Genomic DNA, 72,089 nt, shown 5'->3' with positions numbered 1-72,089 from the left:
ACCGCAACTGAGGTATGTGCCCTTGGACGAAATTGAACCCGAGACTCTTTGGTCCATAGGCCGATGCTCTAACCATTGAGCAAAATTAGCCAGGGCTAGGCATGCACTTTTAAATGAAGGCTTATCTTGGACTCCACACGATAAGCAGATCTCTATACCTGTCTTCCAGAATCCCAACTCCTCAGGGTCCAGCTTCTCCTTTTTGTTTTGTTCTTGCACCAAAGACTTGGAAATCATTAATATTACTCTGTGGGTTTCTGAGCTTTCCAGGCTAGGATCTTATCAGTTTCTCTTCTAAAGGAAGCAGAGATGTGAAGTGTTCTATACACAAAGCAAAGAGTCCCACACTTAACTCTTATAAAAAAAAAAAAAAGAATAGGAAAAAGGGGCAAAAGATATGTAGAGACAGTACACTCACACAACATGTGGCTTTCACACATGTAAAAAGATGTCCAACCTTACAACATGCCAAAAAAAAAAATCAAAATTGCTCTGAGATATTATTCACTGACCATTTCAGCATATATCAGTAACAGGAGAAACAGGATCCCTCCTACATTGCTATAGGGAATGTAAATTGGTACAAGCTATGTGGAGGAAATGGGGCAATTTCTATGACAACTATGAATGGGTATCTCTTTTAACCAAACAATTATCTTTCAGGAATTTATCTGATATACATTTTTATGTACAAAATTACTATGTACAAGTTATTTATTGTATTATTATTGATAACAGCAAAAGTTGGAGACACTATGTGTCCACAGCAGGAGATTGGCTAAATAAATTACAATACATCAATATAATGGAATGTGAGAAACCTCGGTATTTACAGGTATGGAAGGATCTCTGAGATACATTGTTCAATGCAAGAGAAGATGCGTAACCATAGGTTTGTGAAAGAAACCAGATTTTGTTAGGACAAGAATCTCAATGTCTGCCTGGTTCTCACTAAATGCTGTTCTAGCTAAATGTTAAAATGTAACACAGTATTTTGCAGATGCAGCTATAACCAGATGAACTTGACTGGAACCCAACCGGATAAGTTTAGCCAACTACAAAGAAAAAAATCCTCATGTAATTAGTCAAATAATGTCCATAAGCAATGGCTAAGCCTCCCTTCAGGGAGACAGAGCTTTGGATGTGAATTCCCTTTCTCTTTTACTTACTGCAAACTACCTAAAGACAACCATATCTCCTTCTTGAAGAAACCACTCCAGGCAAAACCCTTGAGTTGGGTAACTATTTCACATTGGGTTTGATTTAGATCAGTTGGAGATTTTTTAAAATCTAATATTTGAACCCTTTTGTCGAATTAAAAATTTTCTCTCTCCTTGTCTTAGTTTGGGCTGCTATAATAAAAAACACCAGACTGGCCCTGGCCGGTTTGGCTCAGCGGTTGGAGCATTGACCTGTGGTCTGGAGAGACCTGGGTTTGGTTCCCGCTGGGGGCACATACCTCAGTTGCAGTTTGTCCCTGGCCCTGGTTGGGTCGTGTGGGTGGCGGCCACTTGATGTGTCCCTTTCGCGTCAATGTTTCTCTCTCTCTCTCTCCCTCCCACTCTATCTGAACAAAATATTGGAAAAAAAAAAAAATTCCAGACTGGCCCGGCCAGTGTGGCTCAGTGGTTGAGCGCTGACCCATGCACCAAGAGGTCACCAGTTCAATTCTTGGTCAGGGCACATGCCCATGTCATGGGCCCGATCCCCAGTGGGGGGCATGCAGGAGGCAGCCAATCAATGTTCTCTCTCTTCAATGATTCTATCTCTCTTTCTAAAATCAATAAAGATGAAAAAAAATGTTTTTTTAAAAAAATACCAGACTGGGGGCTTAAACAACAAACATTTATTTCTCACAATTCTGGAAGATGGGTGGTCCATGATCAAAGCACCTTTCTGGTTTCTCCTACTGTGTCTTTACATGGCAGAAGGGTTGAGGGACCTCCGTAGGGTCTCCTTTATAAACGTCACTAATTCTGTTCATATGAATTTGGAGGGAACAATCATTCATTCAGTCTACAGCACTCCTCAAAATAGATAGTTTTTAATCATGATGAAATCACATAGAACTCAGCTTTGATATTTGTGTTTGTTACTTTTTAATTTTTTTTTCTTTATTGATTTTTAGAGAGAGAGGAAGGGAGAGGGAGAGAGAGAGGTAGAAACATCGATGAGAGAGAACATCAATTGGCCACCTCCTGCATGCCCCCCCCGGGGATAGGGCCCACAACCTCGGCATGTGCGGGAATCGAACCTGCGACCTCTTGGTGTGTGGGTCGATACTCCACCACTGAGCCACATTGGCCGGGCAGCTTTGACATTTTTTTAAAATATAGATTTCCAAGTAAACTTGAGTTTGTCTGATACAAGCTTTTGTACCAACCTACTATAAGTTTAGCCTATACATGTTTGCCTCACATTTCATCCATATGAGTAAGCCTTGAGAATGTAGAATTCCACGGATTGCTCAATTGTGTGTGTGTGTGTGTGTGTGTGTGTGTGTGTGTGTGTGTTTAAGTGTAGGGGGTGGGCAAAAATTTGTATGTATAGGTGAGGATTTGCTTATACATGAATAAACTATTGTCTATTCCTGCCACTGTTCTAACAAATTGCCAAAAACGTGGCTCAAAACTACTGAAATGTGTTCTCTTCCAGCACTGGAGGCCAGATGTCTGAAATGAGTTTCAGACAAGGTGTCTGCAGGTTTTGTTTCCTTTGTAAGTTCTAAGGGCCCTAGGATGGAGTTTTCTTGCATTTTCCAGCTTCTAGAGCTGCAATCCTTGGCTCATGGCTCCTCCACTTTCAAAGCCAGCAGCATAGCATCTTCCAGTTGCTTTCTCTTCAGTGGTCAAAGAGTCTTCTGTGACCAAATCTCTCTGTCTCTGTTTCAGAGACACTTGTGTTTGCATAGGGCCCACCTGGATAATCCAGGCTGGTATCTCGAAAGCAAATTAACTTGTTGACCATTACATAGCTAATAAGTGAAGAAGTCGGATGTGGGCCCGAGAGACACTGCACCATACTATTAAATTAAAATTTTATTCTGTTTGGTTTCTTACAAAATGCTAGTTGAGACTCACCAAATTTATTTCATATCTCACTAATGGGCCACAATTTATTTAATAAACACAACCTTGGCATCATGGAACGTATCTGTTTTGGTTACCACTGCATCCTTAGCGCCTTACTTTGCCAGTCAGGAAGAGGCAAGCACCTCCCATGTAACAAACAATTACTAGCAGTATTGTGGGCTCTCTGTTCTTAGCTTCGTGTAGGAAGATTTCACAAGACAAGTCCAGGTGATTTTGAGAGTGTGTTTATTAAAGCTGGGGATAGTGAATAAAGGGAAAGGCTTGAGATACAAGAGGCAAGATCATACCAACAGGAGGAGCCTAGGTGGAGATGTCTTGGCCCTTTAGAAAGAAAGTCACAAAGGCAAAAGAAGTGAGTCAGAGGGGCTGTGTTGACCCAGGAATCATTTGATCAAGGCAAAAGAAGGGCACTTGGAGCAAGAAAGCAAAGAGATGGGCCTTAGGAAAGAAGGGAGGTGGGGAGGTGTGGGCATGTTTTAGAGTGAGAGATTGAGAGTGCCCTGGGTCCTTTGTCTTAAGGATTTTTATGTTTTCTAATGGCAGGAGTTTTAGGGGAGGATCTCAATAGAATATTCATCAGCTTACCAGATGTATCCTTTCAGGGTCCGGGTCTCTACTGATTTGTCGGTGCTAGGGAAAGGGTCATTAGTCATTGCATCTGATCCTGATGCCAACCATGGCGTTGCTTTGTCTGGTTTTCCTGCTTTTCTGGGCCTGGAGCTGAAACATCACCGAGGCCTAGATGTCATCTCTAGTTTGACCAAAACTTTGTCTCTGTGGTCAACAGACCTGAGACTTTGTTACTAAGATTATTTGATGCTGATCAGAATCTTATTGTCCTGAGAGCTTAATGCTTAAGGCAGTGGTTGTGCAAGGGAGAAGGAGACAGGTGAGTCAGTGGGCTGGATGAGGCTAGTTTTTTTTTTTTTTCTTTATTGATTTTAGAGAGAGAGGAATGGAGAGGGAGAGACAGATAGAGACATTGATGAGAGAGAACATCAATTGGTTGCCTCGTGCATGCCCTGCACTGGGGATCAGGCCCACAACCTGGGCATGTGCTCTGACTGGGAATCGAACCAGCAACCTATTTGGTGCATGAGTCGACGCTCAACCACTGAGCCAGGCCAAAAGGCTCACTTTTTTTTTTTTTTATCCTCACCCGAGGACATTTTTCCATTTTTTTTTGTTCAGGTAGAGTGGGAGGGAGAGAGAGGAACAGAGAGAGAGAGAGAGAGAGAAACATCGATGTGAAAGGAACATATCGAGTGGCTGCCACCCGCACAACCGACCAGGGCCGGGGACAAACTGCAACCAAGGTACATGCCCTTAGCGGGAACCAAACCCGGGTCTCTCAGGACCGCAGGCCGACACTCTAACCACTGAGCCAAACCGGCCAGGGCCAAAAGGCTCACTTTTAAGCCTTGTGCCACCTTTGGGTCACCCAGCCCCCAGACTGCAGCGGACATCAAAGGGCAATGCTATTCCTGGAGACAAACAGGGCACTGGAAAAGGGAGTGCCCTGGCAAGGGGCCTCCTCAAACACTATGACCCCTCTGCCACAAGTTTGGCCACTGGAAGAGGGACTGTACTGAGGGCCAGAAGATTCCCAGACCAGCACCTATCCACATGATGGCCTTGAACCGAACAGGCCCTACACCTCAGATGGCTCCCACTAAGAACATCATCATCAATGGGATGGAGCCAAGGGTAATCCTTGATGTGGCAGGAAAACCCATTACATTTTTATTAGACATGGGGACTGCTTACTTTGCTCTGACTCACTCACCAGGGCCTCTTCCTTCCAAAACCTGTTTGATCATTGGGGTGAATGGGAGTCTTCAACGCTACCATTTCACTCAACCCCTCAGCTGTAGCCTTGGGAATCTCACTTTTAGTCATGCCTTATTTATAGAGCCATGGCACCCCATTCTCTTATTAGAGAGGGACATCTTGAATAGTCTAGGCTTTTGAGTAATAAAAAATGTAAATAAGCCTGGCTGGTGTGGCTCTGTGGTTGAGCTTCAACCCATGCACTAAGAGGTCACTGGTTCAATTCCCAGTCAGGGTACATGCCCAGGTTGTGGGCTCCATCCCCAGTGCAGGGCATGCAGGAGGCAGCCAGTCGATGCTCTCTCTCATTGATGTTTCTCTCTCTCTCTCCCTCTCCCTTCCTCTCTCTCTAAAAATCAATACAAAAAAGAAAAAATATTTTTAAAATACTGTAAATAAGATTAAGGTAATTGAAGGAAAATTTGTAAAAATTAGTCTTTTTAAACATTCTAAATCCTCTCCCTGGAGATCCAGGAGCTGCTGTGGTCTTAGGAACAATGGGGAAATGAATATTTCTCCAAATGCTGTGCAGGCTGTGGAAGCTGCCATGGCAACTGTCCCACCTCCATGGGAAAGAAAAATGGTACTTTTATTTATTTTTTTTATACTTTTATTTATTTATTTATTTACTTACTTATTTTTAATCCTCACCCAAGGATGTTTTCCCATTTATCTTCAGATAGAGCAGGAACGAGAGAGAGGGAGAGAGAGAGAGAGAAATATCAATGCGACTGGTTGCCACCCATATGACCCCAACCAGGGCCGGGGACAAACTGCAACCGTGGTACATGCCCTTGGCCAGAATTGAACCCGGGATTCTTTGGTCTGCAGGCCGACACTCTAACCGCTGAGCGAAACCTGCCAGGGCAAAAAATGGTACTTTTAAACTGAAGCCGCGGGAAAGCCCAAGCCAAATATTTCTCCAGCCAGGTACTTCCCCTGCCTCTTCTACATGCACACTAAAGGAGTGATTCATGTTATCTTTGTTACGCCTCTTAAAAATGTGAGTGTATTGCCCTGGCCGGTGTGGCTCAGTTGGTTGGGCGTTGTCTTGTGTACCAAAGGGTTGTTGGTTTGATTCCTTGTCAGGGCACATACCCAGGTTGTGAACTCAATCCCCAGTAGTGGGTATGCAGGAAGCAGTCAATGTTTCATTCTCACATTGATGTTTCTGTCTCTCTCACCCTTCCTTGCTCTCTAAAAATCAATTAAAAAATCTTTTAAAAAATTGTAAGTATATTTGCCAATGAAAAAAATTTGTTTATTAACATAAAATTGAAAGTAGATTGTTCTAAAGTTGGTTATTTCTGAACAAGTGAAGAAAAAAAAAACAAACTAAGAGGGACTAGAAAATTTGCAGAGGGATTATGTACGTTGCTGAAGGTCCATGTAAGTCAGAAAAGGTTTGTGTATGTCCCAGAGGGTCTGTGTAAGTTGCAGAGGATTCGTACAAGTTAAGGAAGGATTGTGTAGAGGGTGGGTGGGGGGATGGGAACAAAGTAAAAAAGAAATGAGGAAATGAAAAAGGTGAGAAAGAATCAAAGAAACGGATGTGCATATTGCAAAAAAGGAAAGACACTGGGAAAAAGTACAATGTCCTGAATGAATCTCAACTACAACCCAGATGGAAGGGCCCCCATCAAGTCCGGATAGGCACCCCACCGCAGTAAAGCTCATGGGGATAGCCAGTGGAGTTCATTTATCTTGAAATAAAACTGTTTCTTGTGAGTCTCCACAGAATCCTCAATCTGAGACCTACTTTTGTGAACCCAATGAGTACCTCAAGCTCCTCTTCAAGAAACAAAAACCTGTTACAGATAAATAATGTGGTGACTAGGCTTTAATATAACTGCCCTCCACTCCACCAACCTTTCAAATTTGTCGCTTCTAGGACACAGCAATTTCATGTCAAGATAATGACACTTCAGGAACGGCAGCCCATCCCTACTTTAGAAGATCAGCCAACAACCTCTTTGTTCCAGTCTCAGATCCCATTCTCTTGTCTCCCTTAGATCAGGCAGGGACAGACTTCCATACCCTACACAGGCAGGGACAACAACCAATGTCAGAAGGAAGCAGTTACAGACAACAGACCGTCCTCCCTTATCAACCCTAAAAGATTTTAGGGATGGAAGTCTCTGAGGGGAAAATGTGGCAGAATAGTAAGAAGCCAGGACAATCCCTGGGGAAGTGAAATGGGGAAACTGAGACAAGGCCAAACAGTTTGGGAAGTTTGCAGACGTGTGAATCACAGGACCTTATCTTCCCTAACCAAGGACACTTTATTTTATTTTTTTTTCTATTTACGATTTTTAAAAAATCTTTATTGTTGAATTAGAATGTATTACAGATGTTCCACATTTTTTACCCCATTGACTCCCTCCTCCCCACTCCCACCTCCCTCCCACCTTTTCCCACACTATTGTCTGTGTCCATTGGTTATGCATATAAGTTCTTTGGTTTATTTCTTCCCACCCCCCCAGCCCCTTTCCCTTTGAGCTTTGTCAGTTTAGCAACCAATTTGTACTTCTTAATCCCTTCACCTTTTTCACCCATTCCCCCAAACCCCCTCCCATCTGGCAACCAACAAAATGTTCTCTTGCCAGTATCTATGAGAATGTTTCTGTTCTATCTGTTCATTTTGTTTGTAGATTCCATTGTTGATAGATATGTATTCATTGCCATTTTGTTTCTTCATATATTTTATCTTTTTCTTCAAAAAGACCCTTCATCATTTCATATAATAACGGTTTGGTGGTGATGAACTCCTTTAACTTTTTCTTGTCTGGGAAAGCCTTTATATGGCCATCGATTCTAAATGACAGCTTTGCAGGATAGAGTAATCTTGGTTGTAGGTTCTTGCATTCCATCATTCTGAATATTTCTTGCCACTCCCTTCTGGCCTGCAAACTTTCTTTTGAGAAACCGGCTGACAGCCTTATGGGAACTCCCTTGTAGGTAACTAGCTGCCTTTCTCTTGCTGCTTTTAAGATTCTCTCTTTGTCTTGAACCTTTTGCATTTTGATGATGATGTGTCTTGGTGTGGGCCTCTTGGGGTTCATTTTGTTTGGGACTCTCTGTGCTTCCCGGACTTGTATGTCTGTTTCCTTCACCAAGTTAGGAAAGTTTTCTGCCATTATTGTTTCAAACAGGTTTTTGATTTCTTGTTCTCTCTATTCTCCTTCTGGCACCCCCGAGATGCGAATGTTGGCACGCTTGAGGTTGTCCCAGAGGCTCCTTATACTCTCCTCATTTTTTTGGATTCTTTTTTCTTTTCGCTGTTCTGATTGGGCGTTTTTTGCTTCCTTGAAGCTGTGTAAATTATTCTTTATTTCAGTTAAAGCCTACTTCGTTTCTAACTGTGCATCGATCATTTCTGACTGGTCCTTTTTTATGCTCTTGAGGCCCTCACTGAGTTCATTGAGCATCCTTGTAAGCAGTATTTTGAACTCAGCATCTGTTAGGTTGCTTATCTCCATTTCGCTTAGTTCTTTTCTTGGGGTTTTGTCTGTTCTTTCATTTGGGACCTGTTTCTTTGTCTCCTCATTTTGGCTGCCTCCCTGTGTTTGTTTCTGTGTATTACTTAACCAGCGGTATGGGGCTAGCTGAGACCAGATGCTGCTCGTTTGAAAAAATTTAGGAAAACCTGAAGCAGGATCCAAGTCAGGCCAATCTTATGGTTAAGCAAGTGCCAACAGCTTGGGTGGGCCTGAAAGTTGGGTGGGCCTGAAAGTTGGGTGGGGCGGGGCCTCAGGGAGTCAGCAGGGCGGGGCTACCAGTGTGAGCCAGGTTGCTGGAGTCCCAGATATGGCGGCTGTCTGCCACCCCAGGGAAGGGCTCACCAAAGGAACAAAGGCCTCTGACAGCACGTTTGTCCCAGAGAAAGCCCCCTCTCCAGCCCTCGCTCCAGTGCCAAACAGCTCTTCCCTGTATGTCTCTGGTGCCCCTCGAGCTGCCTCCCCTCCAAGCCCAGAGGGAGAGAGTCCGATAAGTCCGTGCGTGGGCCCTTTAAGAAGCTGCCTGGGGCTCCAGCCGCCTCAGCCTCCCTGAGCCTCAGTTCCCGCTGGTCTTTCCAGCCAGAATTTATGGGGACCTCTCCTCCTGGCACTGGAACCCTGAGCAGGGCACCTGGTGTGGGACGGGGACCCCTCAGTCCTCAGGAAGGACCTTCCCAGCCGAGGTGTCCTCCTGATTTCTATCCGCCACACGTGGGTGTGGGACCAGCCCGTTGCGCCGCTGCCCCTCCTACCAGTCTTGATGCAGCCTCTTTAATTCCGTAGTTGTAGGACTTCCATTCAGCTTGATTTCAGGCGGTTTTGAATGGTGATTGTTCTGTAGTTTTGTTGTAACTTGGATGTGGTTGTGGGAGGACGCGATACTGCGCTCACCTACGCCGCCATCTTGACCGGAAGTCCAGGACACTTTAGAGTAAATGGTTAATACCTCTCCTCCCTAACCAGAGAATACATAACTTAAATCACCCTGGCCTGGGAAAATAGAGAACAAAGACCCAATTAATGCCATTTGTGACATCTAAACCCAAGGACAAATATCACTTGGGGAATGTTAGGGCAGGAAAAGGGAAAGGGGAGAAGGGGGAGTTTTATCTCATGCACTAAACAAAGAAGTCAAGCCACCTTAGGACTTGCCAAACAAGATGACCAGAAGGGGACTTTGAAACCTAGTCTGCTATGCAAGATATCAGGCAAGGAAACTTTGAAACCTATAGGGAGAAGGGTATAAAACCCCATGAACTGCCACCAGGCCCATGCTCAGGCTAGCTGAGTTGCCTGTTTGTGCTAATATGCCAAGTATATTTTCAATAAATTTGCTTGCTTTGGTTCCTTAATAAATTCACTTGCTTTGCTTCAACGCTGCTGTCATCTGAAATCTTTCTTATAGATTGACAATCACCTAGGAAGGGGGCGTCCCCTCTGACTCAGGGGGCTGTCCAGTAACAGACTCAATAAACAAGCATACGGGGGAAGGACTCTAACAGGGTGAAGAATGATGATTATTTTTTAAAATTATTTTCCTTATTGATTTTAGAGAGAGAGGAAGGGAGAGGGGGAGAGAGAGAGAAACATCAATGAGAGAGAACATGATTGGCTGCCTCCTGCATGCCCCCCACTGGGGATCAGGCCCACAGCCTGGGCTTGTGCCCTGACCCGGAATCGATCCTGCGGCGTCTTAGTGCAGGGGTGGACGCTCAACCACTGAGGCACACCAGCCGGGCTGGATGACTATTTTCAAGGTGAATGGAAAAAGTGCAAAGTATTCCTTTCGGTAATAAGCTTTCAAATCACGTTGACACTGGTGGGCACAGGCCCGCTTTTCTCAGTACAATTCAGTCCAGCCAAGTCAAGTGCCTTGGGTGCATCTCTGTGGGCCACCAGCGCATATCGCTCCAGGCTTCAAACTCAGACCCCTTAAGCCTCCAGGTCCAGTTAATGGGGTGACTCCGTTGCGCCTGCCACGCCTTCGCAGGCGCCTTTCCAGACCGGCCCGGCGCTCTGAGCCCGGATCCCCGGCTCCGCCCGCCTTCACCCGTCCCACAATCTGCCTTTCTGGCACTTACAGCTCCACTGTGCCTGCAGGCGGAAGTGAGTAGGCGGGACACCCGCGCGCTCCGCCCCGGAAGTGGGCAGGCCGGCGCGCCCTATAACCGTCCCCACGGCCTCCCTCCCAGTAGTGTTGCGGCGGAGGCCGGTCCTGACTTTGTATCTCGCTCAAGATGGCGGCGCAGCCACCCAGCGGGATCCGCCTCAGCGCGGTGAGCAGCCGCGAGGGGTGGAGCGGCCGTGTCCCAGGAGGGCGGGCAGGCGGGCAAGCGAGGGGGGGCCGGCAGTGGGCGGTGGCGACTCTCGGCCAGGCGGCTGGGGCCGCGCTGGGGTCGGGGGAGGGGGCAGCCGTCTCGGTCCCGTCGGCGGAGCGGCTCGGCGGCGGGCAGGGCCGGGCCGGGCCGGGCTGCGTCCGGGAGACCTCAGCGTTAGGTTTCTGTTTTGCGTCCGAGGCTCTGGGGCGGGCCGGGGCCGCGGCCCCTCCTCCCGGCTCCGTCTTGGCTGTCTGGCAGCTGTGGTCCGGCGGCGAGGCCTCGGCGGCCGACTCGCCAACCTCGGACCGCGGGGCCCCTGACCCTTCCCGGCCTGCGGCCCGCGGGCACTCCAGAGGGGGAGGGAACGGCGGTTGCGGCCAGAAATGCCGGCGGCCTTGACCTCCTGGCAGCGGCGCTGGGTGCAGCGCGCCCGAACGAGTCTTTCTGACTCGTTGAAATTCCTGCCGCTTCCCTCTAGCTCAGCCCTGGTGCCGAATCATCGAGCTTTCTCTCCTCCACTCCCTTCGTCGCGTCTGTTTTGGGTTCTTGAAACTCCTTCTGCATTTCTTGAATCTGAGTATTAAATCGTAGGGAGCGGTCACACGATATGAATTAAAATTTCACATCTTAAAATGTAGGGGTGGTTTTCCTACCTGATTATCAAAAAATAAATAAAAGGTGGTGGTGGTGGTGGTCATGCAAAAATGGACATCCTCTTGGAGAATGTTGACTCTTCCCAAAGGGTGGCTACTCCAGTCTCTACATTTAACATTTGCGAGGTCACAACCAATACTTTCGAAATGGTGCATCGCCCTGCCCCTTCTTTCATTCATTTATCCAGTTTCTTAGCAGCACCTGGTATTGTCCGACTTTGTTCCTGATGAGTGTGGAATGGTATCTGGGTTTATTTTCCATTTCCTTGACTGATTGTGAAATTGAAAGTTTTTCAGATTTCACTCTTTTTGAAAAATATCCATCCTTTGCCCATTTTCCTGTTTCCTTTTTCTTTTGAGGGTTGGGGGGAATCTATTGATTACTAACCGTTCTGCACATGTTATGAATAATGGCCCTTTGGTTATATAACTGTTTGTATGAGATAGCACTTAGTTTGAATATAGAGAGCAACTTTATTCTTTCTTACTATTGGCTTTAAACATTATTTGCTAGTTGTTCATCTCCACACCTGGGCAGATTCTAATGTTTTCCAGCTAGCCTCAGGTGTTATAAAGTCTCACCTCATCTAGTTTAAAACCTGACACTCCGCGAATTGTCTCATCCTACCTTCTTCCCAGGTTGGGCCAAATTCAGGCCGAGAAACCTGTGATGGGGGAAAGGAGTGAGCTAAAGTGGAGCATGAGTCCAAATAAATGGACTGCAAACATGAGCAAAACATTAAACACACTTAAATACACCATTCCTTGCCCATCATATTTGGGGAGAAAAATTAAATTTTGACAACATAGGTTTTGGAGAGACCCCTCATACATTCTTTTGTTTCCCCTCATACATTCTTTTTTTTTGTTGTTCATTCAGATAGAGTGGGAGGGAGAGAGAGGAAGAGAGAGACAGAGAAACATCAACGTGAAAGGGACACATCGAGTGGTCACCACCCACTCGACCCAACCAGGGCCAGGGACAAACTGCAACCGAGGTACATGCCCTTAGCGGGAACCGAACCCGGGTCTCTCCAGACTGCAGGCCGACGCTCTAACCACTGAGCAACTGTCCAGGACCCCCCTCGTACATTCTTGATTGAGATGCTACCTGGGGTAAACCTTCTGAAGGAAATTCACATACATAGATGGTTTTTCCCATGTGTGCACTTGGATTCTCTTCTCCCTTCCCCTCCCCCTCCCGTGTAGCTGTCTCTGCTCTTCAAGATTGAGGTAAGGAAGAAAGCAAAGATAATGGGTCAAAACAGTCTTCAGAGGGTCCTGTATTGTTAGCTGGCTGTCTGGGCAAAGTAGTTGTCAATGTGCTAAATCTTTTGTGGATCATATGGGCTGTTTGGAACCTCGTTGACAGAAATCTCCCATCTGCAGCTTCTGGACTGGATCTCCACTGGTCTCATTGCTTTAGGACAGGAATTGGCAAACTATAGCTCATGGGCCAAATCCAGCCTGGCACCTGTTTTTGTATTGCCCAAGAGCAAAGAATGATTCTTAAATGGTTACCAAAAATAAAAATAAAAAATAAAATTTTGTAACATGAAATGAAATAGACATTTCAGTTTCCATACATAAGTTTTATTGGAATATAGCTATGCTCATTCGTTTATGTATCCCTCTCAAATGCTTACCTTAGGAGAGGGTCTAGGAATTAATAAATTAATGTGTTTGTCAAAAGCCATGAGGCGCAAAGGATGAACCATAATGTATGCAGATTTAAAACATCATTTAGTAGGTTGGGAGATGCCAGAATAGAATTTGGAGTTGTTACTGGAAAAGAGAACCTGGCCCTTGGTGGGTCTGCCTAGGACCAGTCGGTAGTGTGTGGGTTCTTAACTTTGTGCAGGAAAAATTTCAGAGGATAAGTCCAGATGAATTTTAGAGGATGGTTTTTAAAGCTGGGGACAGTGAAATAAGGAAGGGCTAGGGAAATGAGCCCAGGTTGGGCTGCTATGGCTCACTAAGAGGGCAGAGAAAAGAGGGCCATGGGGACAGGTTCAGGGGGTTTGTCTGGGACGAACTGCTGCTGCCCTGGTTGCAAGCCTCATGGGGTCCCTTAGAGTTTAGGAGATGCAGGGAGTGGGGGAGGCGCTCTGGGGAAAGAAAGCAAGCTCTAGGGCCTTTACCTTGAGGTTTTTCTCTCTCTTGCTGGTGGGAATCTTAGGGGAGGTCTCAGGGGAGGGTTTTAACAGAATATTCATCACTTTCCTAGGTGTGCTTCTCCAGGGTCTCAGTCTTTACTGATTGATTAGTCATTGCAGATGGTCCTGGTGTCACCTGCCTGGTTTTGTTGCTTTCATCTGTCTCAGTTTCCCTATTCCACTTGTCCTGGCTTACTGGCCTGTTCAGAGTGACAAAAACTTATTGAAATATTTGCTTTTTGCCTCCATGTTTCTAAGTAAAATGCTGATACTATTTTGTAGTTTTCCAGAAACCCTGCTGTGCATTTAGCTGACACTTACACACTCTTTTCACCTCCTTCCATCCTTCTAGTACTTATATATCTTGTTTTGGTTGAATTATTGTATGATTTATCACTCTTACTGTTTGTCACAAATGAATCAGCTGAAACCATGATTTTGTTTTCTTGGCTGTACAGCTTTTTGTTTTCCCTGAAGTTAATGATTTGCATTTTGTTTGCTTTTTTGCTTAGTTTTCCTCTGTACTGATTGATCACTTTTTCATTCAAACTTTCAGAGAACTAGAAAATATTTTTTAAATGTGTTCAAGATACCCCAATAGGTTGTCAGTTTTGTTTGTTCAGTTGTGATTTGGGGACTTTCCTGTATCATTTTTCTGAAAATTTCCTTCTCCTTTTCGTTGTGTCTCCATCTCACATATTCCTCTTTTGAGGTTTTCTCCCTTAGTAAGCACAGTATCTTGGTGACTGAGAGCATGGGCCTAGGTCCAATCCCTGACTGACAACTGGATATGTGACCCTGCGCAAGTTACTTCAAGTAACCTCTTTGTGCCTGAGTTTCCCATCTGAAGTATGGGGGAAATAATCTTACCCACTTCATAGGATCATTTTAAAAATTAAGTGAGTAAATGTGTATAAAGGGCTTGTGCATGCTGTAAATACTCAGGCAATATTTGCTTTTTTGTTACTGGTGGTGGTGGAGCCCATCCACCCTTCCAAAAACAGGTTTTCTAAGATCAGAGTATATGAAAAGAAAAAAATGTTACGTCATTTCTTGGAAATATGTTTTTGGTACCCTTGCTTGCTCTTTATATATAATTTGGCTGGGTTTATAATTCTAGGTTAGAAATGATTTGTCTCAGAATTTTAAAGACATGTTTAATTGTTTAATGCATTGTCTTGGGCACTTAGGCTAGAAACTTAAGTCCTTAATATCTGGAAAACTTTCTTACTTATTTAATAGATTTCTTCTCTCTATTTTTCTGTTCTCTTTTGTTTCCTCTTTCCCTTGTCTTTTCTTTCCTTTCTGGGACACTTATTCCTTTTGAATCCCTGCCTTTCTCTTACCATGTATTTCATTATTATAAACACTGTATTATTTATTTATTTTTTTAAATGAGATTTATTCTCTCTCCCTTTTTTTTTTTTTTTTTTTTTGTTGTTGTTGTACATGCCCCTAGCGGGAACCAAACCCGGGACTCTCTGGTCCACAGGCCAACGTTCAACCGCTGAGCCAAACTGGCCAGGGCTCTCCCTTTTTTTTTTTAATCCTCACCCGAGGATATTTTTCTATTTATCTTCAGATAGAGTGGGAGGGAAAGAAAGGGAGAGAGAGAGAAACATTGACGTGAGAGGGACACATCAACTGGCTGCCTCCCGCACGACCCTGACCAGGGCTGGAATCGAACCCAGGACTCATTGGTCCGAGGGCTGACGCTCTACTGCTGAGCCAGACTGGCCAGGGCCTGTCTTATTTTTTTAATATCTTCTTAAAATCTCTTGGGACAAATATTTGTTCTTATTGTTAGGCGTATTAGTCATAGTATTTTTAAAGTTTTACTTTGCATTTCCTCCGTTTATGGTTCTTTTTACTATGTGTTGTTTTGATTTCTAATGTATAGAGATAATTACCCTTCTGCTTACATTTCCAAGTGAGACACTACAAGCTGACTAAAATGTGTCCATACCTGGGTAGAGTTAGTCTTTTGGTGGGCCGTAGTGTTGGCTGATCAGTTAAGAAGGAGCCAAACTCTTCTGTTGGGGGTACCCTATGTCAGTATCTATAGATGCTAAAGAATTGAAGTGTTAGATTATAAAATAAGTATGTTTAAAATAACTATAACATTATTTTACAGTAACTTTTAAAAAGTGAGAACAGTAATAAAAAAATGTTATCCAGAAAGCACAATTGTAAAAGAAATAAATAGAACTTTTAGAAATCTTTCTGTTTTCTAGAGAGGAATTTTACATTTATTCTTTTGCTTCTGACCACCCAGCTCTTCTGAAAGCTCATTAGGGAAACATTGTTCAGTTTGCTGACTTGATTTTTATTTGTTTATTATTATGGTAAAATACACATAAACTGAAATTGACCATCTTAACCTTTTTTAAGTGTATAGTTGTGGACGAAAAGGAGCCACGTGCTAACCTGACAAGCTCAGGGAAAGCCTGTGTGGCAGCCTGCAAACTCAGAGACCTGAAGTCAGCACAAAGGGTGGTCTGAAATTAAAAACTTTCATAATTTTATTATCTTCACCCGAGGACATTTTTGCATTTATCTTCAGATAGAGTAGGAGAGAGAGCGGGAGGAAGAGAGAGAGAGAAACATCAATGTGAGAGAGACACATCAAACGGTTACCACCCACACAACCCCAACTGGGGCCAGGGACAAACTACAACTGAGGTATGTGCCCTTAGCAGCAAGAGTCCTGAACCCAGGACTCTCTGGTCTGCAGGCCAACATTCTAACCGCTGAGCCAAACTGGCCAGGGCTGAAATGAAAAACTTTTTATTTATTTATGTTTTATCCTCACCTGAGGACATTATTTCCCCCATTTTTTGTTCAGATAGAGCGGGAGGGAGAGAGAGAGGGAGAAACATCGATGTGAAAGGGACATATTGAGTGGTTGCCACTCACACGACCCCACCAAGGCCGGGGACAAACTACAACCTAGGTACGTGCCCTTAGCGGGAACCGAACCCGGGTCTCTCTGGACCGCAGGCTGACCCTCTAACTGCTGAGCCAAACTGGCCAGGGCTAAAATGAAAAACTTTTAACTAACAGCAGTTTATGGCAGGTAGTCATGTCCTAGGCTAGAATCTTCCCTGAAAAATCTCAGTCTTTACCTTACCTAAGCCTGTCTATTGTCTTTTACATCAATGATAACATTCCTTTGGAGTGTCAGGGTAAGTCCCCCTTTTTCCAGACCCCTCAGGGCACAACCAGTGCACCAGGGCCAAGACCATAAATCCTCTCATTGTTACTGTTATTTTAATTGTTAGCTATCCTGTATCCATCTACATAAAAGGTATGTGTGTCTGTCATTTAAAAAAAATTTTTTTTTTCCTTTATTGATGTTAGAGAGGAAGGAAGAGGGAGAGAGAAACATCAATGAGCAAGAATATCAATTGGCTGCCTTCTGCATGCCCCCCACTGGGGATTGGGCCCACAGTTTGGACATATACCCTGATCGGGAATCCATTCAGCGATCTCTTGGTGCATGGGTCGACACTCAACCATTGAGCCACACCACCCAGGCTGTGTGTCTGTCATTTTACTTTTTATCTAATCCCAGAGGTTTCTCCACTTTGCTTTTTCCTGCCTCCCTAATCTGTCACCAGTAGATTTCATGTAACCCACTTACATCTCCTTTTTGATTGTAATGTATAAAATAAGGTGCAAAAGTGCCTCTCTCTGGAGCATTATCTCAATCTGTTGCGATTTTGCTTCCTGGAAATTGTTGACAGTTTGGCTCAAACTTACAAAAATTCTCTATAGGTTTGAATATTTCTTATGTTGACACAGTTCAGTAGTGTTAAGTACTTTCACTCTGTTGTGTAACCAGTCTCCAAAACTCTCTTCATCTTGCAAAAGTAGACCTCTATGCCCATTATAAAATAGCTCTCTTGCCCTGGCCAGTTTGGCTCAGCGGTTAGAGCGTCGGCCTGTGGTCCGGAGAGACCCGGGTTTGGTTCCCGCTAAGGGCACGTACTTCGGTTGCAGTTTGTCCCCGGCCCTGGTTGGTCGTGTGGGTGGCAGCCACTCGATGTGTCCCTTCACACATCGAGTTTCTCTCTCTCTCTCCCTCCCACTCTATCTGTACAAAAAATGGAAAAATATCCTCGGGTGAGGATAAAAAAAAAAAAAAATAGCTCTCTTCCCCATTCCCCCAGCCCCTGACAAACAGCATTCTACTTGCTGTGAATTTGACTGCTCTAGGGACCTCATATAAATGGAATCATTAGTATTAGTCTTTTTGTGAATGGCTTATTTCACTTAGCATAATGTACTCGGGGTTCATCCATGTTGTAGCATGTGTCAGAAGTTCCTTTTTAAAGCTGAGTAATATTCCATTCCATCAATAGACTTACATTTTGGTTATCTGTTTGTTCATCCATGCACAGTTGGGTTGCTTCCACCTTTTGGCTATTGTGAATAATGCTGCTATGAGAGCCTTTCAGTACTTTTCAATATATTCTCAAAAGTGGAATTGCTAGATTATTTGGTGATTCTGTATTTAATTTATAGAGAAACCTCCATAGTGTCTGCACCATTTTATATTCCCTCAACAGGAGTTCCAGTTTTTCCACATTCTTCTTAACACTTCTTATTTTCTGGTTTTGTTGTGTTTGTGAAGTGGATTTAGGTTGCAGTTTACATTTCCCTAATAAGGATTTAGGTTTTAGTTTGTGTTTCCCCAATGATTAGTGCATCTTTCCATGTGCTTTGGTGGCCATTTGTATACCATCTTTGGAGAAATAGCTATTCAGGTCCTTTCTTTGTTTTGTCGTTGTTGTTTTAATCCTCAACTGAGGATATTTTTTCCATTGATTTTTAGATCGAATGGGAGGGAGGGAAAGAGAGAAACATTGTTCGCCCCCTACTGGAAATCAAGCTTGAAACCTGGGCGTGTGCCCTGACTGGGAATCAAACCTGGACTTCTCGGTCCATGGGATGATGCTCAATCCACTGAGCAACACCAGCTGGGTGGTCTTTGACCCACTTTGAGTTAACTTTGTAAATGGTGTAAGGTAAGGGTACAGCTTCATTCTTTTGCATATGGATATCCAGCTTTCCAAGCTATATTTGTTGAGGTTTTCTTTCCCCCCATTCAGTGGTCATTACATTACACCATTTAGGAAAATCTTCTGACCATATATATGAGAAGGTATATTTCTGGGCTGTTTGCTGACTTGCTTTTAACATCTGTTTTGAGTTGTGCCTGAGCCTGCCATCATTGGTTTCTCCAAAGAACACATCTCTTGTCTTTTACAGGGTTGCCTAGGTTAGTTACAGGGTTGCTCAGGGTAAAAGAAGGATCTCAGGGAATCTTAACTGATTCTTTTTTTTTTTTTATCCTCACCCGAGGACATTTTTGGATATTTTGTTCAGATAGAGTGGGAGGGAAAGAGAGAGAGAGAAATATCGACGTGAAAGGGACACATTGAGTGGTTGCCACCCACATGACCCAACCAGGGCCAGGGACAAACTGCAACCGAGGTACATGCCCTTAGCAGGAACCGAACCCGGGTCTCTCCAGACCGCAGGCCAAAGCTCTAACCGCTGAGCCAAACCAGCCAGGGCTTAACTGATTCTTGTAAAGACTTTCAACGTATCTTGTTTTCATATAGTACCTTTAGTATCTTTGATTCCAGAGGCACCAGAGTGTGATTCCTAAGCCTTTTTGGGATTCTTTCAAGGTCCTGGCCTGCTGCTTTTTGGGTTTATTATCTTCTGTAGGCTTTAGATTTTTCTCTTCCTAGGTTATTAAATTACTTAAGACTTCCAGTTTCCAAACTACTGACTTTTGTCTACTGTTTTCCATTGATTCTTTTTGTTCTTCTTTGTTTATATCTTTTTTTTTCTTCATTAGAGAGCAGACTCAGAACAGAGCAGAGGTAAACATTCTCCGTGTGTTTAAAAAGTTTTATATGTAAATTATTTAAAATTTGTGACTATTGATTCTTTAAAAAATCTGTGTGGTCTTCAAAGCCTCTCATTTGTGTGTGTGTGCACACGACTTTTTTTGAAATTATTTTTTAAATGTCTAGTAATTTAAAGGAATACCTATTTTGTAGGGTAGTATGTCTTTTACCTAATGTTTGGTGGAGACGAGGGGTGTCTAATACTACTGTCTGGTCAGTTTACCTAGAGTCCAGACCAAAACAGATAAGGTTTGCATTGGGCAGATTCCCTCCTTCCCATGTCATTTTACTGAGGGAGTAGGAAGGCTCACTGTGTGCTTCTCTTTTGCCAAATCTATCCCCGAGTCACTATTAAAATGGAAACCTTTGTATTCCCTTTAAGCACCTCTCTCTAACCCCCAGTGCATCCCTATTTTTAAATCTTATTTTTGTTTTGTTTTTTAATCCTCACCCGAGGACATTTTTGCATTTATCTTCAGATAGAGCAGGAGGGAGAAAGGAAGAAAGAGAGAGAGAAACATTGATGTGAGAGAGAGACACATCGACTGGTTGCCACCCACACAACCCCAACCAGGCTGGGGACGAACTGCAACTGAGGTACGTGCCCTTAGTGGGAACCGAACCTGGGACTCTCTGTGGGCCCACACTCTCAACTGCTGAGCCAAACGGCCAGGACTTATTTTTGTTCTTAATCTTACCTTTTTTATTTGAGGATCTTGCAGATTTTCCTTATTTGTATGCGCTTAGTTGTGCCTTCAAAAGAATACATTTAACAATTTTTATTATTTTTTAAATATGTTTTTATTGATTTTTTTTAGAGAGAGAGAAAGGGAGAGGGAGAGAGAGAAGCATTGATGTGAGAGAGAAAGAAAGATCAATCGGCTGCCTCCTGCATGTCCCCTACTGGGGATCAAGCCCGAAACCCTGGTGTGTACTCTGATGGGTAATTGAACTTGGACCTCTCAGTCCATGGGATAACGCTCAATCCACTGAACCACACCAGTGGAGCAAGAATACATTTTTTAAAAATATGTTTTTACTGATTTTTTAGAGATAGAGGAAGGGAGAGAGAAATAGAAACATCTGTGTGAGAGAGACATCGATTGGCTGCCTCCTACATGCCCCCCTGCTGGGGATCAAGCCTGAAACCCGGGCATGTGCCCTAACAGGAAATCGAACCAGGACCTCTCAGTCCATGGAATGACTCTCAGTCCACTGAGCCACATTGGCCGGGCAAGGAATACATTTTTTAAACACACTTATGTTCCAGGGATTCTAAGCATTTACAAATACTAAGTCATTTAATTCTCTTAACAACCTTGTAAGCTGATAATGTTATCCTCATTTTTACAGATGACAAAACTTGAGGCACAGAGGTTAAATTTACTGCCCAGGATCACATACCTAATACATTCTATACCATGGGGTGTGTGTGTGTGTGTGTGTGTGTGTGTGTGTGTGTGTGTGTTACACTGTTGCTTCAGCTGTTCAGGAATGATTTTCTTTCCAGTTAATGACACGTTCTAGAGAATAGTATCAAGAATAGTTGAAAATAATTGCTTTTGCTTGAATACCTGAAAAGCCACTGTTTAGCATTCATTGTTTCTCACTGATGCCTTCTTTGCTTTGCTCTCCTGGGACTCTTACTCAAGAACAGTTTGTACAGTGTCACTTTGGAGCCTGAAGTCATTATAAATGAAATTTGACATTCCTACCACCACACTCTGCCATACATCTAAAATCAAAGTATTGCAACATGGACCCAAATACTACATTGCTAACTCCAGCTTTCACACCTGACAGAAATGAGTAAAATAGAAACCTTAAGGGTTTATGGTGGTTGGTTAATCATTTTCTCTTTTGGAAGCTAGAGGTTTTATATCTCAATGCCATGTTCCATAGTAAGATTTAGAAAGGTTGAGCAGCGTGCCATTAATAAAATTTTTATGCCCTGGCCGGTTTGGCTTAGCAGTTAGAGCATCGGCCTGCGGTACAGAGAGACCCGGGTTCGGTTCCCGCTAAGGGTGCGTACCTCGGTTGCAGTTTGTCCCCGGCCCTGGTTGGTCGTGCGGTGGCAGCCACTCGATGTGTCCCTTTCACATTAATGTTTCTCTCTCTCTTCCTCTCTCTCCCTCCCACTCTTTCTGAACAAAAAATGGAAAAATGTCCTAGGGTGAGGATAAAAATAAAATAAAATAAAATTTTTTGAATGACGATTGTGAAAGGGGAGGGACTGTGACTGCTGGTAGATTAATTAGAGAAGAGGCTTCTTGTACACAATGAAAATATGGCCATTGATTAAAAAAATTTTTTTAAACAATTAAAATGTGTTTCTATTGATTTTTTTTTTTTTTTTTTTTTTTTTTTTAGAGAGAGGAAGGGAGAAAGAGACAGAAACATTGACCAGTTGCCTCCTGCATGCCCCACAACCCGGGCATGTGCCCTGACCAGGAATTTAACTATGGGAGGACACTCCATCCACTGAGCCATATCAGCTGAGCTGGACTTGATTTTAATTAAAGGCTCTGGGATGTATGTTTTAGAAAGTCTGAATTGCTTATATTCCACATTACATGAATGTATTCTGCAGAAAATCCAAATTACACATAGCCCCAATTGTAATACAATTTCTTATGTGTATTTCAACCTAATGGTGAATGAGTTCTTGGGGATTATTCAAAATCTAGTTGGGACAGAGAAAAGCAGACCTCTCTCTGACACCTTGTGGCTGCAGCTGAGCACTACAAATGTTGCTGATTTAGTTTATAATCAAATTACATTTCTAGGGCTCTTCACAGGAAACACTTGAAGCGCCTCTTTTTTCCCTTGAATATGAGAGAATCTGTTCAAAATGAACACACAAAATCCTTATTGCATGGAATTTCTCTGCATGTTGAAATATTCAGGCCTTTGAAACACGTTTTTATTGATTTTTTTTTAAGAGAGAGAAACGTCAACGAGAGAGAAACATTGATAGGCCGCCTCCTGCACATCCCCCACCAGATATTAAGCCCAAAACCCAGGCATGTGCCTTGACCATGAATTGAACCGGGACCTCTCAGACCATGGGATGTCATTCAATCCAGTGAGCCACACCAGCCGGGCCAAGCCTCAGCGTTTTAAAACCATTTGTATGTTTTTGTACATTTGATATTTACATTACTCAGGAATTTTGAGATTCCTTATACCATTGGCATATTAGGTATTAATGTGAATGAATTCAAAATCCCTGGAAATCAAGAAGGTTTGTTGCATTTGAACTCTTTGACATTGTTTAAAGGGTTTATAGGTGTATTCTACTCTACTGCCATAGGTTCAACTATGATGACTTTTCAAGAGACCACCAGAAAAGCCTGTTGATTAATAAGCAAATCTGAGTTTATTAAGCCTAATGTACTGAGTAGAAAACACCTGCCTTGACACACAGCCTCAGTTGTGTCTCACAGTAGGGAGATTAAGGAAATGGTATTTATAGGATTTTAGGAAGTTGGCTGGGTGATTTTGAGTTAGTTCTTGCAAGGTTGGTAAATTTGGGATTGGGCAATTTATGATGTCATGGCTTTGGATTGGTGGATATAAGGGTTTTGGAGAAAGTCTTAAGTAAACTATTTAGTTGATTAACAGCCTTCTCTCCCAGGGATCTTATCTTCTAGGTAATGTTTTCCAGGTATATCCTGAAAGAAGCAACTAAGTTATTTTTAGTTGATCTCAGTGTTGTTTAATGCAAAGACAGAAAATTATATTGATTTTATTAAACAAAAAGTCTCGTGGCTGAAGGCTTTTCTGAAAGAAAGGGTTTATTGAGCCAAATAGTAGCCAAAAAAGGACCAGGTCCTAGGGTATGAAGTCTAAACCACCAGCAGCAGGGCTAGGTGGAGAAGACAAACATGTCCACATTTCTGGAGTTGATGGGCACTTTTTTTTTTTAATCTTTATTGTTGAATGTATTACAAATATTCCTCATTTTTCCCCCATTGACCTCCTCCTCCCCACTCCCACCCCCCTCCCACCTTTTCCCACACTATTGTCTATGTCCACTGGTTATGCATATAAGTTCTTTGGTTTATATCTTCCCACCCCCCCAACCCCTTTCCCTTTGAGGTTTGTCAGTCTAGCAACCAGTTTGTTCTTCTTAATCCCTTCACCTTTTTCACCCATTCACCCAACGCCCCCCCCCCCAATCTGGCAACCAACAAAATGTTCTCTGTATCTATGAGAATGTTTCTGTCTCCCTGTTCATTTTGTTTGTAGATTCCATTGTTGATAGATATGTATTCATTGCCATTTTGTTTGTTCATACATTTTATCTTTTTCCTCAAAAAGACCCTTCATCATTTCATATAATAACGGCTTGGTGGTAATGAACTACTTTAACTTTTTCTTGTCTGGGAAACTCTTTATATGGCTATCGATTCTAAATGACAGCTTTGCAGGATAGAGTAATCTTGGTTATAGGTTCTTGCTTTTCATCACTCTGAGTATTTCTTGCCACTCCCTTCTGGCCTGCAAAGTTTCTTTTGAGAAATCGGCTGACAGCCTTATGGGAACTCCTTTGTAGGTAACTAACTGCTTTTCTCTTGCTGCTTTTAAGATTCTCTCTTTGTCTTGAACCTTTTGCATTTTGATGATGTTGTGTCTTGGTGTGGGCCTCTTGGGGTTCATTTTGTTTGGGACTCTCTGTGCTTCCCGGACTTGTATGTCTGTTTCCTTCACCAAGTTAGGAAAGTTTTCTGCCATTATTGTTTCAAACAGGTTTTCAATTTCTTGTTCTCTCTCTTCTCCTTCTGGCACCCCCGAGATGCGAATGTTGGCACGCTTGAAGTTGTCCCAGAGGCTCCTTACACTATCCTCATTTTTCTGGATTCTTTTTTCTTTTTGCTGTTCTGATTGGGCATTTTTTGTTTCCTTATATGGATGGTTTGCTTCTTGGATTTACCTACTCTACTATCGAATCTGTGTAAATTATTCTTTATTTCAGTTAATGCCTCCTTCATTTCTGACTGTGCACCCATCATCACTGACTGGTCCTCTTTTATGCTCTTGAGGCCCTCCCTAAGTTCGCTGAGGTTCTCACTAAGTTCATTGAGCATCCTTATAAGCAGTATTTTGAAGTCAGCATCTGTTAGGTTGCTTATCTCCATTTCGCTTAGTTCTTTTCTTGGGGTTTTGTCTGTTCTTTCATTTGGGACCTGTTTCTTTGTCTCCTCATTTTGGCTGCCTCCCTGTGTTTGTTTCTGTGTATTACTTAATGAGAGGTATGGGGCTAGGTGAGACCAGATACTGCTTGTTTGAAAGAATTTAGGAAAAACCCGAAGCAGGATCCAAGACAGGCCAATCCTATGGTTAAGCAAGTGCCAACAGCTTGGGTGGGCCTGAAAGTTGGGTGGGGCAGGGCCTCAGGGAATCACCAAGTCGTGGCTACCGGTGTGAGCCAGGTTGCAGGAGTCCCAGATATGGCAACTGTCTGCTGCCCCAGGGAAGGGCTCACCAAAGGAACAAAGGCCTCCTACAGCACGTTTGTTTTGGAGAAAGCCCCCTCTCCAGCCCTGGCTCCAGTGCCAAACAGCTCAGTTCTTCCCTGTATGTCTCTGGTGCCCCTCGAGCTGCCTCCCTTCCAAGCTTAGAGGGAGGGAGTTCGATAAGTCCGTGCGCGGGCCCTTTAAGGAGCTGCCTGGGGCTCCAGCCTCGTCAGCCTCCCTGAGCCTCAGTCCCCACTGGTTTTTCCAGCCTTAAGTTATGGGGACTTCTCTTCCTGGCACTGGAACCCTGAGCGGGGTGCCTGGTGTGGGACGGGGACCCCTCAGTCCTCAGGGAGGACCTTCCCAGCCGAGGTGTCCTCCTGATTTTTATCCGCCACACGTGGGTGTGAGACCAGCCCGTTGGCCTCTGCCCCTCCTCCCAGTCTGGATGTGGCTGCTGCTTTAATTCCATAGTTGTAGGATTTCCATTCAGCTTGATTTCAGGCAGTTTTGAATGATGGTTGTTCTATAGTTTAGTTGTAACTTTGATGTGGTTGTGGGAGGACGCGATACCGCGTTTACCTACGCCGCTTTCTTGACCGGAAGTCGATGGGCACTTTTATACATTATGTTTTGGAAAAGACAAATGCAAGTTGTTTTGAAATAATTTATTTATTTATTTTAATCCTCATGCGAGGACATTTTTTTTTCTTCTATTTTTCTGTTCAGATAGAGTGGGAGGGAGAGAGAGGAAGAGAGAGAGAGAGAGAAACATCGATGTGAAAGGGACACATCAAGTGGTTGCCACCCACATGACCCAACCAGGGCCGGGGACAAACTGCAACCTAGGTATGTGTCCTTAGTGGAAATCGAACTTGGGTCTCTGGACCGAAGGCCGACTCTCTAACCACTGAGCCAAACCGTCCAGGGCTTGAAAGAATTTATATTGGCTACAGATATAAGGGGGGTGGGGTGGGAAGAGGTGAAGCTTGGGCAGTCCTGAGATAGGTGCACAGCCAGTAAGGAAGAGGTTTACCACTTTTTTGATTGGTTGTGGGAAACTATCCTAAAAGTTCATGTATTAGCAGGATGCTGTGGAGTCTGATGGTCACTACAGAAGTTGATACAAAGCTCCAACATATAGTTAGGAATATAAGCAGTCTGTTGTTAGTTGTCCCACAGGTATTGACTGGTACTTTCACTCTCTTACCCACTATACTTTAACTTAGAATCTCAAAATTTTTCTCTTCTCAGTTTCTGTTCCTAAAAGTAAGACCTGAATTAACTTACATGAATCACTGTTTTGTTTCAGCTTTGCCCGAGATTTTTACATACAAATTCTACTAGTCACACTTGGCCATTCAGTGCAGTTGCTGAATTAATAGGTATGTAAAATTGACATTTCATATGTAACCTATTGCTTGCAATTAAGTTTTAAAACAAACTTTTCATTGAAAAATTATGTAAATGTGCTTTTTAAAAAATAAGTTTTATTGATTTTTTTTTTTTAGAAAGAGGAAGGGAGAGAAAGATAGAAACACTGATTGGCTCCCTCCTACTGGGGATCTAGCCCAAAACCTGGGCATGTGCCCTGACCAGGAATAGAACTGGGACCTCTCAGTCCATGGTCTAATGCTCAGTCCACTTAGCCACACCAACCAGGTGTAAATGTGCTTTAAAAAAAAAAAAAAAAAATTTTTTTTAAATTGATTTGAGAGAGAGACATCGATGAGAGAGAACATTGATGGGCTGCCTCCACCATGTCCTCCAGTGGGGATTTGGCCCACAACCTGGACATGTGGCCTGACTGGGAATCCAACCAGTGACCTCGGTGCATGGGTGGACACTCAACCATTGAGCTATACCAGCAGGGCTAAATGTGCTTTTTTTTTTTTTTTTTTTTTTTTTAATCCTCACCCGAGGACATTTTTCCATTTTTTGCACAGATATAGTGGGAGGGAGAGAGAGGAAGAGAGAGAGAGAGGGAAACATCGATGTGAAAGGGACACATCGAGTGGCTGCCACCCGCACGACCAACCAGGGCCGGGGACAGACTGCAACCGAGGTACATGCCCTTAGCGGGAACCGAACCCGGGTCTCTCCAGACCGCAGGCGGATGCTCTAACCGCTGAGCCAAACCGGCCAGGGCCTAAATATGCTTTTTTAAAAACACAAACGTATTTTAAAAACACAGGTAAACATTACCTAGTATAACAGGTATTCAAATGGATGTCAAATTAGTGAAATTAATCACAGTTCAACCTTTCCTATATTACTGTCAAAATGTATTAATTTGCTAAGTTTATAAAGCATTTATGTTGAAAGGTATTTTTTTGGGGGGTTTTTTTTTTTGGTACGTGTCCCTAGTGGGGACCGAACCTGGGACTCTCTGGTCCCAGGCCGATGCTCCAACCACTGAGCCAAACTGGCCAGGGCCAAAAGTATTTTTATTCTGATTATAAAAGAAATAGATCTGCAGAAAATGAAAATTGTTGTTTTTGTTTTTTTTTCTAAATAGTTGGGAAGTATGTAAAGCATAGAATGGATTCAACTTCCTGGTGTTAGTAAGTAGGAGGATTAATGTTATGTTAGAATTCGTGGTAACAAATTCTTGTTTCCTCCAATAGTGATCAAGGCATAGGATTGTATTTTAATAGTGTCTTAGTGAGCATGAGAATGGTAAGGTTGTGATCAGATTTACATTATGAGTATTATTTTTTTCTTAGGAAGATTCATGCACATGAATTTTCTTTTAATTTAAGCCTATGTTTGAGAAACATAATAAAGGGTGATTGTATTCCCAGATACACTTTACATTCTTTATCAGGGAAGGGTCTGTCTTAGAAAAGAAGCAACTTTTGAGCATCCTTCTTTTCTTTGATATGGTTAGATTTTCTAGAGTCTCCCAGGTAACATACTGTTCAGGTGGTGGTGGTGGTGTTTTTTGTTTGTTTATCCTCACCCAAGGATATTTTTCCACTGGTTTATTTTTAATTTTTTTTTTCTCAGCCTAGGATATTGTTCCATTGATTTTCAGATAGAGTGGCAGGGAGGGAGGCAGAGAGAGAGAGAGAAAAAGAGAGAGAGAAACATCGATGTGAGAGAGACACATTAGTTTGGTTGCCTCCCACAAGACCCCAACCAGGGCTGGGGACAGAACTGCAATCAAGGTATGTGTCCTTGTCCTGAATTGAACCCTTGATTCTTTGGTCTGAGGGCTGATGCTCTAACTGCTGAACCAAACCAGCCAGGGCTTTCCATTGATGTTTAGAGAGAGTGGAAGGGCAGGGAGGGAAAGAGGGAAGGAGGTGGGGGTGAGGGGAGAGAGAGACAGACAGAGAGACATCAGTTGGTTGCCTCCTGCATGTGCCCAATCAAACCGCAACCCAGGACTGGGAATCGAACCCAAGACCCTTCAGTGCTCAGTCTGACACTCCCAACTGTTGAGCCAAATGGGTCAGGGTTTGTTCAGGTGTTTGTTTTTATATCCCTGAGTGGATATGCTATAGTGTTGCAGCTATTCACTGTCATTCTTTTTTTATGGGAACCTGGAGGATCTGCCCAACCTGGGTTTGTTCATTTACATAGAGTGATTCTCTAGTAGAGCAACTGAAAGTCATGGTGCTCTTGGTGGTGTATCAGATTTTAAGTTTTTATTTTATTTAATTAGTTAATTTATTTAATCCTCACCTGAGGATATTTTTCCATTGATTTTTCAGATAGAATGGGAGGAAGGGCGAGAGACAGGCAGATAGACATTGATTGGTTGCCTCCCGAGCAACCCGAACCAGGGCTGGGGATCGAACTGCAACTGGGTACGTGCCCTTGACCCGAACCGAACCTGCAACTCTTTGGTCTGCAGGCTGATGCTCTAACCACTAAGCAACCGGCCAGGGCAGGTTTGTTTTTGTTTTTCTTTATTGATTCCAGAGAGGCAGACTCCTGCACCCCCCCCCCCCCGGGATTTGGCCCACAACCTGGGCATGTGCATGACCAGGAATCAAACCGGTGACCTTTTGGTGCATAGGTTGATGCTCAACCACTGAACCACACGGTCTGGGCTGGCCACATTTTAAGTTTTTAATGAAACATTGTCTTTCCTGAGGTGGTTGATTTTTAAAAGATTATTTGGTTTTATTAATTATAGGCTACCTTATGTAAGGAGAGTTTGAGAACCATTATTTATATTATAATAAACACTTTAAAATATACCTCAAAGTATTTTTGGTCAGTTAGGGATATTTGAATGGATCACAAGTTAATTTTATTACTGCTACTGTTGAAAAAAAAATTTTTTATGTATTCCTTCTTACTTACCTATTCAGAGAGAAACAAGGTTGCTGAACCAAGGGTGTTATTGGCCTGGTTGGTTTGGCTCAGTAGTTAGCCATCGGCCCGCTGACTGATGAGTTGAGGATTCGATTCGATTCCGGTCAAGGGCACGTACCTCAGTTGTGGTTCGTTCCCAGCCCTGATCAGGTCGTGCAGGAGGCAACCAGTCAGTGTGGCTCTAACACATTGATGTTTCTCTCTCTCTTTCTCTCTCTCTCTCTCTCCCTTCCTCCCTCCCTCCCTCCCTCCCTCCCTCCCTCTCTCTGTCCCTCCCTCCCTCCCTCTCTCTGTCCCTCCCTCCCTCCTTCCCTCCCTCTCTCCCTCTCTCCCTTCCCACTCTATCTAGTGATAGATGGAAAAATATCCTCCGGTGAGGAATACAAAAATAAATAAATAAAAATAAACAAGGGTGTTAAACAGGAGGTGTAGAAGTGTAAACACCACCAGAAATTTTGGTTAGATTCTATTAAAAAATAAAATTCAACCGAGTAAATTTGGAGATCTAATTATTCTGAAGCCATTCATGAATGGGGCAGCATCCCATCTAGCAACTAGAAGAGCCCTTGAGGGGTTGTACAAAATGGAAGAATTTTATATGATGCAGGGTAGGGAAGCTGTTAGTGAAAGAAAAGAAAGGGTTATTTTGGGAATATCTGTGTGTATGTTTGGGAGGGAGTTTTCATTATCCTGTGCCTTGCCTTGCCTGTTTTTTCTGTGAGGGATGGAGAACCTGTGTAGATCACTCTTACTGGTGCTTGATCAGAAAATTCCAGACCGGTTAAGATTAATTAAGATAATATTTCTGGGAGAGGCTAAAGCTGCAGTTAGATCAGGTATTAAAATCTAGGTTTGGTATCGTGGGTTTTTAGCTTGAGGGACACCATTTTGGGCCTGTGGTTTTCTCTTTAACAATTGAAAAGGGCCACAATTTGAAGAACTCTATAGAAGAGAAACCTTCATCTATGTATACAGCTTAGCAGTAAATGATGCTGCTTTCTCATTTGTTCAGCAACTACATTGTGTCCCTTCACATCAAGTCGAGTGCTGGTTGAGTGACATCAGCTTTTAGCTTCCCTGTGATAGATAGCCAGGGTGGTTTTTTGGGCAGAAGACCTTGATTATCTCTGTTGTACAGTGATTCCTACTTTTACACTTTTTCATCATAGTAGGTACCAGTATTTGCTGTGTGTATAATGAATGGAGGGTTTTGGAAAGAATTATATAATAGTCAATGAGCGATATATAACAGGGTGCAATTTTTCAGTTTCATGTTTTCAAATCATAGGCGTCCTTAACATTTCAACTTTTTAAAGTCCTTAAAATATTGTATTATGGTGCTTGTTAAAGGATTGCTCTGAACTAACTGGATTAAAAAATACACAAACAAAATTTTTCAAAACTTTTTTGTTTTTCAGATAATGCATACGATCCTGATGTGAATGCTAAACAGATATGGATTGACAAAACAGTGATAAATAGCCACATATGCTTGACATTCACTGATAATGGGAATGGTATGACTTCAGATAAATTACATAAAATGTTAAGGTATGTAAAAGTGTCACACTTTATCTAGTGTAAGGGTTTCATGTGTCATATTTATTGTCTGTGTTTTTGTTTTTAAACATGAAATTCTCTAGTGTTAGGTTATTAGGCATTCTCTACCATCATTCTTTTACCACTCTCCACCATGTCTGACTGAATCTAAATTTCCACCTTTTTTTTATAGAGTTGTAGCACATTGATATCAGTTATTTATACTTTAGTGTAAATTAGTTTTAAGCAGTATTTCTAATAAGACTTACCACTTTGGGATGGGATGTAATTTATCCCAAAATGATTCTTCAGAGGATGAGGAAGCAGCATAAAATAGTCGTAAGGCCTTGGACTCTAGGGTCACAATATAGAATGCTAAAATACTCAGCAAAGGTACAGGGTAGAAGGAGAATTTGGTAGCAGAGGCCTTTCTACTGTTCCTCAAATACTCCTTATGCTGCCAACAGTCAAGGTGACCCCATCGGTAATCATACTACCGTAGGCTTGCTGAGAACAAGAGAATCATTCACACTTACAGGAAGAGATTTCAGGGGGTGCAATTTCAAGACCCCAGGGACCCAAATTATAACTCAGCCATTTAGCCAGGATGTGCCAGGCCAAGAGCTAAGAGCTCCTGTTTTAGTGTTTGTAATCCTTAAATACCCTCTGCTATAGACTTGGTTTTCTTCATCTCAGAGATGGGAAAACATTCAGAGGCAGATTAAAATTTATTTGCCCAAGATAATACATCTAGGTAGGATGAGGCCATTATACAAAACCAGGCTCTTGCCGTATTACAGTTTTTGAATGAAAAACTTGAAGATTATATGCATTTATTTTTTAAATCTTTCTCTTTTTTTTTAGCTTTGGCTTCAGTGACAAAGTCACCATGAATGGTCATGTCCCAGTTGGATTGTATGGGAATGGTTTCAAGTCAGGTTCTATGCGTTTGGGTAAAGATGCAATTGTTTTTACCAAAAATGGAGAAAGCATGAGCGTGGGCCTCTTGTCTCAGACCTACTTGGAAGCCATAAACGCAGAACATGTTATTGTCCCAATAGTGGCCTTCAACAAACACCATATCCTTTGATTTTGAAGTGGAAACTATATAGAAACTCTGAAAAAATAATGTGAACCATTCTATCCTTTTGCCTTCTCCAGATTCTTGTTTTTTTGTAGTTGTTAATCCTCACTCATTGATTTTTTTAGAGAGAATGGGAGGGAGAGGGAAAGAGAGAGATGTAAGAGAGACACATGGATTGGTTACCTCCTATATGTGCCACCTGATTGGGGCTGGGGATTGAACCTGCAACCCAGGTATATGTCCTTGACCAGGAATTTAAGCCTTGACCCTTCAGTTTGAGGACCACCGCTCTAACCACTGAGCAACACTGGCCAGGGCCAGATTCTTGTTTTTTCAATCACACCTTCCATGTTAGCTTCTGTTCCTGTCCCTGCCTTGATTCTACATCTGCGGCTAAGCGTTTGTCCCTCTATTCTCTGTGGGAATTGTGTCATGGAAATTCTTAGCGTTAGGTGGTTGCATTTCATGTTGAACTTCCTGTAGCCTTCCTCTTTATTTTAATCTTACTGTGCTCTGGTAAGACTTGTGGTCTGGCTTGAAAATTTTACTAATTACTGTGACAATCACGATATCTTTAGGAGAAAATATTTCAGTATAAATACATTTGAAATATTGGAAACCATTACATTAGAGATAATAAACTTGCTCATCCTTTTGAGTATTCATTTGAAATCAAACTTCCATTTTAAAACTTAGGAAATGATTTAGGAAATAGTTTTTCTGTTAAGTTTGTTTTCATATTACAATTGTGGAAAATACGTTGCTGGTTTAAGTCTTTAACTTAGTATATACGACAGATGATTAATTTAGCAGAATCAGAAGCAAGCCTTGCTGCAATTCTGCAACATTCTCTGTTTTCTACGGAACAAAGTTTACTAGCAGAACTGGATGCTATTATGGGTAAGAAGGGGACAAGGATCATCATATGGAATCTTAGAAGGTAAATATAGACCACAACTAGTTGTTAATCATTGGGGAAGAAAAGTGCATGTGCAGGAATGATTATACTCATCCATTGATTGTTACACAGAATAGAAGTGCATTAGAAGGGGCTCATTTTTTGCATAATGATTTGTCTTTTTCAAGCGTATTTTATTGAGGCCACTTTGGCTTTAATTTGAAATAGTTTTATATTATTAAACAAATTTCCTAGCTTTGTGATTTAGTCTCCATAGCACTCTATTCTCACTCTTTGTTTTTCCACCTCTCTCTTCAAAACAATAAATCAATTAAACTAACAAACAGATAAATGAGAAGATAAAAACTTAGCTAAGTTCCAACTTCTGTAAGTTAAAAGAGAAATCTTTGTCCATTTGGTCTATTGCTTAAAGCTAAGCATGATTTAGCATCTGGTGAGAAAATGAATATTGATGAGACTCCTTTGTTGCTGAAATTTGTAATTCTTTGTCCTTGTGATGAGAATAAGATCCTTTGCAAATAAAAGGTCTGAAATTTAGGATGACTATGTAATATTGAGAGATCTAAGATATAGTGAACCATAGGAATAAAGCACAAATAGTGGCAAACCCAAAATACTTCACATCTTGTGCTTTTCTGACCTGTATTCCCTTTTTCTTTTTTTTTTTTAATCATCACATGAGGACCTTTTTTTGCATTTATCTTCAGATAAAGTGGGAGGAAGAGAGAGAGAGAGAGAAACATCGATGTGAGAGAGACACATCCACTGGCTGCCACCACACCACCCCAACTAGGGCTGGGGACAAACTGCAACCGAGGTATATGCCCTCAGCGGGAACCAAACCTGGGACTCTGGTCCGTGGGCCTATACTCTAGCTGGTGAGCCATACCAGCCACGGCCTTTTCCTTTTTTCTTGCTTTTTGCTCCCTACACCCCCTCCCCATTTTTTTGTCCTCACCCAAGGATATTTTTCCATGTATCTTCAGATAGAGTGGGAGGAAGGGGGAGAGAGAAAGACACACATATCGATTTGGGGCTGGGGATGAACCGTAACTGAGGTACGTGCCCTTAGACAGAATTGAACCTGTGACTTCTTCGCTGTGGGCCGACACTCTAACCGCTGAGCCAAATCAGCCAGGGCTAGTTTTTATTTACACTTTTTAAAAAGGTGATTCCAGATTCATGTGCAGTTGTAAGAATAATTAAGAGATCTTGTGTACCCTTTACCTAGTTTCCCCCAATGGTAACATCTTGTAGAATATAGAACAATAGTATAGTTGATATTGACCTTGATATAGTCAAGGTAGAGGACATTTTTATTACCACAAAAATTCCTCCAGTTGCCCTTTTACGTCCACACCATTCTCTCCTTAATCCCTAGCATCCTCTAAGGTGCTCTCCATTTCTGTAACTTTGTCATTTTAAGACGGTTACATTAGGGGGGTGGGGGAGGGGTGGGACTAGATAAACCAAAGAACTTGTATGCATAACCAGTGTAAAAAGATGGTAGTGTGGGTGCAGGCAGGAGGGATGTGGGAGTGGGGAGGAGGGGGTCAATGGGAGAAAAAGGGGGGGATATCTGTAATACTTTCAACAATAAAGATTTTTTTAAAAAGAATGTTACATAAAAGGAATAACTGTGAAACTGTTGCTTTCATTCTGCATAATTCTCTGGAGATTCATACAGGTTCTTGAGTGTGGCGGTAGTTTGCTTCCTTTTTCCTGCCAAGTAGTAGTGCATGTGTGGATGGTGCACCTATTGAGGCCATTTGGGTTGTTTATAGTTTTTTGGCTATTGAAAATAATGCTCTAGACGTTGGTGTACAGGTTTTTGTGGGAATATAGTCTGAATTTTTCTTTTTTTTTTGGTACGTGTCCCTACCGGGAACCAAACCCGGGACTCTCTGGTCCGCAGGCCGACGCTCCAACCGCTGAGCCACACCTGCCAGGGCTAGTCTGAATTTTTCTATGGTAAATGACCAGGAGTATAATTGATGAGTCAGAGGGAAGTTGCACGTCTAGTTCTGTAGGAAACTGCCAGAATGTTTTTCTTTTTTTTAATATGTTTTTATTGATTTTTTTTTTAGAGAGACAGGAAGGGAGAGAGAGAGCTAGAAACATCGATGTGAGAGAGAAACATTGATCAGCTGCCTCCTTCATGACCCCACTGGGGATCGAGCCCGCAACCCAGGCATGTGCCCTGACTGAGAATTGAACTGGTACCTCTCAGACCATGGGACATCGCTCAGTCAACACTGGCTGGGCACCAGAATATTCTTTAAAGTGGCTCTACCACTTGACAGTCCTACCAGCCATGTGTATAAATACAGTGTATAAATTTTTCATTTTCCTAGATTCCTTTTCTTTCATTATATTTCTTGCTTTTGTTCTACCCTCCACCACTATCATAGCGCCTACCACATATAGGTGTTTTGTTTTGTTAATAGTATTTCCTTGCTTTACTTGCTGTAAAGGTAAAATTTTGCTCCTTCAAAAAATTAATTTTACAGCTACCGAAGTGCAACAGAGTTTGATTTTGATAAGGATAAATACGACATCAGAATTCCAGAAGATTTAGATGAGACAACAGGGAAGAAAGGATACAAGAAGCAAGAGAGGATGGACCAAATTGCCCCAGAAAGTGACTATTCTCTAAGGGTATGTATGTATTTATTGCTCCTGTGGAAATGAAAAATACATTAAATAGTGGAAGTTATGTTGTCCACTTGTATTATAAATGCTGCCATTGATCTCTCAAAGTATCTGAGACATGAGCCAACATATTAAACTTTTCATGAGCACATTGGTGGTTTTATTTGCTTAGAAACAGTTTTTTAATTGCAAAGGGATCAGGTCCAATAGTGTTTGTCTTTCTTTCACTATGTGGTTAAATTATTTAAATTGAGAATAATGGCCACATGGATTAATCAATAAAAAATACTAAATTCAGAGTTTCTTGTGTTTTTTTAAATTTAAAATATTCTAGAATACGCACACCTTGATATCTTAAAGCAATACATTATGTATACACTAGTGATAATGTATATAAATATAATTTTGTGATAAATATCTCTGAAATTTGACCTTAGAAATGATTGTTTTTGAGCTTGAGGAAATTAGTATCTAAATATAACAGTGTTGATAAGATTATTGTTCTGAGTCACTATAATAAGATATATCATGCTAACTATTCCTTTTATTTTTGTGCTGCAATGAGTCCATAACCACAAGCATAAGTGTTAGTGTATAATTTATAGTTTTTTTCATTTTCAAACTTATAACTGTCCCTTTTTTTTTTAAATTCTCACTTGAGGATATTTTTCTATTTATCTTCAGATACAGTGGGAGGGAGAGAGAGGGAAAGAGAGAGAGAAACATCGACATGAAAGGGACACATCCACTGTTGCCTCCCACATGACCCCGACCAGGGCTGGGATGAACCACAACTGAGGTACATGTCCTTGACCAGAATTGAACCCATGACTCATTGGTCCATGGGCTGATGCTTTAACCACTGAGCAAAACGGCCAGGGCATAACTGTTCCTTTTATTTATTATACTTGTTATTTTTGGCTGAATAAAATTTACTGGTGTTTTTTAAATTATAGCCATGTATATTGTACTTGACAGAAGAGTCAGGAAATAAAGTCCTTTTTTTTTCTTTATTGATTTTCAAGAGAGAAGAAACTGATGAGAGAGAACATCGAATGGCCGCCTCCTGCATGCCCCCACTGGGGATCTAACCCACAACCTGGGCACGCGCCCTGGCCGGGAATCAAACCAGCGACCTCTTGGTGCATGGGTGGATGCCCAACCACTGAGCCACACAGGCTGGGCTGCAAATCATTTTTACTGACTATAGTATACTGAGTTTATTTTTAGTGAAAAGTACATGTATATTACTTTATTGAAGAGTTAATTAGGTCCTTTATGAAGTAAGGTGGTAGTTTTTTATTTTTATTTTATTTTATTTTTTTAAAAATCCTCACCAGAGGACATTTTTGCACTTATCTTCAGATAGAGAGGGACAGAGAGGGAGGAAGAGAGAGAGAAACATCAATGGGAGAGAGACACATTGAGTGGTCGCCACCCACACGACCCCAATGGGGGCTGGGGAGAAAGTGCATCTGAGGTACGTGCCCTTAGCGGATCCAAACCTGGGACTCTCTGGTCCGCAGGCCGATGCTCTAACCGCCAAGCCAAACCAGCCAGAGCAGGTGGTAGCTTTTTAAATACATACGTAAGTAGTGTTGAACAAATCTACAGATAAGTATTTCAAAAAAACAGATATTGTTTTGTGTCTTTTCAGGCTTACTGCAGTATATTATATCTAAAGCCAAGAATGCAGATCATCTTACGTGGACAAAAAGTAAAGACACAGCTAGTTTCGAAGAGTCTTGCTTACATCGAACATGATGTTTATCGACCAAAATTTTTAGTATCCTTTATTTTTCTTTTTATGCTGCCATATAGAGCTATATTAGTTGTGTGTTCCCCTACTGCAGAGTTGGGGAACCTTTTTTCTGCCAAGGACCATTTGGATATTTATAACATCATTTGCAGACCATACAAAATTATCAACTTAAAAATTAAGTTGTATTTGATCAGGCTGATTTGGTGAGGTATGTGATGCTAGCTGGTATTAATAAGGCCCATGGGCCAGATGTTCCTATGTCTGCCCTACTGCCTTTTCTCCTGGTACTGATTCTGATCCTCTCTAACTTTGTCTTTTTTCTGGACTTTTGGACTGAATAAATAATGGAATAGAAAGGATGATTTGAAGGGAGTGAAGTGGTTTGTTCAGAATTTTCCTTAACATTTAAGACGAAAACAGTGAAAATTACTTTTGGATTCAACTGCAGAAATAAAGATCATTATGGGATAATGATGTATCACAAAAATAGACTCATCAAAGCATATGAAAAAGTTGGATACCAGTTAAAGGTTAGCTGGAAATCTCTATATCTTTTATAAAAGTTAGGATAACTTGTTATTGGGTCAAATGTGAAATAATATGCTTTTTGCCTAATGACTTTTTTTTGTTAATTCTCACCTGAGGATATTTTTTCCACTGATTTTTAGAGTGGAAGGGGGGGGGGAGAAACATCGATGTGAGAGAGACATATCGATTGGTTGCCTCCCACATGACCCCTAAAGGGGCTGGGAATTGAACCTGCAACCCAGGTATGTGCCCTTGACCAGAAATTGAACCCGTGACCCTTCAGTCCTCTGGCCAGAGCTCTAACCACTGACCCAAACTGGCCAGGCTTGCCTAATGATTTTGAAACGTGTTTTTAATAACATTGGTGTGGGTTTTGAACTTAGAATCCTTTTTTTTTTTTTAAGCCTCATCTGAGGATTTTTTTTCTATTTATCCTCAGATAGAGTGGAAGGGAGGGGCAGGAAGAGAGAGAAACACTGATGTGAGTGAGAGAGAGACATGGACTGGCTGCCTCCTGCACAACCTGACGAGGGCCAGGGACTGAACTGCAACCGATGCACGTGCCCTTGACCAGAATCAAACCCATGATTCTTTGGTCCTCAGGCTGATGCTCTAACCACGGAGCAAAAGTAGCCAGGACTAGAGTACTTGATATTAATTTCTCATTTGGTCTTGAATAATCTTATGAGGGGAGCAGAACATTTCATCTCTGTTTTACAGATGAGGAAATTGGGGCTAAGTAACTTGCCCTAGACCCAAAGATGCAGATCTTTTGATACATTTGGATCTGGATCCCTGCTTATTTCCTGCTGGAATGAAATTGGTTGGTTTTAACTAGTTCTGACTTGATAGCCTGAAAAAAAAAAACAGTATCTAGTAGGTGATTTACTTTTTAGGAGTTCATTCTTAAATATATAGAGCCTTCCTCCTAAGTCATATCTATTGTAGACTTCAATTTAGGATGGTGAACATTGCCTCATGTCAATCTGTTTACCCTTCTTTGTTCTCACCAAAAGAATTGTTGGTGTGTGTGTTAATTCAGTGATAAATTCTAAAAATCATTTTTTTAAAGGTTTTAAATCTAGGCATATGTTGTTTTCTAATTCTGTGATTTTTTGATTCATCTTATTTTGTTCTGAATTCTTCGTAGATATGATGTGAGCTCTACACAGTATGATAGAATGTAATTCAGCGATTTGTAACCCTGTATTACATATTTTACATGGCAGGAGCTCAGAATATAGCATTTTTGCAAAAGTAAATGAACATTTTGGGCTCTTGTAACCACTAATTTTAGTCACCAAATAAATCCAAAACTCTGGCAACCATGACATAAAGTATCAATAACTTATTTAAAATCCTGATTTTCATTTATAATCAGAATAGTAAAAAGTTTCTTGACTTCACTGGTAATTGGAAATGCATTTTTGGTAATAGGCCTTAGTTTTCAAGTGCTCTGGGATTCAAAAGAAATACTGTATCTGCCACAGAATGTAAATTTTTTTTATCTTTTACCATTTACTAATCTGACTTAAGTAAGAGACATAGCCCTTTTTCTCACCCAGTTAAATTTGCATATATATAATTTCTGGTTAAGCTTGCCCTTGTAAATGATAGGCTTTTACAACCAACTTTTAATGTTTTTCTTTACCAGATGATGGACTAGACCCAGTGTTTGCATTCTGTGGATTCAATAAACATTATTAAGTAGGCGTTGGATAGCAGTATGATATCCCATAATAGCTGCTCAGCATAAAAAGGTGATAAGATGCAGAGCATTCCCTCAGAGCTCAGTGTGGTGAGGGAATGTGGTCCATCCTCAGAGTATCAGAAAAGAAGGCATCTTGGAGAAAGTGGTTATTGAGACGAGTCTCAGTTGACTGCACTGTGTTGGAAAGTCTGGCAAGGACTTTCCAGGCAGGGAAAAGAATATCTGCAAAGGAAGGAAAAGAAGCTCTGAGACGATGACATCATTAAGGGAATAATTTGCTCTGCCTGGATCAGATCATAAGTGGGAAATAGAGTAATGGGAGAGACAGGAAGATGAGGCTGGAACGAAGGTGAATGTGAATTACAGATCAAAGGGTACTGTGATTTGCAAGTGCTATGAGATGCAGGACCACTGATGATTCTTCATCAAGTAGGATTACAATTAGATTTATATAACTTCCTCTGTAGGATAGGGCAAAAGTAGCTTTACAGTTCTTATGGAAAATAGTACAATAATTTATAAGTAATAATAATACAAGAATAAACTCTTTCTCATACAACTGTAAACCTACTTTTGCCTCATCCTACATAGTTACATTTATGAAAATTTTCATTTTGTAAATTACATTTTCAAAATATACTTGATAATCACACACAGGTAGTCAGATTATGACTCATGCTTTGAGTTCAGTATTTTAGCGCACAGAGTTTAAAAAAACTAATTTTTACTGATGTAGGTTTTTATTTCATTGCTGTTAACTGGATGTGTAACTTTGGATAAATGGCTTTAATTTTTATTTAAAATGCTAATTTTAAATAAACTTAAGTAGAATATTATGTTCCAGAGCCTTTGCTTTGGCACTGTGGATATAGATATGAGTTAGTTATGGTTTCTACTGTTATAAGAAGTTGCATCCCAGTAGAGTGGTCTTTTTTCCCCTTATATAAAATTGGGGATGATAACACTTGTCTAAATGGATACTTGACAACAGTGGAAGTGGTTTTGGAGGAAAGCTCTAATATGTTTAGGAATTAACTCCAGGAAAAGTAAATTACTGACCAGACGCTATTTTTCAGTGTAAATTTTATGAGATAAAATATAGGAAAATGTTTGATACAAATTATAAATCTTTGTGGAAGAGTGATTATGTTGAGCCATCATGTCTTATATTTAAAACACCTATTTCATTTTATTTTTTAGGCAAACAACATGGGTGTTGGAGTAGTGGGAATTATAGAGTGCAATTTCCTGAAGCCAACTCATAATAAACAAGATTTCGATTATACTAATGAGTACAGGTATGGTACCTACTTGAATTTTTGACTTTTGTTTTTTCTTTGTACATTTTTGACTTTTTGCAGTTTAATTTGGAAATACTTTCATAGCTTTTTCTAAGATGAATTTTTTAAATCTCGTGGATGTTTTTACAGTGTAGAACATTAAGAAAATGGGTAGGTGTGTCCAGCCAGTGTGGCTCAGTGGTTGAGCATCAACCCATGCACCAAGAGGTCGCCGGTTTGATTCCTGGTCAGGGCACATGCCCAGGTTGTGGGCGGCCTGATCTCCGGTTGGGGGCATGCTGGCCAGTTGATGTTCTCTTTCATTGATTTTTTTTGGTATTTTTTTGTTTTTGTTTTTATCCTCACCCGAGGACATTTTTCCATTTTTTTGTACAGATAGAGTGGGAGGGGGAGGGAGAGAGAGAGAGAGAGAGAGAGAGAGAAACATCGATGTGAAAGGGACACATCGAGTGGCTGCCACCCGCACGACCAACCAGGGCCGGGGACAAACTGCAACCGAGGTACATGCCCTTAGTGGGAACCGAACCCGGGTCTCTCGGGACCGCAGGCCAACACTCTAACCGCTGAGCCAAACCGGCCAGGGCTGTCATCGATGTTTTTATCTCCCTCTTCCTCTTACTTTCTTTCTTAGTACAATCAATAAAGGGGAAAAAAATTTAAAAAAAAGGGGGGGGGGGTAGGTGAAAGGTTTGCACAGAAGACACATTTAACCATCGTCTTCATCCTAGGAATTGTATCCTACAAGTAGAAATATGTTCTCCCATCTTTACTGATGAAGTATTTCTAACTCAGACAATAGAGGAAGTTCCTGCTTTCTTGTTATCAACATTTTTTTTTGTATAATCATAAAATCCAGAAACTTTCTGCTTAGATGGGAACTTTAAGATAATTTAGTTCTATGTATATTAGACTGAAAGACTCTTTTAAGAGTGTTTAAAAGCCATAGAATAATTATGGTCATTAATATTACTTTTAAATTTAGTCTTATGAGCATATGTTATGGAGTAGAATGCAAATATTATGTGAATATTCGTGGTAAAGACAAATGCCATTGGCCCTCTCCTCAAATAAAGAAAAATAAAACAGAAAATGGAAGAAAGGAAATAAAGGTAATAGCAAAATCAGTGAATTAAGAACCACACACAATAATGAAAATAAATGTATCATTCAGAGTTCAGTACTTAGACAGCTACACCTGTTATTTGAATAGGGATAATTTAATACAAGGAATTATAAACTCTGTCAACATAAGAAATGTTCAAACCTGTTGAGAATTTTTTAGTTTATTTGCGCCAACCTGTCAATAATAATTTCCAGATCAAATGCTTCAGAGAATGGCAGTTTTTGTACCTTATTTTATACATTACACGAAGCTGTTCTCAACCTGTGGGTTGTGATCCCTTTGGGGGTCACATGACCCTTTCGCAGGGGTCACCTAAGACCGTCGGAAAACACATATTCCCGATGGTGTTAGGAACGGAGACATCCCTCCTCTATCCGTCTCCAGGTGGGTCCGTCCACATGCAGATACGCCCACATACAACACGAGGAACTGTATTAAAGGGTCGCGGCATTAGGAGGGTTGAGAACCACTGCATTACAGTCTGATGAAGCAGGAGAGGCAAAGCAGAGGTGGGGAGGATCTCTGGGATTGCACAAAAAGTAAAAGGAATAGCCCTGGGCGGTTTGGTTCAGCAGTTAGAGTGTTGGCCTGAGGTCCAGAGAGACCTGGATCTGGTTCCTGCTAAGGGCACGTACCTCGGTTGCAGTTTGTCCCCGGCCCTGGTTGGGTTGTGTGGGTGGCAGCCACTTGATGTGTCCCTTTCATGTGGATGTTTTTCTCCCCCCTCCCCCCATCTGAACAAAAAAAAAGGAAAAATGTCCTTGGGTGAGGATAAAAAAAAAAAGTAAAAGGAATAGACATAGACACATACTTCTTTTATCTGTGGGTGTAGGATAATTAGCAGTCAACAATTAACACAAAAATAACGAGTTTTGTGGTCTCTGCTCTGGTAGAGTGATTGTGCCCTGAGGGGTCCAGAAAAAAACGAAATTACCCCTGACATTTCAAAGGAATGTTATCCTAGATACAAAAAGACAACAGACAGGCTCAGTTAAGGGTAAAGATTGACCATTGTCAAGGAAGATACTGACTGGCTTAGGACATGACTACCAGACCATCCTGTATGGTATTTTCCATCCCTGAGTTTGTAAGGCCACCATGCAGGCCTCCCCTGAGCTTGTCAAGTTTAATATGTGGCCTCTTTTTTTCTGTCCACATCTAGAATAGTAGAAGGTGATTACTAAAAGGGGTAAAAGAAGATGGTAGGTGTCCAGAACTAGCAGACACAAAAGAGGAGCTGTTACCTCTAAGTTGAAAAAGAGTAAACAGTAAAGAAACTAGAAGGTCCCCCCTACTCCTGAAGTCAGAGATTCAGATCTCTTTGTAGAGATCATGATAAACACAGAAACAAGCTACCTCCCTGGCCATTGCTGGCCTGTACCATGGCCTAATGTCACCAGAAGCTGTGGGTGGGCTGGAGCTGCTTTGCTAGAATCTGGGCATGCTAGAACTGGTTTCTGTTGCCTGAGGGTAGAGCAAGGTCTGAGAGCACAGCTGGAGCTCCTTTGGGAGGCCAGTGGGCTCCAGCCAAATAATGACAATGGAATACCAGAAGCTGAAAGATGAGTGGCTTGCTGCCACCACCTAGCAGATTCATTGCCCACTAACCTAGTTTAACATTGCTCAGGCCGGCAAAGGATAAATGTTTACAGGATCAAGCTCTAGTATCACCAAACTGAGCAAAGAAAACTAGATATGGAACTGAGGAATAAATCGACAAGTGACCATAAAGAAGCTCAAAGTTTGTTCGTTGATAAGATTAATAGCCTATAAGTATCTGACAAGACTAAGGAAATGGAGAAAACAGCAATTGTTAGTATCAGAAATGAAAGGAAGGACATTGCTTTAGGTCTACAGACACAAACAACTATCAAAGAGATACCATGAATAATTTTTCTTCATTTTAGATGATAGGAACACATTCCGTCCTTTGAAATTAAATACATTTTTAGGAAACCTATTACATATTAAAGTCAAACACGTCAGGAAACATGGCACACAATCCTATATAAACTCCTCATAACTTTGGTAATGAATTTATGACTGTATTATAAGAAAAGAAATTAATGTCCATCTCTCCTGATCAAAATATAAAAATCTTAATTAAAATAATGACAGATACCATTCAGTGACATGTAAAAAGGTTTATGCTTTAAAACCAAGTGGATCGTATTGCAAGATGGTATGGTTGGTTGGTTGGTTTTTATTTATTTTTTTACTGGTTTTTAGTGAGGGAGAGAGAGAAATGTCAATGAGAGAGAACATATACTGGCTGCCTCCTGCATGCCCCCCACTGGGGATTGGGCCCACAACCTGGGCATGTGTCCCTTTCACATCGATGTTTTTCTCTCTCTCTCTTCCTCCCACCCTATCTGAACAAAAAAAGGGAACAATGTCCTCGGGTGAGGATAAAAAAAAAAATTCCCCCACACTGCCCAGTCAGTGTGGCTCAGTGGTTGAGCGTCGACCCATGCACCAAGAGGTCGCTGGTTTGATTCTTGGTCAGGGCACATGCCCAGGTTGTGGGCCAAATCCCCATTTGGGGGGCATGCTGGATGTGGCCAGTCGATGTTCTCTCTCATCGATGTTTCTCTCTCTCTCTCTCTCTCTCTCTCTCTCTAAAATCAGTAAAGGAAAGGAAAAAAGGGAACATTTACAAAAACCTTTAATAGAAAGGGCATAGTAATAATAGAGTTATTTAGAAATAACAATACAGAGTATTTATAAATAGCAGCAAGCATCATTTCTGATGGTGAATAATTGATAATATCCCCCCACAAGAGTGAGAATGAGATCAAGATATCAGCTATTTACCATTATTCTTGAGGAAATAACCAATACAATAAGGCAAGAAGGAGAAATGAGAATTTTATAAGAGTTAGAAAGGAAGAAATAAGTTTTCTGTAGATAATAATATATAGAAAGTCCAAAATTGTCCACAAACTGAAATTAATAAAGGAACAAGTAATATGCATTCTAGGGTTGCTGCATAAGAGGTATTCAGAAATCATTTGTATTTCTGTATAACAACAGAAAAACATGAAATTTTAAATGTTAATAAGAGTCAAAAAACCAACTACTTTGGATTAAATAAAATATGCAGATACCTCGACACACTGAAAACTACAAAATACTGTGGAGTGAAATTTAAGACATAAATAAGTAGGTATACCAGGTTCAAGAATTAGAAAACTGGGTATTATAAAAATGTCAGTTTTTCTTCAAAATAAAAAATACAATTTCAGTTTAAAAACAATAACAAAAAACCTAACGTGTGTGTGGGTATTGATATATTGATAAGCTTATTCTAACCTTTATTTGGACAGTCAGAAGACCAAAGATAGTTAAGACAGTCATTGAAGAACAACAAGCAAGAGGATTTAAATAACACTTTTAAAGCTGTAGTAACTAAGAAAGTGGGTATTAATGGAAGGAAGACAGTCTAGTGAAATAGATTTGAGAAGTCAAAAAATAACCCCCCACTTTGCATACATATGGTCACCTGATTTATGACAAAGGTTACATTAGAGTGTAGTAAGAAAGTGATCTTTCCAAAAGAGACCATGTCAATCGGCTATCTGTATAAATAAAATGAACTTTAACTCCTACCTCTCAAATGAAGCAAAAGGCCAATTCTAGATGGATTGTAGCTCTAAGTGAGAAAGGCAAAACCAAAATGGAAACAAACATACTTTTAGAATCTTTAGTTAGGCAGGTTTTTTGAAACAATATGCAAAAAGTTTCAATCATATTGGGCAAAAATGGAAATTTATCTACAGTGAATAAAACAGCAAATGTTGGCAAGATGTGAGGCAGTTGGAACTCTTATTGTACATTGCTTGTGGATGTAAACTGTCGATTATTTTTGTAAACTATTAGTCTCTGTCAAGTAAATACCCACTCTATGACCCTGCAGTTGTACTCCTAGGTGTATTCTCAACAGAAGTCGGTGCAGTCTCATGGACTGAGGGATAGAGGTGATGAGAAAAAGAGATGAGGAAGAATTGTGACTTCAGTCTGATTTATTTCAGCAAGTCCCATTGATTTGCTTTTTAACATTTTATTGTGGGACTTGGGGTGGTGAACACACAATACATTATACAGATTATTATAGAGTTGTACACCTGAAACTGTAATTTTATTAACCAATGTCACCCTAATAAATTCAGTTTTTAAAAAACCATCTTATTGTGGGAGAAGTGAAAGTCTTAATTGTGGGAAATTGAAATATACTTGCTGGTAATGATCACATACTTTCATAAACCAAAAGTTTGAGTTGAAGCTTGTAAAGTTGGGGTTGAAATTCAGAGAGCCTGTGGTTCTCTCAGGAATTGGTTGACAGCATACTTTCATAAAAGGGGACCCAAAGTATTATTCTGTCTTATTTCCTAGAGGATCCTAGCTCTGCACTCTGTTCTTATAAAGGTCCTTTTTAAAGATCCTTCTAGAAAGTTGCTGTTACTTTGAGTGTTTTTATTAACTACTTTTTGGAGTCTTTCCCCTCACCCTCCCCATCCCCACTCTACCCAGTGCCCACATGTCCATTACTAGGTTGTGCTTTCTCTGTGTTTGACAAAGATTTAATCTTTATCATTCTTTTCTCTTAAATTGATTTTATAATTTATTTTTTTGAGGCTGACAATACTAGCACTGGGAGATAAACTGAATGATTACTGGAATGAAATGAAAGTGAAGAAAAATGCAGAATATCCTCTAAATTTGCCAGTTGAAGATATACAGTAAGTATACATTTAAAAAGTCAACCCATCCTAATTGGAGGGTACAGTGATTGTACAGTGTTCACAGTAGACTCTAACCCATAGTAAAAAATAAATTTTAGCTCTGGCCGGTTTCACTCAGCGGTTGGAACGTCGGCCTGCGGACCAGAGAGCCCCGGGTTCGGTTCCCGCTAAGGGTATGCACCTAAAAAAATGAAATAAATTTTAGCCCTGGCCAATTTGAATCACTGAGTCGCGGGTTCGATTTTGGTCAAAGGCATGTACTTTGGTTGTGGTTCGGTCCCTGGCCCTGATTGGGATCGTGTGGGAGGCAACCAGTTGATGTGTCTCTCTCACATCGATGTTTCTCTCTGCTTCCCTCCCTCCTTCCCTCCCTCCCTCCCATTCTGTCTGAAAATAAATGGAAAAATAGCCTTAGGTAAGGGTTAACAACAACAACAAAAATTCTACAACTCAAATCTGTGTGCCCTAAAATGAATTGATAACTAGGCCCTGACCAGGTAGCTCAGTTGGTTAGAGCATCATCCCAATACATTAAGGTTTCGGGTTCGATCCCTAGTTACGGCATATACAAGGAGCAACCAATGAATAGATAAATGGAATGACAAATCAATGTTTCTCTCTCTCAAATCAGTAAAACATTTTTAAAAAGTGAGCTGATGAATATATACATTTATACGTAGACAGAAAAGATTCATGAAACAGTTTTTACCCATGTGTTGTGTGTTATTTATTTCATTTTAAAAAGCCACAACTTGACCCATTACATTGATTTCACAATCCACTAATGGGTTGCATTTCATAGTGTGAAAAACCATGTGTTGTAGGATAATGAGTGTAAAGCCAGACTTGAGTTTAGATTTCTAGTTCTACTTAAGTAATTGTGACATTGAATTTCATACTTGGCCTCTTATAAGTTTCCATTTCCTTCTTTGTAAAATTGAAACATTAATAGCATTTACTTCCTGGAATTGTAAGAATTAAAAGATGTGCCTGACAAGCACTCAGAAACACAACTGAGCACACAGTAACAATCCGGTGAATGAGTAATAACTGTACTGATGGAAAGGTGTTCAAAATATATAATGAAAAACAAAGATACAACTCAATGTATTAATTTCCCATGGTATTTTGTTTGTGTGTGTCTATATACACATGTATAGTTTAACCTCCTGATATGGGTTTATTTATTAATTAATTAATTTATTTTTTTTATCCTCATTCAAGGACATTTTTCCATTTTTTTTGCTCAGATAGAGTGGGAGGGAGAGAGAGAAAGAGAGAGAAGCATCGACGTGAAAGGGACACATCGAGTGGCTGCCACCCGCGGGAACCGAACCCGGTCTCTCTGGACTGCAGGCCAACACTCTAACCGCTGCGCCAAATCGGCCAGGGCCTGATAGGGGTTTATATTTACTTTACAGACTTCAGGATTGTTTGAAGTTTCATATAACTGTGTAAATGTAGTTTTGTAAAACTAGATTTAAAAAGTTATTGGTATTGCCCAGCAGGTGTGGCTCAGTGGTTGAGCATCGACCCATGCACCAAGAGGTTGCCACTTTGATTCTCAGTCAGGGCACATGCCCAGTTTGTGGGCCCGGTCCCCAGTGCGGGCATGCAGGAGGTGGCCAATCGATGTTCTCTTTTATCGATGTTTCTATTGCTCTCTCTCCCTCTCCCTTCCTCTCTCTCTAAAAATCAATTAAAAAAATAAATACATCTTAGAGTAAGGCATTTGAAATATTTTGAGTTGAGTTTTTATCATAGAACAAATTTATTTATTTTATTTTTTTATCCTCACCCGAGGACATTTTTCCATTTTTTGTTCAGGTAGGGTGGGAGGGAGAGAGAGAGAGAGAAACATCGATGTGAAAGGAACACATCGAGTGGCTGCCACCCACACAACCGACCAGTGCCGGGAACAAACTGCAACCGAGGTACACGCCCTTAGCGGGAACCGAACCCGGGTCTATCAGGACCGCAGGCCGACGCTCTAACCGCTGAGCCAAACCGGCCAGGGCTCATAGAACAAATTTAATAGTATGCTATTAAATAATACATTTAAGTCACTTTGCTTAAATTGGCCTGTCATTTTTAACCTTTAAGGTAATCAAAATCATTGTTTTGGTTTAAATTGCTGTACACAATAATAGATGTCACAGAATTTTCAGGGACAAAAATAATAGGGGCATTTTATGATAGAAACTATGTAGAAAATCTGATGGAAACTTATTTAACATTCATGTTTCCATGCTAATATTTTGTTGTTTTGTTATAGGAAACGTCCTGATCAGACATGGGTTCAATGTGATTCCTGTTTAAAGTGGCGAAAATTACCGGATGGGATAGATCAACTTCCAGAAAAATGGTATTGCTCCAATAACCCTGACCCACAGTTCAGGTACTGTGTAGTTGGTAGTATCCTGTTTGGAAAGGAGGAAATACTGTTCAAGATGCATGAATAGGCACTGGTGACCTGTTCTTCCCATGTGATTTTTCTGACTAGAAATTGTGATGTTCCAGAAGAACCTGAAGATGAGGATTTGGTGCATCCCACTTACGAAAAAACCTACAAAAAGAAGTGAGTGTTGTACTAATGTGAGGTGGGAAGAAAATGCCGAAATCCTCAATAGTAGCGTGTCTACAGTAATAGTTGATGATTCTTCAAAATAAAGCTAGTACAGTTGACCTTCGAACAGCTTGGGGTTAGGGGTGCCAATCAACCCCCCACACCCTGCTCTCCTGCAGTCAAAAATTCACCTATAACTTAAGTTGGCCTTCTGCGTTCTTGGTTGTTTGACTCTGCAGATGTGAAACGCAGGGATATGGAGGTCTGACTGGATGTTTATTGAGAAATAGTCCGTGTATAGGAGCACCCACGCAGTTATGACCCATGTTGTATTCAAGGGTTGACTGTACAGCCAAAAAGATTATGACCCAAAAAATATTTTGATGTGGGATACATAATAGCAAGTGCTTTTAAAAAAAAGTTAATGTTATGAACAGCTTTTTTTTTTTTTTACTTGTTTTTTTTTTATCCTCACCTGAGGACATTTTTTTTTTTTTTTTCTTTCCATTTTTTGTACAGATAGAGTGGGAGGGAGAGAGAGGAAGAGAGAGAGAGAGAAACATCGACGTGAAAGGGACACATCGAGTGGCTGCCACCCGCACGACCAACCAGGGCCGGGGACAAACTGCAACCGAGGTACATGCCCTTAGCGGGAACCGAACCCGGGTCTCTCCGGACCGCAGGCCGACGCTCTAACCGCTGAGCCAAACCGGCCAGGGCTTTTTTACTTGTTTATTGCTGTCCTATATACAAGATAGTTTGCATACACAATAGTTTGTCTTTTGGGGCCACACACAGATATTCATAAGTGAATACTGCCCTTTATGAGTTTATAGTCTAACAGGGAAGGAGAGACACGTTATTACCACTTAGAAGTTGACAAGTACCATACAAAGCACAATTCAGCCCTGTTAGGAAGGCCACAAGGAGAGATTACTTCTGGTCTGGGCATGAAGAGGGCAAAATGGATCAGGAGAATTTATGAAGGACATTTTTATAGTAGGTCTTGAAGGTAGGATGAGAATGTACAGGGAACAGTGATGTGTTTGGCTTAACTAGAGTGAGTATGAGTGGGCATACTGGAAAAGGGAGGTGGGCTAGAGAAGCTGGGTAATGAGTGGTGGTCAGTCAGCCTTGGTGAACTTTGGGCTGATGTGTTGCACATAGTAGACTGGGTTCACTGAGAACTTCCAGGGAGTTTGGATTTGTAGTAGTTTTTCAAGATAAATCCAGCAGGATTGGAAGTAGACAAACCAGTTAGAATCCTGTGTGGTATTCCCATTCAAAGACCTGCAAACAACTGGAAAGCTTGAGGCCTATGGGCATTAGGGTGTTACCCAGATGAGAGGTAGAAAGTTAGTCCCCTGGCTAAGGGCTAACCACTGATTATAGTGTACCATCTGAGTGACTTGGTAGTAAATACAAGTATCATTGCAAGACAAAATTGAAAAATAATAAATAAATTTAAATATGTTTTTCATCTTTTTTTTTTTTTTTTTTTTTTTTTAAAGAGATAAGGAAAAATTCAAGTTCAGACAACTGGATAGGATCCCTCAGGTAATTAAGCCGTCCATTTTATAGCTGTGTCTTTATTGGGTAGTGATTAATTTAACAATTAATTTTAAAGCTTAGAAGTTAAGTTACTCTTGTTCTTTCAGTTCACGTAATTTCTCTTTTCTTGTACCCCTCCTTCCCAACCCTGACTTCTTAACCCAACAACTTCATTCAAGCCGTTCAATTTTATTATCTAGTTGGGCATCTTTGAGGAAAGGCAGACATTCTTTTAAGAATCCTGTTGCTAGGCAGTCAAGGAGAAGTTCACAGGAACACCCAGAGAGTCATGTTCTAGTACTAACCTGGACTGAAGCTGTGGTGTTTTCTTTCTCTTTGTTTACCACTCTTCCTGGCCCTTCTGTTTCTTTTTTAATGCTTAATGGTGTTAAGGAGTATATGACTAGGTGGTCATACTTGTGTGAGAAGTTTTGGTTTGCTGCAGATGTGTACGTTTGCTTATAATCACATTGAAATGTTTTCTTGTATAAAGGCTTAGGGTTTGGGGGTGAGAACAGAACTGGGAGGAAAAGAATAGTGGACTTAAGGCAGTATCTTTAAAAAAAAATCTTTTTTTATTTACTGATTTTACAGAGAGAGGAAGGGAGAGGGAGAGATAGAAACATCGATGAGCGAGAGCATCAATTGGCCGCCTCCTGCATACCCCACACTGGTAATTGGGCCCACAGCCTGGGCATGTGTCCTGATCGGGAATCAAACAGGTGATCTCTAGTGCAGGGTTGACGCTCAACCACTGAGCCACACCAGCAGGGCTAAATGCAGGATCTTTATGCCTGTCTTTAATTTCTTTTTCTTAGAAAAATAAGTTTTTGTTATGTCTTGGTAAGTTCTATGTATAGTACAGGACCAGCAAATCTTTTCTGTAAAAGGCCAGCTAGTAAATGTTGTAGGCTTTATGGACCACATATAGTCTCTGTTGAATATTTTTTGTTTGTTTTGTTGTTTTGTTCATGCCTTATAAAATATAAAACCATTCTTGGCTCACTTGCAGGATGAATGTGGCTCATCGACCGGTTGTATTTTGCTCCCTAGTATAGCACAAGGAATGAACAGGGTAGGCTAGTTCTCAACATCTTCTGGGATAAGGGGAAAAGGGAAAATAATGTCTTATGTTTTGGGCCTGGCACATAAAAAAATTCCTTTAAGATCATTTTTTTTTTTTTACTCCAACAGATTAATACTGAGCTATTGTTTCAAACACCTGTGGCAAGTGGAAGTTTTTCTCCCGTGAAGGACAGTGTTCCAAGAGGACATCTTTCAGAAACAGCCAATACTTATGCAGCAAGACTTGTGAATAATCATCGAGATTCACCCCAGTCTGAACCTGAGAACAACAGGTCAGCGGCAAAAATGTGGTTTTCCATTTGGAAAACGAATATATCCATATTTTTTTTTATTCCTCACCCAAGGATGCTTTTCTATTTATCTTTAGATAGAATGGGAGGGAGGGAGAGAGAGAGAGACAGAGAGAACCATCGATATGTTAGAGCCACATCGACTGGTTGCCTCCCGCACGACCCGACCAGTGCCGGGGACACCACAACCGGGGTACAGGCCCTTGGCAGGAATCGAATCTGCAACTCATTGGTCTGCGGGCTGATGCTCTAACCGCTGAGCCAAACTGGCCAGGGCTGAAAAATGAGTATAAAACAGAGCCTTTACTTGGCACTTGTATGGCAATAATGCACTTCTAAGAAATTGTAGTTTATGTGCATGTAAAAGTCATAAGGACAAGTGACTGCTTATATATCTACACTTACCCCACCCCACTTAATGCCACCTATTTAAATCAGTTAAAAAAATTAATTGTATTTATTGTGGAATTTGATCAAATTGTCACCTCTTTGAGATAATATGAAAATGTCTCCCCACCCCCATTGTTTTTTTAATCCTTGCCTGAGGATATTTTTCTTTTTTTTTTTTTTTTTTAATCCTCACCCGAGGACACTTTTCCATTCCTTGTTCAGGTAGAGTGGGAGGGAGAGAGAGGAACAGGGAGAGAGAGAGAAACATCGATGTGAAAGGAACACATCGAGTGGCTGCCACCCGCGCAACCCACTAGGGCCGGGGACAAACTGCAACCGAGGTACGCGCCCTTAGCGGGAACCGAACCCAGGTCTCTCAGGACCGCAGGCCGACGCTCTAACCGCTGAGCCAAACCGGCCAGGGCCTGAGGATATTTTTCTATTGATTTTTGCATAGAATGGGAGCGGGGAAGACAGAGAGAGAGACACACACATTGATGTGAGAGAGGCACATTGATTGGTTGCCTCCCTCATGACTAGGGCCAGGGATCAAACCTGCAACCGAGGTACGTGCCCTTGACTATGAATCGAACCCGCGACTCTTTGACGCCCTAACTAGCCAGAGCCAAAGATATATTTTTATTATTTTTTATTATTTTTTATTTTTTTTTAATCCTCACCCGAGGACATTTTTTTCGATATTTTGTTCAGATAGAGTGGGAGGAAGAGAGAGAGAGAGAGAGAAACATCGACGTGAAAGTGACACATCGAGTGGTTGCCACCCGCACGACCCAACCAGGGCCGGGGACAAACTGCAACCGAGGTACGTGCCCTTAGCGAGAACCGAACCCGGGTCTCTCCGGACCGCAGGTCGACACTCTTACCGCTGAGCCAAACCGGCCAGGGCTTATTTTTTATTTTTTTAAGAGAGAGAGAAATAATGATCTGTTGCCTCCTCTACATGCCCCAGTTGGTAATCAGACCTGCAACCTTTTGGTGTACACTACAGGATGATGCTCCAACCAACTGAACCACACCGGGCCAGGGAAATTTCTACTTTTAAGATTATCAAGAGGCAGCCTGTGAACCAAGGGTTGTGGGTTCAATTCCTGGTCAAGGGCATGTACCTGGGTTGCTGGTTCGATCCCCAACCCCAGTCAGGGTCGTGTGAGAGGCAACCAATTGATGTCTCTCTCTCTTTCCTTCTCTCCCTTCCACTTTATCTAAAATTCAGTGGAGAAACATATCCTTGGGTGAGGATTAACAACCACAAAAAAGATGATCAGTATCTAAGTAAAGAAAAACATGAAGTAATTAACAGTACAAGATTATAATGTCAACTGTGACACATAAAGTTTTGGTATAGCCCATGACACTATATTTTGGATGAGTTGTTGGAGAAGGAAGAGGAAGAAAGGTATGAGTAATAATGAATTGAACAGTTGTGATGAGGTGGTATTTTTTTAGGTTGGTTCCTGAAATCCTGAAAGCAGTGTTCTGTGAACATGGCTCATTCAAAGGGAATAGAATGAACACAGATGAGGAAAGAACATATGGCCAGTGAACTAGTGGATCAGACTGACTATACCTAATGTTGATTGAAAGAGAGTGAAGCCAGATTTTCAGAGAGGTATTGTAGCCTTCATCAAATTCTCCAAGGGCTTTTTGACCTCAGGAAAGATTAGAAATAATTGCCTTTATACATATGTACCTCAAGAAGGACATGTTCTAAAATAGTTTACTGTTTATACCCCACATCTGGGGGACTTGTTTTGGGGCTGGACTGCTACTTATCTAAGAATTTGTGTGAATGTTTTTAAATCTGTCTCTTTCATATTCTTTTTTTTTTTTTTTTAAATATGTTTTTATTGAGCTCTGGCCGGTTTGTCTCAGGGATTAGTGTGTCAGTCCACGGACCAAAGAGTCGTGGGTTCAATTCCGGTCAAGTCCATGTACCTCGGTTGCAGTTCATTCCTGGCCCTGGTTGGGGTCATGCAGGAGGCAACCAGTCAATGTGTTTCTCTCACGTTGATGTTTCTCTTTCTCTCCCTCTCTCTTCCCCCATCCCTCCCACTCTATCTGAAGATAAATAGAAAAATACCCTCCCTTGGGTGATGATTTTTATATATATATATGTGTGTGTGTGTGTGTGTGTTTATTTATTTTTTTTAGAGAGAGAGAAACATCCATCAGCTGCCTCCTGCATGCTCCCTACTGGGGATTGAACCTGCAACCTGGGCATGTGCCCCAACCGGGATTGAATCAGGACCTCTTAGTCTATGGGACGATGCTCAATCCACCGAGCCACACCGGCCAGGCATCCTTCATATTCTTGGTTTCTCCTCATAAAATTGTTCCAGACAGCCTTGGCCGGTTTGGCTCAGCTGTTGGAGCATCGGCCTGCGGACCAGAGAGTCCTGGGTTTGGTTCCCGCTAGGGAAACATACCAAAAAAAAAAAAAAAAAAAAAATTGTTTCAGACAAGGAAAGAAGTAAAATCTATAAAGTTTATAGAGAAAAAATGACTATCATCAAAATGGAAGCATATTTAGAGAAATTTTTTATTACTTTTTAAAGCTCATATTTATTTTCAAATTCATAGAGCCAAAGTCTGTGGAAAGACTTACCTAAAGTAAGTCTTAACAGTGACAAATTAGGGTTAAGCCTGATAAGAAAAATAATAGGGCAACTTTCAATTAACTGGTTTACTCCAGAGACCTCTTGACACAGAACTTAGAAACACCGGGTATTTCTGAAGGTAGAAATTAGGGCTGAGAAAAGGAGGCTTGTTTGAATGTTTAAGGAGGAGCAGTTTCCTGGTCCTCTTCTTAACTTGCAAAGCTTGGCAACACTGTTTCTCTTCCTATGTCAGAAGGTGAGTAGTTACCTTCTGGAGTACTTTCTACTGTTAGAAGATATTGTTGATCCACTGTTTGGAAAGTAGGAGTAAGTGTAAGTTTGTATACTGAATGGTGAGAATCCCCCTCCCTCCCCTCAGTGGGTTTCCAAGATAAAAGCCTTAGATTATGATGAGAGTTTGAGTGCCCTTGAATCACAGGCCCAGTTCTCACTCTGAGATAGAAAGAGATGGCCAAGAATCACCATGCACAAAATGAAACAAAGGGAGTGAAGAAACCTTGTGACATTTCCTGGGAGGTGGGTAGATGTTGCACAGAAAAATCTCTTAGCGTGGAAAGACAAATAGTTGCAAGGTAGAAAAAAGAAGAGACCAGTACAAGAAGGTTAACATCTGAATAAGGAAATTTCAAAATAAGTAAATCAGAAAACAAGGGGGAGGAAATAATGGGAGAAAGACTTAATTCCACTGCATATACAGCATAATGTCTGGGCAGAGCTCCATTCTGAGTAACAACCTGAAATTGTAGAAACCAGAGAAAAAAGAGCTATTTTTAGAGAGGAAGAACACAAACCTGTATGCAAAAGGACAAGGATGAGAATAGCAGAAAAACTGAGTTGTAGATGGGAATGGATGATGCTTTTAAAGTTTTGAAAAAGTGCCCTGGCCGGTTTGGCTCAGCGGTTAGAGCGTCGGCCTGCGGTCCGGAGAGACTCGGCTTCGGTTCCCGCTAAGGGCACGTACCTTGGTTGCAGTTTGTCCCCGGCCCTGATTGGGTCGTGTGGGTGGCAACCACTCGATGTGTCGCTTTCACGTCGATGTTTCTCTCTCTCTCCTTCCCTCCCACTCTATCTGAACAAAATATTGAAAAATGTCCTCGGATGAGGATAAAAAATAAAATAAACTTTTGAGAAAGTAACTTCCAATCTGAAAGTGTGTATAAAACCAAGCCAGTAAACTTAAGAGGCAAATAAGCCATTTCATCATGCAAAATTTTACATTTGTTAAGTCCTGTGTATGCTCACCGGAGGACATTTTTTTTTCTGTTTATCTTCAGATAGGGAGGGAGGGACCGAGAGAGGGAGGGAAAGAGATAAAACATCGATGTGAGAGGGACACATTGACTGGTTGCCTCCCACATGACCCTGACCAGGGCTGGGGACAAACCACACTGATGTATGTGCCCTTGAATGGAATCGAACTGGAGACTCATTGGTCCGTGGGCCGACTCTCTAACCACTGAGCAAAACCTACCAGGGCCTGTATATGCCTTTTTTTTAAAATCCTCACTCGAGGACACTTTTCCATTTTTTGTTCAGATAGAGTGGGAGGGAGAGAGAGGAAGAAAGAGAGAGAGAGAAACATCGACGTGAAAGGGACACATCGAGTAACTGCCTCCCACACGACCCAACCAGGGCCGGGGACAAACCGCAACCGAGGTACTTGCCCCTAGCGGGAACTGAACCCAGGTCCCTCTGGACCGCAGGCTGGTGCTGTAACTGCTGAGCCAAACCGGCCAGGTCTGTGGATGCTTTTTTAAAGATTTGATTAGAGATTGTTCCCCCTTGATAGGAGTAAGTCCAAGAAATGAAAATCTTTTCTTTTTTAATCCTTCTCCGAGGAGATATATAACATTTTATAAAAATATTTTATTTTATTTTATTTTTATCCTCACCTGAGGACATTTTTCCATTTTTTGTTCAGATAGAGTGGGAGGAAGAGAGAGAGAGAGAGAAACATCGATGCCGGGGACAAACTGCAACCGAGGTACGTGCCCTTAGCGGGAACCGAACCCAGGTCTCTCTGTACCGCAGGCCGACACTCCAACCGCTGAGCCAAACCGGCCAGGGCTATAAAAATATTTTAAATATACATTAAATATATATGTATAATTTTAGAGAGGGAAGAAATAAAGAGAAACAGCAGTGTGAGAGAGAAACATCTATCAATTGCCTCCCTTACACACCCCAGCCTGGATGAAACCCACAACTAACTGAGCCACTTGGCTGGAGTGTGAAAACCTTTTTTTGTTAATTCTCACCTGAGGATATTTTTTCCACTGATTTTAGCCAGTGGAAGGGAGAGGAGGAAGAGGGGTAGAGAGAGAGAAACCTCAATGTAAGAGAGATACATTGGTTACCTCCCAGGTGCCCCAACCTATAAATCATTTATATACCCGAGGCCCTTTGGTGCGTGGGCCAGCACTCTATCCACTGAGCCACATCAGCCAGGGTCAGAAAATCTTTCTTAAATCAAGAAAACCTGAGGTCTAACACAAAAGGCCCAAATAGCAAACCAGTACAAATATCCCTCTAAGTGTGGCAGAAAGCAGTCAATGATAAATTCACGCGATTCTAAGCAAATGAAGAAAATGAGGCAGGCAATTTTTAATGCAAGGAATGTTGTTTTACATAAAAGATAGGGCATACCGGTTTACTTAGTGGCTCCTTGATCACTGAATGTTGTTACAAATCATAGTGGGCAAACAGGAATGGCATTGCCACTCTCTGAGCTCTAGAATACAAAGGGTGGACCTGCAGTGGGTGATGGCATTCTGGTTTGGACATGGGTACTTTGAAATGCCCAGAGGACAGCAAATGAAGAAATATTTGGCAGTATATACATCTGGCACTTTAAAGACACCACAACATTCTGTTTCCTCATTTGTAGGAGGAGAAAGTAATCTGTATTCCATTAACTCATTTGGTAGTACTGTGGAATAATTTATCAGTGTTTTAAAAAATAAGCATGAGTATTTCTTCAAATTTTAAGGTAGTGTACTTCAAGGTCATCTATTTTGTCCATATCTATATTTTATAATCTTATTTTATATATAATTTTTTTTCCAGCATGAAACGGAGACTTTCTCCTCGTTCCTCAATGTTTAATGCAAAGAGTCGGAGATTGAGTAATCAAACATTTGAAAATTCAGCTTATAAAGAGGATGATGAAGATGTCATCATCTTAGAAGAAAACAGTACTCCCAAGCCTGCAGTTGATCATGATGTTGACGTGAAATCTGAACAGAGTCACACTGAGCAAAGTGGTGTTCAGGGTGAGCCTGAGCCTATGGATAACAGTGAACCTTGTGACCAGACTAGTTCAACAGGCACCTTGCTATCCACGTGTGATCAGGGAACTGCTGTGGCCACCCAGACTGAGGTACCAGGCTTAGTTGTTAAAAAGGAAGAAACTGTTGAAGATGACATAAGTACACGAAATGATACAGCCATAATACCATCCAGTGTGGAAGCTGAAGGGAAGACACATGAAACCCAGGAAATCTTTGAAAAATCTGTGGGCGATGCTGGGTGCCAGTTAAATGAACTGAGAAATGAGCTGCTTCTAGTTACCCAAGAAAAAGAAGATTATAAAAGACAATGTCATATGTTTACTGATGAAATCAGACTGTTAAAACAGAGGATATTGGAAATGAATAACAAATATGTGAAGAAGGAAACTTGCCATCAATCTACCGAAACTGATGCTGTGTATTTACTTGAAAGTGTTAATGGCAAATCTGAAAGTCCAGATCACATGGTATCTCAGTATCAGCAAGCCTTGGAAGAAATAGAAAGGCTGAAAAAACAGTGTAGTGCTTTGCAATATGTAAAGCCCGAATGTAGTCATTGTTCCAATAATGAGAGTAAAAGTGAAATGGATGAAATGGTTGTGCAGCTTGATGATGTCTTTAGACAGCTGGACAAGTGCACTGTTGAGAGGGACCAGTATAAAAGTGAGGTGAGTTATGTATGTCCTTCAGCATCCTGGTAGTCTTGGGAATCCAGGGGCATCTAAACTTGAAAGAACTGCTAGTTGCTAGATTGGAGTAAATCACTTAGTATTTCCATTTATTGACTGTTACTCCACTGGTTCTGAACTGGGGGTCAGCCCTCCTGGGACATATGGAAATGTGTAGGGGTAGTTTTGGTTCTTAAAATGTCTTGAGATAGATGGGCATCGTTGGAATGCAGTGGGTGGTGACCGGCTCTGTTAAATGTCCTGTAATGTACAGGATATTGCTTTGTAGCTTTGCTTCAAACTGTGCAGTTGTCTGAGGTGGTTTTCAGGCCCAGCCATTATGTATCTTAACATTCCAAGTGGCAGGAAAGCGGAAGATGCGGTTTCTGAAAGTTACTTTTATTCCATCTGTTGAGACTTAAGTCACCTGGCTAATGGATGCCTTGGAACTATAGTCTTTATTCGTGGCTATTTTACTGAGGAAGGAGATTTAGCTATCAAGAGATAAGTAGTAGCCTCTTCATGTGCTCCCAATTCAACTTTGGGTAACTCCTTTTTTTAAGAAAATCTATTTTATGTATCATATTTACATGGTGTTTGAAAGGAGGGGTGTCTCTGCTAAAAAGAGTTTGGAAACACCAGTACTGCCTGTTCCTGCAAATCCTGCTCAAACTTTCATCTTCATGTTTCATTGGCTTAGCATCTAGATGACAGAATATATTGAAATTGATATAAGCTTTGTGTTATAAATTAGCTGGTGAGTGTGCAAGGAAGGAAAACCACTGTGATGTCAACATTATTGGGGCATTTTTCTCTTGGTTTTCCAGTTTTCATGTACCATTTGTTTTCAGTCAGGTTGTAATTGACATTTTGTATTCTTTCAATGGAAAAAGGTGAGACTAAAATGAAGCTTTGTTTATAGAAAGCTATTGGAGGTTTTGGCTAATGTTGTTTGTAGTTATTTTCTTGAAGCAGTTTTTTTACATTTCTTAGCTTAAATTTACACTTTAATGTTAGTATTTTTTTTAACTTTACAGTTAAAAATTTAATTTTTTTGTCAGGTTGAATTATTGGAAATGGAGAAATCACAAATTCGTTCACAGTGTGAAGAACTGAAAACTGAAATTGAGCAATTAAAATCTGCAAGTCAACAGAAAGGAACAGATGTTTCAACTTCAAGTAATATTGAGGAGTCTGTAAATTATGTTGATGGGGAAAGGTAATTTAAATTAAGACATTTTGCTGTGGCAGTTCTTGTTAGCCAGATACTTATTTGCTAACACACATCTAACAGCTACTCTGTTCAAAGCAGTTACTGACTGCTGTGATCCCGACATGGTGATAGAGAGAAAAGAGTACATATCATCATCCTTCCCCTCAAGAAACTAACAGTTTAGGTTCAACTTAAGTGAAATAGGAATTTTGAAGGACTATAGCACTTAATTGGTCAGAGTGGTTTGGAATGTTTGATTTCTTTTACTTTTGTATTTTGCACTATTTGTTTATAGTTTGTTGTCCTCATTTTACTACTATGTTACTATGTGCCCTCCCCCATCTTAACGTTTAGGAAATCCCAGAGTTACTAAATATTACCATAGTACAGGTGATTATTAGGAAGATGTTCTATGAAAATAAGAAAACAGCAAATGAATGATTACCCTGTCACTCAGTAAGCTATAAAATGGAGTTAGCTTTCTGTTTCAATTTGTTTTTAAGAGTATTCTGAGAAGTTCAGGTGGGGAGGGGATGGCAGCGTTGGTGCTGTGTTCATGGCTTACATTCATAAATAGACATTAGGGGCTAAAATTGTGCAATTCTTTCTCATATAATAGGACTTCAGATCTAAATGATACTGTTGAGAAATAATCTCCTACTGTCCTCACATGACCATCAATTATATTATTACTTTGTTTTTTAGCTTAAGGTTTTGAAAGATTTCACTAAATATGTTCATGGAAATAGAAACAGTAGAGTGCTACATATAAGCATGAAGGGAAAGGGGTCAGAAAAAACTCCCAACTGGTGTTTCTAAAAATGGGAACCACAAGCATTTTTGGTGCTTATAGAAATGCAGATCCTTGGGCCATAGTGCAATTTATTAAATTGGAAACTTTGAAACAATATCCCAGATGATTTTCTTGCACACTAACCTTTGAGTAACTGATGATCTTTTAGACATACGTTTTCCAAAATAGTATAGCCACATGTGACTACTAACACTTGAAATCTAGCCAGTCTGGACTGAGATGTGCTTTAATTATAAAATATATCCTACAGTTTCGAAGCTCTAGTATGAAAAGAAAAATACAAAGTACCTCAGTAAAAAGATATTTTGATTATATGATGAAATGATATTTTAGTGATGTGGGGTTAACTAAAATATATAACCAACATTTTTGTTTCATTTTACTTTTTATTTGAAATATTTGAACATTTTAAATTGCATATGGAGCTCACAATATTTCTCTCAGACATTGATGTTTTATACGCTAAAAATAGGAAATCTGTGACATGTTTGGTGATGGGAGGAATTAGCCAGGGACAATCAAAGATTTAAAGAACAGGTAAAAGGGTTGTAGGATCACACTAGTTTTTTGTCTGCTTTTCATAAAGGTTTTGATTATGAGAAAGAGAATATTCTTGGAAGAATATAGGATGGTTAATAGTTCTGCAAAGCAAACCAGAAAAGTATTTGGACCCTGGGCCTCTGATGGAAGATGATGAGTGGGAAAGCTTGGATAAAAAACAGCTGGCATGGGGATGGTGTAAAATTTTATCAAAGGTTCTATGGAATCTTACCATGCAAGCCAATAAAACGTGTTTAAAATCACATACTTTTTTGTACGTTGTTAAATCCAAGATGAGCATCTTACCCCTTCAGAGATTTCCACCCTAGAAAGATCAGTATCTGTAAACTCAGTGCGGATTTATGTCTGAGGGTGCAGAACCAGCAGCTTCAGTATTCTCTCTGGATCCATGTGTTCAGTCTTTAAAGCTAAGGCTGCTGTAGGTATTTAAAGTCTAAAATGCTGATATTCAGATACATATGTATGAACTTGGAAGGAATGATAATGATGAGCTCATCCAGGATTTCTCAGCGTTTTCAGCAAAACTTCCCTGTAGTGAATTTAAAAAACAGATAGTCGGTGAACTTTAGCATGAAGTCTTGCCTTTTAAAAAGTCTTGTTTAACATTATTTAACCCAGTGTTTTATAAGCATATTTGAGCTCTTTATTCCCTTATATAATAATGGGTATTCAGAACAAACATGTTTAGGGAACAATTCGGTTTATTTTCCTTTCATTCTTAGAACAATATTCTCACTAGTACGTCACTACTGTTTCCTAGATAACAATATTTCAAGTTGTAAATAACATCTTATAATTGATCTATTTTACCAATCTATGTTATCTCTAGTCTCAAATCAAAGTTGTATCCATTGGAACCAAAGAGCCACTAGTGTATGAAACACTACTGACAGACATGTAATCATTACATTGAATTATGAATTATTAATAAGTGGATTAATGGTCCCCTTAAATATTAAGCCTACATAAATACTAAACTGTGTTAGAGTGTTCAGCTAATAAATGTAATATTTGTATTTGCAGCCTCAAACTGCGATCTCTCCGAGTTAACGTAGGACAGCTGCTGGCCATGATTGTACCTGACCTCGATCTTCAGCAAGTGAATTACGATGTTGATGTAGTTGATGAGATTTTAGGACAAGTTGTCGAACAAATGAGTGAAATCAGTAGTTCTTAAAGTATATTTTATGTGAGATAATAAAAATATTTGCTCATTACTTTTGGTTGTACAGCTTTCAAATTGTAAATAATTTTGTTTTATAGATAAGATAGGTGACAGACTGAAGAACCCTAATCTTTACTGTATCCTATGCATTCAAGTGTGGCCACAAACATGTGGACATATCACACCTTTTGAAATGCCTGTGGGTTGTTGATATTGAGTGGCTGAATAGCTAACTCATGTTTCTGTTTTAAAATGAAAATATTTGTAATTAAGTCTGCACATATTTTTTTATTACCCTAGAGGACATAAGTGTTTTTCACCAAGAGGTTTTCAGGTTGCCCCTGACTTTCGTGCAATCTTTTCTGGTTTCCCAAAGTGTATTTTTATCTGAAGTGAGGGCTGTGCCATACATAATACAAATGGAAATGCTACCTTTGGTTTTCTTCCAGAGAAGTTTAAACAGGCATTTGTAAAAAAAAAAAAATGGATTGATAAGTTGTAAGTGAATTGAACATTAATGTTTCTTTTTTATAAGTGCTTATCACCTGAAATATTTTATTCATGAAAACAAGGTAAGCAGAAACTATCTCCATCTATTTTGCCAGGATATTTTCTGTTCTGAGATTGCCAATCATCGTTAAAAAGGTGTTTTTATACAACAGAGAAATGATCTTTAGTATAAAAAACTATCAAGTATATTAACTGTCTGACCATGTTTATTTTGAAGCCCATTTTGGCTGCTTAGCATGGAGTGGGCACAATAATTGCTAATATTTCTTTTTATGAAATTTCCTGTACAGCCTTTTATAGGATTACTACAGGTTAATGTGAGTTGAGGAAGACATCTTTCTCGAAAAATACTGCATACCTTTTATTATATTACAAACCTAAGTGTTTTATGTCCAGGTTAAGCAACAAATTGCCCTAGGATTATAGTATTACATGCCACAAAAATCATTGTGCTTATTCGTCTCCTGTTTTGTGCAATTTTAAAGAGATGGCTTTCTATTAAGTTTAACTGTATATATAATTAATTTTCCACAACTAAAATGTGCATTATTTTTTTTAAAGTTTTATCATTGCTATTTATTTTTACTTTTGTTTCTGAACATTCAATACGTTTTTTTTTTGTATGTATGTTTACTTACATGTCTGTCATATAGAATATAAAATTTTTACTGTACATTAAGTTCTAGAAAAAGCAAATAAATGAAGATTGTTTTATTTGCTTGATAAAGTAATTGAAAGTGTATTTTTGGTATGAAGCTGGTTTTCTGTCACAGTTGTATCTACCTAAAACTTAAGAGATCTTGTAATAAAATAAAATATATATGATGGCTAACTCTTCAGATATTACTTTTAAAGAATTCTACATTCTAATTATATTTTGAAAACCAAAATGTGTTCATTAAGACCCTAAAGTTGACCTCATTTTACTATATTAATTACAAGTTCTGTTTAGAAGGCTAAGACTGTTTCCATTAAGCCTCTAAGACAGAGCTCATGTTGAAGGAGTGTGTGCATGTGTGCTTGTATTTTACTTGGGAAGAAATGTTTTTTGTCTAAATCATTTAGTCTAAAGAAACCTTGTCTAGGGGGAGAGGGAAGTTCTTATGCAAAGAACTTATGCATATAAGTATAACCATGGATATAGACAACAGTGCTGGGGGTGTGGGGTGGCGGGAATAGGAGGAGGGTGTCAATGGGGAAAAACGGAGAAACATCTGTAACAAAAATATATTAAATAAAAAGAAATGAATACCATTAAAAAAAAAACTTGTCTACATGATAGCAGCTATATAGAACAGGTCTAAGTTTGCAAATATTTATATAGCCATTTTTTCAGGAATTTGCTTTTATTTTGTTCCTTTTGGTCAGCTGTATGCTTGCAAAAAATATGTATTTTATGGATGTTATCTGCTTAATGGGAAAGTTGATCATAGGATTAGTAAGACAACCTTTTGCTAAATTGGTTCTTTGGGAGTACATACATATTTTTCGCCCTCTAAGAAAATAATTGCCAAGATGGGATTCTTTGAAAATATGGCTAACAGTTTTTTGGTGGTTGTTTTTTACTGCTCCAGTCGACAAAAGGGAAACTTCATTGAGGCCTCAGGGACACAGGTTTCAGGCAGAAGGCAGGCCTGTGGGCTAAGGAGGCGGTAGAGGGACCTTATTTAACTTTTTTCTCGGGGCACAGGTTGTTGGTGTGGCTGCGCTTCTTGCAGCAGTTGACAGGGGTGCAGGCAGGTGTAACACTTTCGGCAGATCATCTTGTCGAAGTTGTTCTTCTGGGCAAGCTGGCCGAGGAGGGCTCCATGATGCCACCCACAGACACACCAAGTGCAGGGTGGACTCTCTAATATTGTAGTCAGGGAGAGTGCGGCCATTCTTTAGCAGTTTGCCTGCAAAAATCAGACGCTGCTGGTTAGGTGAGATGCTCTCCTTGTCTTGGATTTTAGCTTTGACACTCTTAGTGGTGTCTCTGGGCTTGCTCTCAAGGGCAGTGGGCTTGCCAGTCAGGGTTTTCACAAAGAACCGAATCCCTGTGTCTGCTGTGGATGCTGCTGGGCTGCCTTGAAGAGAAAGCTGGCTAACAGCTTTGAAGGCAACGTGGGCTCTCATGGCATATGTACCATTTAGAGATACCTATCTTTTTTGTTAAATTTGTAAAAGGCTAGTGTAGGGGGCAGTATTGCTTAAATTAATTAATTTTAAAACAAAAACAGCATGAGGAAGTAAACTAGAATAGTCTACAACCCCAACAAACAGGACCTGCTTTAGTCAGCTAAGGCTACAAAGTCAGTAATAATTAAATCAGAGTCTTTGGGATTGGACCAGATATCAGTATTTTATTAAGGCCTCCCAGTATGCCATCAGAGCTGAGAACCCTTCATCTATACCTTCCAGTGAGGAGCATTTACAAATGTTGAATTTGGGGGGTTCCTGAAACTCAGGATCAGCATGAACACTTTCTCACTGGAGGATGCAAGGAGCTGGGGATGGAGGTGGGGGGCAGAGTCAGAAGTGGAACAGTGGTATAGAGTGAAAGACTTCCCCACCACCTCCCTAAGGGTAACCACCATTGTCTTTTGTATGTCCTTCCAGAAAATGTTAGTTGAATACATATGTACACACTCATTCATATATATGTATATGTATATACACACACACAGTTTATATTAAAATTTCTATCTATATATTTTATTATATATTTGTGTCAAATTCACACAAAGGTGTTACACCATATAATTGGTAACATTTCATGACTCTTGAACAACTTTAATCACATTCTATGATATGAATATGCTGATGCTCATTTATTTTTTGTCGTTAGACATTACAAAAAAGGCTACTGTGGAAATTAATATGCACCACACACTTTAAAGTATATCCAAAGTGTAAGTCCCTTCAGTGAATATTGATAGGTCAAACACTGTATGCTGTGCACATTTTAATAAAGTTGCCATCCAAAAACGGTTGCAGGAATTTATACTCCTATGAAAAATAAATGTATGGGTTCTCCTTTATCGCTCTATCAAACTTACTTTTACTAATTTGATATGTGAAAAAACGGCAGAATTTCTTTGTCTCAGGCTGAACATGTCTTCATATATTTTATTGATTTTAATTTCTTCTGAGTATATCATATTCTTTGCTTATTCTATGCAGACCACGCCTAGCTTTCAGAAAATTCACAGCAGGTTAAGTCTAATTTTGCAGTGTCTCAGAAACAGACTCACTGGATTCATGTCTTTCCATATATTTATCTTTTGGACATTGGCCATGGCTCACAAAAGGATTCCCAGTAATACTCCTTGGCATGTAGGAAAATACTTATGTATTAGCTATTTAGAATTAAATTTTGTGATTATAAATTAATTTCCATAAACTGACCTGTAGGGGGAATGTCAAGACCAAAGCTAGAGAATCTTGGTAAATTCCAGCCATTCAAATACAGGTGAAGTTATTAAGTCAATGCAGTTGTAGAGAGTGAATTTACCATTATAAAACAAGTGAATCACTTAAATTTTCTACACATTCTAATAAGAATGAGTTGTTAGTAAATGCCATTTCCTATTTCAAACGTGTAAAACAGGTTTAACCTCAAGGTTCACTGTTGATTTCTTCTAAAGCAGTCAGATCTCAGTATCACGTTACAATATAGACTCAGTTTAAATCTGACTCGGCTGTATCTTCATGACAAAATGTAATGGTGCTTCAGATTCACAAAGTACATAAGTCAACCAACCATCTTCCTAATCTCCCATAGGTTCCCTGTGAAATGCTGTTGGAAGTTGTGACCTATGTTTTGAAAGTTTGTACTTTGATCTGAACCAAAGCTGATAAAGTAATTTGGGCTTATTTTATTTTTCTTTAAAAATTTTTTTTCCTTTATTGATTTTTCAAGAGATAGGAAGTACGAGGGAGAGAGATAGAAACATCGATGAGAGAGAACATCGACTGGCCGCCTCCTGCATGTCCTCCACTGGGGATCAGGCCCACAACCTGGGCAAGTGCCCTGACCAGGAATTGAACCAGCGACCTCTTGGTGCATGGGTTGAAACTCAAACCCCACTGAGCCACACTGGCCGGACTATAATTTTATTTTTCTATATAGCAATTGTCCCTTGTTTTGGTGACTCCCTTTTTACTTCCTTGTATGGTATATTTCTGTGTGTTTGTGGAGGCATGGAGACTATAGAAAATTGTTTCCAGTTTGCTGTATGACGCCAGGCAAGTCAGTTCTGGGGGAGAGGTATTCATGAGCTGCGGAGCGGAAACTTGCTATGAGATCCTCAGTGCCAGGAGTGTGAGTTGTCTAAGCAGCTGCCGGCAAGAGAAGGGACAGTCTGACATAACTACACTTGTAACCTCTGTTCCTGAGTAAAGAAATATAAGGGTCTAGGACAACAATATAGCACTTATTATACTTATATAATCCCTGGCCAGTTTTGCTCAATGGTTAGAGCGTGGGCCTGCTGACCAAAGAGTCGCGGGTTCAATTCCAGTCAAGGGCACGTACCTCAGTTGTGGTTGTGTGGGAGGCAACCAGTGGATGTGTCCCTCTCAGATCGATGTTTCTCCTCTCACTCTCCCTCCTTCCCCCTCCCACTCTATCTGAAGATAAAATGGGAAAATATCCTTGGGTGAGGATTAAAAAAAAAATTACATGAAATAGAGTATTCAGTGTAATAACAACTTGTAGTTTCTCATTTCCCACTAATTTACTGTGTTCTTATTTAATTAATTCATTTTTGTTACAGATGTTTCTCCTTTGTCCCCCATTGACACCCTCCTCCGGTTCCTGCCCCCCCCCCATTGTTGTCTATGTCCATTGGTTATGCGTATATGCATGAGTTCTTTGGTTTATCTCTTCCCTTCCCCTGCCCGCTCCTCTGAAGTTTGTGTCTGAACCCTACTGCTATGTCTCTGGGTCTATTTTGTTCATCACCTTATTTTGTTCATTGTATTTCACAAATAAGTGAGATCATGTGATACTTGTCCTTCTCTGACTGGCTTATTTTGCTTAGCATAATACTCTTCAGGTCCCTCCATGTCGTCTCAAAGGATAAGAGATCTTTCTTACAGGTGCATAGTATTCCATTGTGTATATATGTACCACAGCTTTTTTATCCACTCATCTATTGATGGACACTTGGGCTGTTTCCAGATCTTAGCGATTATAAATAGTGATATGAACATAGGGGTACATATATTTTTTCTGTTTAAGGCTTCTTAGGATATATTCCTAGAAGTGGGATCACTGGGTCAAATGGCAGTTCCACTTTTAATTTTATGAGGAAACACTATATTGTTTTCCATAGTGGCTGTACCAGTCTTCATTTCTACCAGTAGTGTCCCCTTTTCTCCACACCCTCACCAGCACTTGTTTGATGATTTATTGATGGCAGCCATATGGCAGGTGTGAGGTGATACCTCACAGTTGTTTTTATTTGCATATCTCTGATGATTAGTGATGCTGAGCATTTTTTCATGTCTCTTAGCCATTGGTATGTCCTGTTTGGAGAGGGTCTATTTAGGTCCTCTGCCCTTTTTTTAATTGGATTATTTGTCTTCCTTTTCTTGAGTTGTATGAGTACTCTATATGTTTTTGAAATTAACCCCTTATCTGATGTATTGTTGGCATTTATGCTCTCCCATATAATGGGTTCCCTTTCCATTTTGATGCGTGTTTCTTTTGCTGTGCAGAAACTTTTTAGTTTGATATAGTCTCATGTATTAATTTTGTTTGTTTGTCTTAGGCGTTGTATCAGTGAAAATTCTGCTGTGTGTAATGTCTGAAATTTTGTTGCCTACAGATTCTTCTAGGATTTTTATGGATTCACGAGGCACATTTAAGTCTTTTATCCATTTTGAGTTTATTCTTTCGTATGGTGTAAGTTGGTGGTATAGCTTCATTTTTTTGCATGTAGCTGTCCAATTTTCTCAACATCATTTATTAAAGAGGCTGTCTTTACTCTATTGTATGCTCTTGCCACCTTTGTTAAATATTAATTGAGCATAATGTTTTGTGTCAATTTCTGGGTTCTCGGTTTTGTTCCATTGATCTACATGCCTGTTCTTGTGCCAGTACCAGGCTGTTTTGAATACAGTGGTTTTGTAGTATAACCTTATACCCGGTATTGTGATCCCTCCTACCTTGTTCTTCTTTTTCAAGATTGCTGTGGCTATTCAGGGTCTTTTTTGGTTCCATATAAACTTTTGGCATGTTTGTTCTTGTTCTGTGAAATATGTCATTGGTATTTTAATGAAGATTGCATTTAATCTATAGATTGCTTTGGGTAGTATGGACAATTTAATGTTAAATCTTCCAATCCATGAACAAGGTACATGCTTCCACCTTTTTATAGCTTTCACTATTTCTTTTTTCAATGTCCTGAAGTTTTCTGCAAACAGGTCCTTTACTTCTTTGGTTAAGTTTATTCCTAGGTATCTTAATTTTTTTGTTGCAATGGTAAATGGGATTTTTTTTTAGTTTTTCTTTCTGTGTGTTCATTATTGGTATATACAAATGCCAATGATTTCTGGATGTTGATTTTGTATCCTGTTATTTTGCCAAATTCATTTATTAAATCTAGTAGTTTTTTGATGGAGTCTTTAGGGTTTTCTATGTACAGTATCATGTCATCTGTGAATAATGAGTTTCACATCTTCCTTTCCAATTTGGATCGCTTTTATTTTTTCTTTGTGTCTGATTGCTATGGCTAAGACTTCCAGTACTATATTAAATAAGAGTGGTGAAAGTGGACATCCCTGTCTTCTTCCTTTTCTTAAGGGAAATGCTTTTAGTTTTTACCCAATAAGTATGATGTTGGCTGTAGGTTTGTCCAAAAATGGCCTTTATTATGTTGAGATATGATCCTTCTCTCTTTTTTTTATTTCTCACCCGAGGATATTTATATATATTTGGTACTTATTATCAGATAGAGTGAGAGGGAGGGAGAGACAGAGAGAAACATCGATGTGATAGAGCCACATTGACTGGTTGCCAACCGCACAACCCCACTAGGACTGGGGACGAACCGCAACCAAGGTACGTGCCCGTGACTGGAATTAAGGCTGCCACTCATTGGCTTGCGGGCCGATGCTCTAACCACTGAGAAAATCAGCCAGGGCAAGATATGATCCTTCTTAAATTGACTTTTTTCAGTATCAGATATTTTAAACTGGTATAGGAATTTTTAAACATATACAAAAATAGAGAAACTATTATAATGAACTTCTGTGTACTCGTCACCATGCTTCAACAATTTTCAACTTGTGGTCAATCTTGTTTTATCTATAGCCCCATTTACTTAACCCTCCCATATTATTTTCTGTGTGTGTTACAAATACTCATTAAGTGTATGATTCAGTGGCATTAAGTACACTTGCCTTGTCATGCAACCGTCACCACTATCCATTTCCAGAATTTTTTCATTATCTCAAACTGTATTCACTAAATAACTTTCCATTCCTCCCTACCCCCAACCTGTGGTTACCTCTACTCCCGTCTCTGAATTTTCTTATTCTAGATACTTCATATAAGGGGAAACAAAATATTTGTCCTTTTGTGCTGGCTTGTTTCACCTTGCATAATGTTTTTAAGGTTCTTCCATATTGTCACATATCTAAATTCCATTTTAAGGCTGAATAATAGTCTATTGGATTTATATACCTTTTTTTTTTTTTTTTTATCCTCACCCGAGGACATTTTTCCATTTTTTGTTCAGGTAGAGTGGGAGGGAGAGAGAGGAACAGAGAAAGAGAGAGAGAAACATCAACGTGAAAGGATCATATCGAGTGGCTGCCACCCGCACGACCGACCAGGGCCAGGGACAAACTGCAACCGAGGTATGTGCCCTTAACGGGAACCGAACCCGGGTCTCTCTGGACTGCAGGCCGACGCTCTAACCGCTGAGCCAAACCGGCCAGGGCTATTCCATATTTTTTTAATTGATTTTTTTTAATCCTCACCCGAGGACCTTTTTCCATTTTTTGATCAGATAGAGTGGGAGGGAGGGAGAGAGAGGAAGAGAGAGAGAGAGAGAGAGAGAGAGAGAAACATCGACGTGAAAGGAACACATCAAGTGGTTGCCACCCTCACGACCCAACCAGGGCCGGGGACAAGCTGCAACCGAGGTACGTGCCCTTAGCGGGAACCGACCCTGGGTCTCTCTGGACCGCAGGCCGATGCTCTAACCACTGAGCCAAACCGGCCAGGGCTGAAATAGATTATTTTAGAGAGAGCGGAAGGGAGAGAAACATCCATGTAAGAGAGAAACATCAATCTGCTGCCTCCTGCACACCCCCTCCCCCACTGAGGATGGAACTGGCAACCTGGGCATGTGCTCTGACCAGGAATTGAACTGGAACCTCTTAGTCCATGGGACGACGACGCTCAGTCCACTGAGCCACACTGGCCGAGCTATACCACATTTTGTTTATCCATTCACCCATCCATGGACACCTGGGTTGGTTCCACCTTTTTACTATGAAGAATAATGCTATGCCCGGCCTGAGTGGCTCAGTGGTTGAGCATTGACCCATGCACCAAGAGGTTGCTGGTTCGATTCCCAGTCAGGAGCTCATCACCAACAAACCAGTGTTACATGAAATGTTGAAGGGTCTTCTTGAAGGAGAAGAAGAACAAAAATATGAGAAATAAAATGGTAATTAATACATACCAACAAATGAACCTACAAACAAAATGAGCAAGCAGAACAGAAATAG

The 72,089-nt window shown here is 40.7% G+C and overlaps 1 protein-coding gene across 2 annotated transcripts; it reads left to right on the top strand.

Moving 5' to 3' along the window:
- The first annotated feature begins 26,241 nt into the window (after nucleotides 1-26,241).
- MORC3 (MORC family CW-type zinc finger 3) lies at nucleotides 26,242-64,189 on the top strand. 2 transcript variants are annotated; one of them, XM_036242396.1, is made up of 17 exons: nucleotides 26,242-26,314; nucleotides 30,677-30,809; nucleotides 31,662-31,876; nucleotides 32,674-32,821; nucleotides 35,311-35,458; nucleotides 37,110-37,238; nucleotides 37,625-37,744; nucleotides 40,654-40,751; nucleotides 46,512-46,616; nucleotides 48,895-49,017; nucleotides 49,123-49,197; nucleotides 50,697-50,742; nucleotides 51,749-51,811; nucleotides 51,931-52,094; nucleotides 58,208-59,099; nucleotides 60,161-60,318; nucleotides 62,711-64,189. In XM_036242396.1, exons 2-17 carry the CDS (start codon nucleotides 30,778-30,780, stop codon nucleotides 62,862-62,864), a joined length of 2,670 nt encoding a protein of 889 aa, XP_036098289.1. In that variant the 5' UTR covers nucleotides 26,242-26,314; nucleotides 30,677-30,777; the 3' UTR covers nucleotides 62,865-64,189. The 2 variants fall into 2 exon arrangements, with proteins under 2 accessions (XP_036098289.1, XP_036098290.1); XM_036242397.1 differs by lacking the exon at nucleotides 51,749-51,811.
- The last annotated feature ends 7,900 nt before the right edge of the window (nucleotides 64,190-72,089 follow it).

The sequence above is a fragment of the Molossus molossus genome, unplaced genomic scaffold, assembly GCF_014108415.1.
Source record: "Molossus molossus isolate mMolMol1 unplaced genomic scaffold, mMolMol1.p scaffold_m16_p_5, whole genome shotgun sequence".
NCBI lineage: Eukaryota > Metazoa > Chordata > Mammalia > Chiroptera > Molossidae > Molossus > Molossus molossus.
Note: the sequence above shows the minus strand (reverse complement) of the source record. Positions and strands in the feature narration are given on the sequence as shown.

What these genes read in the sequence shown, in the direction of transcription:
- MORC3 (XM_036242396.1), top strand. Translation starts at nt 30,778, where the DNA reads ATGACTTCAGATAAATTACATAAAATGTTAAG. An exon ending in GAAAAAACCTACAAAAAGAA is followed by an intron (nt 49,198 to 50,696) that starts GTGAGTGTTGTA and finishes TTTTTTTTAAAG; the next exon opens with AGATAAGGAAAAATTCAAGT. An exon ending in TAGCACAAGGAATGAACAGG is followed by an intron (nt 51,812 to 51,930) that starts GTAGGCTAGTTC and finishes TTACTCCAACAG; the next exon opens with ATTAATACTGAGCTATTGTT.